This window comes from Chrysemys picta, chromosome 13, assembly GCF_011386835.1.
Source record: "Chrysemys picta bellii isolate R12L10 chromosome 13, ASM1138683v2, whole genome shotgun sequence".
NCBI classification, from domain to species: Eukaryota; Metazoa; Chordata; order Testudines; family Emydidae; genus Chrysemys; species Chrysemys picta.
In genome coordinates, this window is record NC_088803.1 from 7567093 (window position 1) to 7638581 (window position 71489).

Sequence of the window (71489 nt, forward strand, 5' to 3'; positions counted from 1 at the left end):
GAACATGAGTATCCCTATACCTTACCTGTTACCAGTGTGGAGAATTGTGACAGTGAAGGAAATGTTCCTGTTTCCATTTGGGGTAATGACTTGCCCATGAAGGGAGCTACCCCAATCTCCAAGCCATTGTCTGTGAATAGCCATGTGTGCTGGGACAAAGGAAAGGATATCCCAAGCTGTCTGTCTGGTAAAGGGGAATGTTTCTCCAGCTCTTTCTTGTCTGTAAAGCACACAGAAGAAGCCTGTCAGCCTATGATGGTTGAAAATTTATCAGTTGACCAAGAGTTGATTCTGGATACAACTAAAACCCAGGAAGGAAGTGGTCCTGAATTTGTGTCTGCTAGGGATGATGACACTGTAATTAGGTTGCATCCAGTTAATGTCACAGATAGCTCCCAGAGACCAAGCGATTCTGGTGTTTCAATTTTGCCTGTTGCTAGTGTGTTGCTGAGTAAAGATATGACAACTTGTCTGATCAGGCTGGTATCACGGCCAAGGCACAAGGAAAGCATGAAGGTGAATTGACTATGTTACCCAATGGCAGTGTGGAAACTTGTAACAAGGAAGAGAATACTTCTAATCTGTTAACTCTGAAGTCTAGTCGTTTACTTGAAAGGGGGTTGTGTGAAAATCCTCCTGATGGGCCAGAGGCGAGTCTGGATGTATGTGAAACTCAGAAGGAGTTTGATGATTTCTCTGTTGTGCCAAAAGGACATAAATAAATCTCAGAAAGAATCGGTTGCAGTGCAGGATATTGCAGAAGAAAAGGAATTTCTTGGTGAGGTCTTGAAAGTCTGGGAGAAGGAATTGTTTCCATTGACTCTTAATGGACCATTGTTGATAGTAAACAGTCTCTCTTCTGAGGAAAGGTGTTGGTGCCTAATGGGCAAAGTCTTTCAAACGTGTATGAATCTGCTGGCCTTGCTTTAGAAAGACCCAATGTGAATAGCTTTGAAGAGTTCAGATGAAATAAAATTTGTTAGGGAGTTTAAACAGCCTTATAAGCTTAACCAGCTTGTTGGGAAGACAATGTTGTTGGTACACGAATGTCTCCGTGCTGATTCTTTGAGTAAGCAGTCTGTGACTCAGGTACTGAGGAAAGATTGGGTTACTTGTTTTTCGGAGCAGAACAGCCTTATGACTGAACCCAGGAGGATGCGGGGGATGGCAGGTAAGCTCTCATCTCTAGACACTTTGGATATGACTTGTAGTCTCTTAGTGGACTTAACGTCTGATTCCATTTGGAAGCAGAGGTTGGTAATGGAAGGACAAAAGAACCTTGAGTCTAGTGAAAATGGATGGTATCTCTTTAAGACAGAATCCAGCCTTGGAATTGGTAACAGTTAAGGATCTGAAAACTAGTAAACAAGCTAGTGTCTGTGTTGATGCAAATTACCTGACTGACTGGGGGGAGAAAGACTTGCCTGTAGCTGTTAGGAAAAAGGACAAACCCAGCCAGCCAATGGATTCTGTTAAGCAAAAGAACTCAGATTTTGACCCTGTGGAACAGAGAGAAAGGGAAAAAGTTTATCATGCTAATGAAAGCCACAGGTTAACCTAAAATGCCAAAATCCCAATGGTATTGAGCCAAAGGTGTGGCATGAAAAAATGATTGTCAATGTACACCTGCAATGAATTTGATGTTAATATTAATGCTAATGTTAACTCTTGTGACTAATGTGTTGCTAATACCAAGAACTGTAAAAATTTACAAGGTGCCTAATCTTTTGGAAAAAACCCTTGAACATGTTAAGAGTGATACATAAGAGCACACTTTATGTTAAAAGACGTCGTGATACTAATATTTCACAGTTACTGCCTGTAACTAATGTGGAAATTGTACACGGAACAGAAGACATTGCAGACCTAATGTGCAGTATGAGAAGGGAAACTGAGGCACACTACCATATTGGTTTCATGGCTAAATGCCAAGATTCCAAAACTATAAAGAACGTTAAGATCTACATTGACTAGTTCTTAACTGGATTCCAAACATTTGCCAGAGCTCTCTCTCTCTCTTTAACCTAAGCAAGCCAGCAACTTTGGGTCTCCGGGAGAGATTCTGACCAAGGTAAGGGTCAGTCACCATCTTTCTGGAAGGCTGTGGGTGAGAAAGACTATCTCAATCAAAGCCTTGAATCAAAACTTTCTAGATTTAGATTCTGACTTTTAGCTGTGTTTTCACTTTTGTTTGCTGGTAACCATTTCTAACTTGGTCTCTTATATTTGAATTTACTATAAATATTGTCTTTTTTGTTAATAAATTGGTTTTATTTGAAATCTAAAGCAATCCAATGCTGTGTTTCAACTGAACTGTTTGGTAACTCCAGTTTAACTAGCAAACCATTGAATATTGACTCTGTAGAGGAGCAATGAACCTTTAATAGCTGAACTGTCCAGCAGAGGGCAGGACAGTGCAAAACACAGGTTTTTGGGAAAATTTGGGACTGGGTGTGTGCTGGGATCAACCTGCAAGTAGCAACCAAGGCTGGTGGAAGCCGCAGTGTGGTTGCTGTGTTGCTGACAGGCTGCTGGGGTCAGAGATACGGGACCAGTGCTGCATCTCTACACAGACACTCAGGGTGTAGCTCGCATGCTGCTAGGCTGGCTGTGAGTGACCCAGGTTGGGAGCTACACCAGCAAAGCATTGTGAGGCACACAGGGTTATGGAGCAGGCGGTGCCTCAAACCCTCACTGGTCTGGATTGCACCCCAGAATGTGACAGACCCTCCCCCCACTCCCGATGAGAAACCTGTACTGCTAGAACCCTTGGACTCAAAGAAAATCCACATTCTCCCCAACCCTGAACCTCTAGGCCAGTGGTCTCCAAACTTTTTTGATCATGCACCCCATCAATAAAAAATTTTTGAGCACGCACCCTCTGCCGCGGCGGCTCTACCATTTTTGCCGAAGCAGAAAAAAAAAAAAAAAAAAGCCACTCGGACTCCCACCCGAACTGACGATGCAAAATAAATAAACATTTTTTTTAAAGCGCTCCTCCTGCTGCACACCCCCAAGGATCTCCTTTGACACCCCCCGGGGTGCACGCACCCCACGTTGGAGACCACTGCTCTAGGGCACATGCGGAATCTGTGGCCTGTAGGAGGTGTGCACCACCAGGACTTCAGGAAGACTAATGGAGACAGTTGTTATCCGGGGGCATTACGAGTGTGTAGGTTGCTACTGTTCATGCCCAAACACCCAAAACTGGGGATAACCACTGGTGGGGTGTAGGTGTTTTGCTGTAGCAGGGCACTCACCACTGGGGCTCAGGAAACAGTCTGGAATTTGGTAAACAAAGAAAATTTCCAAGCATGTGTATCAGTTAACATGGAGTTAGTATCCCTTTCATATCCTTAATGTACTAAGATCAAATTATAACTATTAACATCAGCGTTTCCTCTTCAGGACTATTTAGAGGTTAATAAATGGAGAAGAAGAATCTCAGCAACCCAGTGACAGAATTTGTCCTCTTGGGCCTCACCCAGAGTCCTGAGCTGCAGCAATTCCTTTATGTGGCTTTCTTCATAATCTACATGAACACCTGGCTGGGAAACTTCATCATCATCACCACTGTGATCAGTGACCACCGGCTCCACACCCCCATGTACTTCCTGCTGGCCAACTTGGCTTTCCTAGACCTCAGCGACTCATCAGTCAATACTCCAAAATTGCTATCAGGTCTCCTCTCACAGCATAAAACCATTTCATTCTATGAGTGCATTCTCCAGATGTTTTTCTTCCACTTCATTGCTGGTGCTATGGGGTTTTGTCTTGTGGGGTTGGCAATTGATCGGTATGTGGCCATCTATAAACCACTGCGGTACTTGACTATCATGAACCAGCGTGTGTGCGTGGGGATAATGGTACTGGCATGGCTGGGTGGATTGGCCCACTCTGCTGTTCAGATTGGACTGCTCCTCCAGTTACCGTTCTGTGGGCCGAACGTCCTGGACAATTTTTACTGTGATGTCCCACAGGTCATCAAACTGGCCTGCACTGACACTCAGTTGGCTGAACTGCAGATGATCTTCAACAATGGAGCACCGATTATAATTGTATTCATCATTCTGCTTGTTTCTTACACCGCCATCTTAGTCAAGATCAGGACACACATCACGGATGGGAAGCAGAAAGCTCTGTCCACCTGTGGAGCCCAGATTATCGTGGTATGTTTACAAATCATACCCAGCATCTTCATCTATGCTCGGCTCTTCAAGAACTTCACCCTGAATAAGGTGATCTCAGTCATTTACACTGCAATCACCCCAATGCTGAACCCGATGATCTACACGCTGAGAAATGCCGAGATGAAGAAGGCCATCAGGAGGCTGATGAGCAGAATGCTGTGCTCAGGGAAAGAGATAAATTATGTCTCTATCTTTCAATGTCCTTTTGTGTTAAAAACCAGGGCTGGTGCAACCATTGAGGAAAAGTAGGCGGCCGCCTAGGACGCCTAGTGGTTGGGGGTGCCTAAAAGCCCGCTCAGGCGAGGAGGTGAAGGTGAGCTGGGGTGGGGGGGCGCGGGGAGGGCCACCCTCAGTATCCGGGGGGGCGCACAGGAGAACCGCTCCCCACCCCAGATCACCTCCACTCTGCCTCCTCCGCTGAGCACACAGCTCCTCCAATCAGCGCCGCAAGCCTGGGAGGGGAGGAGATGGGATTAGCTGCCGCAGAGGGGGAGCTACCCGGGTGGGGTTAGCTTCTAAGGGTGGGGGCTTGAGGGGGGAGTCTCCCGGGGCGGGGTTAACTTTCTAATGAGAAAGCCATGAAAATCAATATCCTCTTTACAAAAGTCTGTTGAATAAATTATGTATCATAATGAATGTACTGATTGTGATGAAGAAATTTCTATCAAATATTCCAACAGAGAATAAGATAATTCTTTTACTTTATGGCTAACTCTTTTATTATATATATCTATCTATATATACACCACTTATCTACATTTATCGTGTCAAGTCTCATCAGAATTTTTTTAAAAGATAAACAAAACCTACCTTCAAAAAGAATTGGTTTTAGTTGTGTCTAAATTACATTTCTATCTATAACTTCACAGTTTAAACTGAAGTTATCTTTATTTCCCTTTTCTTCTAATCCTGATATAGAATGGGAGTAGAATACGAAATATGTTTGATGGATTTTCTTAAAATTATCCTTTTCATTCAAAATATGCAAATTTTGATTTTTCCACATTTACTCCTTTCTTTTCTAAGAAAGAAAGAAAGTGAAATTTATGTAAAAGGGGGGGGGAAGCTTTTAAAATTATACTATAAGAGAAAAAACACAGTTCTTTACACAAATTTCTAAATAAAAAATATTTTTGTAAATTTTCAAAAAAAATGTAGGGATTCTTTCTCATCAGTTTCTATGTCTTTAAAGTTTAATTCCTGAAGAGACTGTTGTGCACTGAAAAATATTTAAGTAAAAATTAGCACTTCTTCCTGAACAAAGCTCTGGGAAATGAGTATCACACTTGGATTTTCTAATCCAAAAATGAGTTAAAACTGTCTGAACTCCTTTTAGACCTCCTGACCAACTCTGCACTGAAAGAACAGCTAAATACTATTTCTGGCAGTAATATCTGAAAAAGTGCGGGTATTCAGTGGAGGTGCATGGGGGGCAGAGAGAGAAGGGGTCGGGGTGCAGAAAGGCCTCTGAGGGCAGGGTGTGGAGGGGATGGGGCTGCACAGAGGTCACTGGGGGCAGTGTGTGAAGAGGAGGGGGCTACACAGACGTCACTGAGGGCAGGCTGTGGAGGGGAGGGGGCTGAAAAGGGGTCAGTGAGTGAAGGGTGTGAAGGGTAGGGGGCTGGACAGGCGTCACTGAGGGCAGGTGATGAAGTGGAGGGGGCTGCACAGGTGTCATTGAGGGCAGGTGGTGAAGGGGAGGGGGCTGCACAGGGGTGACTGGGGGCAGGGTGTGATGAGGAGGGGGCTGAAAAGGGGTCATTAAGGTAGGACGTCAAGAGGAGGGAGATGCACAGGGGCTACTGCGGGCAGGGTGTGAAGGGGTGGGGGTTGCAGAGGGGACACTGAGGTGGAGGGGAGGGGGCTGCACAGGGGTCACTGAGAGCAGGGTGTGTAGGGGAGGGGGCTGCACAGGGGTCACGGAGAGCAGAGTGTGGAGGGGAGGGGGCTGCACAGGTGTCACTGGGGGCAGAATGCAATGGGGAAGGGGGTGCACAGGGGTCACTCAGGACAGGGTGTGAAGGGGAGGGGGATTCACAGGGGTCACTGAGAGCAGAGTGTGAAGGGGAGGGGGCTGCATAGGGATTACAGGGGGCAGGGTGTGGGGGGGAGGGGGCTGCATAGGGATTACAGGGGGCAGGGTGTGGGGGGGAGGGGGCTGCACAGGGATTACAGGGGCAGGGTGTGGAGGGGAGGGGGCTGCATAGGGATTACAGGGGCAGGGTGTGGAGCGGAGGGGGCTGCATAGGGATTACAGGGGCAGGGTGTGGGGGGGAGGGGGCTGCATAGGGATTACAGGGGCAGGGTGTGGGGGGGAGGGGGCTGCACAGGGATTACAGGGGCAGGGTGTGGAGGGGAGGGGGCTGCATAGGGATTACAGGGGCAGGGTGTGGGGGGGGAGGGGGCAGCATAGGAATTACAGGGGGCAGGGTGTGGGGGGGAAGGGCTGTCACGGAGTCACCAGGGCAATACTCTGGAACTGCTCCCTACGAAGCCAGGCAGGACTCTGGGGAGTCTCCTCTCTGTGATCAGACTGTCTCCGGGGCAAGAAGCTTCCACAGCTTCCACCTTTCTGGGTCTGACCTCGGAGCATTCAGCTTCCCCTGCCCCACCGTGCGCTTCCCGCAGCGAGTCTGCCTCGGCGGGGTCCTGGGGGGGCCAGAGGGCCCTGCCCCCCGACTCCGCAGTCAGACGCGACTCTCAGCCAGCCGGTAAAAAAGAAGGTTTATTAGTTGACAGGAACACAGCATAGAACAGAGTTTGCTATTACAGGAATCAGTGACTTTCAGCCAAGTCCATCTTGGGGGGAGGGGAGCCCATAGCCAGGGCTCTGGTCCTCCCCGTCTGCCCCAAGCCAGTTGACACTGACTCGCTTCCAGTTGCCTGGTCCCTGCCCTGCCCGTTGCTCCTGTCTTACTTCCCAGGTCAGAGTCACCTGGTCCCACCCCTCTCCTGGATTTCAGGTTATGAAGCTGTGGCCATCGCATCCATGCAGGCAGCTGGAGCAGCCTCAGCAAAAGTCACATCCAGCGTTAATTTACTGATTTAGTTGGGAATTGGTCCTGCTTTGAGCAGGGGGTTGGACTAGATGATCTCCTGGGGTCCCTTCCAACCCTGGGATTCCATGATTCTATGATTCATGCAAAATAGTAAGACTCACAGACAACATAACAAGGGAAAATCCCCATTTCATCACTTCTCTCCCCCGAACTGAGCGGGGTCACTTTAGCCAGTGACCTCGGGAAGTTCAGGCCTCCTTCTCCGGGACAAGCATCAGCTATAACATTTGCATTCCCCTTAACATGGACCACCTTCATCTCATAATCCTGGATGGCAGACTCCACCTCAGGGCTTGACGTTGGTCCCTCTTACCTGATGCAACCACGGCAGGGTGTGTGGTCCAGATACAATGTGAAGCGCCACTTAAATAGATCCAGCTGCAGGCTTTTAAGAGAGACAGGCAGGCTGAAGGCTCATAGAGGTGTGGCTTCAGAAGGCGCACGAGCCTACAGCTTAACCCTGAGAAAGAGTGGACCCCCAGGAAGGGCTGTCACACTGAAGGGTTCCTCCCAGGGACTGTGGGGAGCAGAGAGAGCACAGCCTGTGAGTCTGTGACCACTTGGGAGCAGCGTGGATATGGCCTATAACCACCTCCTTAAGAAGGACACTGTAGAGCTGTGCAGAGAGAGGGCGGTGCATTGGAAAGCTCACTGAGGCTAGGTCTACACTACCCGCCTGAATCGGCGGGTAGAAATCGACCTCTCGGGGATCGATTTATCACGTCCCGTCGGGACGCGACAATCGATCCCCGAATCTACGCTCTTACTCCACCAGCGGAGGTGGGAGTAAGCGCTGTCGACAGGAAGCCGCAGAGGTCGATTTTGCCGCCGTCCTCACAGCGGGGTAAGTCGGCTGCGATGCGTTGAATTCAGCTACGCTATTCACGTAGCTGAATTTGCATATCTTAAATCGACCCCCCCCCCCTGTAGTGTAGATGTAGCCTAAGGCACAGCTGATTGCTCAGTTGGAAGAGGAGGATCGCTCTAAGGAGCTGGTTCCTGACCCAGCTGGGGGCATGAGAGAGGCTGGGAGCAACCTGGCAATCTGGAGACCCGTGTCCCCGACCAGCCAGGGGTCTCCACCGGGTTCCCCGTCGGTGGATCTGAGACGGAGGGAATTGCAGCGCCGATTGAAGGAGTGAGAGGACCATGAAAGGCAGGGAAGGCACGAAGCAGAACAGCAGGAGAGACAGAGGTAGCATGAAATGGCGATGGCCGAGTTGAGAGGCAGAAGGACCCACCGAGGGGTGAGTGGGGATGGACCCCGGGGTGCCAATTCAGCAGGGAACCTCGACACTAAATTGCTGCCCCAGGTTAAGGAGTGGGGAGCTATAGATGCCTGTCTCACGGCCTTTGGGAAGGCTGGCAATTGGAACCAGGCTGGCCCTGTGGAAAGGCTCCAGCATCTAGCCCCCTTCCTGGGTCCCAAGGCCATAGAGCTGTTAAACCAGATGGGTGGGGTGGCCGACTGGCTCTAAGTCCCAGCCCCAGCATATATGTCTGTCTGGAGTCTCCTGGGCTCAGGACCCTCAGACCCCCAGTGGGAGCGGAAGGTGGTGGTCAATGGGGAGACATTCCTGGGATGGCGAGATCCAGGGACAGAGAGAACTGTTGTCAGGCCCCGTGTGGTGCAGCCTCATGAGATGCTAAGGGGCTGTGTGACCTGGGTGAAGATCCCAGGGATGAAGCCACTCACCCTGCCTATGACACAGGAGGGGATGGGCTGGCTGGTAGTTGGGGTTCTCCAAGCTTTCGGCTGTGAAGTCCTGTTCGGGGATGACTGTGTCTCTTTGGGACAGGATACAGGCCCTGCTCCTGTAAGGGCCGAGGATTTGAATTTGAATCGAGGGAACCAATTGGCTGAGACTGAAGCAGTCAGTGAAAATGCAAATGATCTGGCTGGCTGGCAGGAGGAGCCGCTGGGCTCAGGACACCTGCCTGTCTGTAACCAGAGCCCTTGAGCTGAGTGGGACAGAGAGATGCCCCCCCCCCACCCCCACACACGAGGGAGGTGGCTTACGCTGGTTCTGGTGCTGTGAGCAAAGCCACGGGCTCGCTGCCTGCCCTCACTGGGACAGCAGGGGTAAAGCTGAGCCCGGGGGGATCGGAGACCCCAGCTGAGTGTGGGGAACCACAGCCAGGGTGGGACAGCTGCCAAGCAGGGCTGCCTTGTCCAGAGGGGCAAATGGCCTGGGACAAGGGGAAAGCAGCCTTGGGACACCTGCCTGTCCTAGAGGAGCCTGTTCAGAAGGTGGCCCTGGGCTTGGTGAGGACTGATGCGCGGGGAAGGCCTCCCCCGGTGGAAAATCAGTGGTGGAGCATGTGCTATCTTTCCGGGGAAAGCTCACTGAGCTCATGGGTCTTCATGGCCATGGGGGCCTCTCCCATGGTGCTCGTCTCCAGGAAAGACGGGTCTATCCGATTCTCTGTGGCCTATCGGAAGCTCAATGCCATCACCATATCTGGTGCCTGCTCATACCTAGGCCTGATGAGATCCTAGATAAGTTGGGGGTGGGAGACTCAGTACCTCATGACCAGGGATTTCACCAAAGGCTACTGGCAGGTGCCTTTGGATCCAGATGCCAGGTTGAAACCTGCTTTTGTCACCCCTTTGGGGCTGTACAAGTCCCTGGTCCTACCTTTCAGCCTCAAGGAGGCACCAGTCACCTGCCAGCACCAGGTGAATCAGTTACTGAGGTGGATGGAGAATTTTACCCTACCGTACATGGATTATATTGGTGTCATTAGCCAGACCTGGGAGGACCATGTGTCCCAGGTGAAGACGGGTCTGAGTCACCTCCAGGATGCAGGGCTGACTGCAAAAGTTGGGACGTGCAAGGTGGGGATGGCAGAGGTGTCGTACCTGGGCCACAAGGTGGGAAATGGATGATTAAAACCAGAGCCAGCCAAGGTGGGGGCGATCAGAGACTGGCTGCTCCCCAAACTAAGAAACAGGCCCAGGCCTTTATTGGGGTGGCGGGACACAACCAGAGATTTGTGCCCCACTTTAGCTCTGTGTCAGTTCCCATCACTGAGCTATGCAGGAAGGGGAAGCCAGACAAGCTGGTCTGGACCGGGCAGTGCCAGAGGGCTCTCTGCACGCTGAAGGAGGATCTGGTCAAGGGCCCAGTGTTGGGAAACCCAGACTTTGACAAGCCCTTTATGGTGTTCACCGATGCCCCAGACACAGGGCTGTGCGCGGTGCTGACGCAGGCCAATGCAAAGGGAGAGAAACACCCCGTCATGTACCTGAGGAGGAAGCTGCTGCCCCGGGAGCAGGGCTCTGCGGCCGTAGAGAAGGAATGCCTGGCCATGGTGTGGGCTCTTAAAAGGCTGCAGCCGGATCTATTTGGGCAGCGCTTCACTGTGTACCTGGACCACTCGCCCTGCCGTGGCTGCACCTGATGAGGGGGCCAAAGCCAAGCTCCTGAGGTGGAGTCTGTCTCCCAGGATTAGGAGATGGAGGTGGTCCACATTAAGTGGTGGGCAAATGTTATGGCTGATGCTTTGTCCCAGAGAAGGGGGCCTGAACTTCCCCAGGTCACCAGCTGAAGTGACCCCGCTCAGTTCAGTCTCGAAGGAGGGCGAGATGGGACAAAGTGGGGATTTCCCCTTGTTATATTGTATGTGATCCTATGTGAATCTTACTGTATTGCATGAATGCTGTGTGTGCCTCAGTTTACCTTGTATTGCACCAATGTCTAGATGGTGGGAATAAGGGAATGAGACTTATGCCGAGGCTGCCCCAGCTGTCTGCATGCATGCTATGGCCGCCCCTTCATAACCTGAGACCCAGGAGGGGGATGGGACCAGGGATACGAGGGGGAGTGGGCTGCACAGGGGTCACTGAGGGCAGGGTGTAAAGGGGAGGGGCTGCACAAGGGTCACTGATGTGAAGGTGTGAGGGGGATGCACAGGGGTCACTGAGGGCAGAGTGTGGATGGGAATGGGCCGGGCAGGGGTCATTGGGGCAGGGCATGAAGGGGAGGGGCTGCACAGGGGTCATTGAGGGCAGGGTGTGACAGGGAGGGGGCTGCACAGGGATCTCTCAGGGCAGGGGTGAAAGGAAGGACGCTGAGTCGTGGTCACAGGTGACAAATCTGAAGACTCTGCCCAGCAGCCCAGCGACGGTCCATAGCAGCTTGCGGCATACGGGCCCTTGGCAGGGAATCGCTAAGGGCAAGGATTGAAGAGCCAGCTGTCATCCTGCCATGAGTTCCAGCACTCCATTTGTGGGGGTGCTTGTGATTAACTGCTCCCTAGTTCCGTTGACTGAAGGGTGAGTTCACAGCTGTCATTCTCAGGACCTCTCCGTTTCATGGTTCAAGGCAGCAAAAGGAAACTAGGGTAAAGGGGTACAACTTGGAACCCAATGGTGCAATGACCCCAGATGTGGGTCACTAATGCTGCCCTATCCCACCATGAGGCACACCAAACTTGAAAACTATCCGAGTGACCATGTGGATTTTAGAGCACTTACAAGAGTTAAGCTTTAAATCACATAACATGGCTGGAATGGAAAGCCAGGCCCTTTCTCTGTCTTGGTGTGTACGGACTGTTCACAGTGAACCTTTCCTTAAATATAGTGAGGGATTCGAAGCATGAGGGAATAAACTGAGCAGATGGAGACCTTTCTGACCCGTATCACATTAATGATTTGTGCACAAAAACAGCCCTAGAAACTTTTTCTCTCTGCAACCCCCTCAATCAAATGACTTTTTGGAGAAATTGCTTTTTCCCCCAGGACTTTTATCTCTGTAACTCTTAGCTCAAATGACCCTAAATTTGGGTCACTAACCCTACCTTGAACCCAGCTAAAGAGCATCAAATTTCAAAGAAATTTGCCTAAGCATGTCAATATTAGTGTTCTTCGAAAGGTCAACTTTTAAACTGTGTCACAAGCAACTTTGATTATACTGGTGCTTCTGCGCCCCCATATTAATCAGTTCATTTACCAGCTGGGTACACATCTCACAGGTTTCTGCCTATTAACCATCATCTTGGAATATTAAAACAGGATTTGGGTGTTAAACCATGAGAACTCAGATGGAGGAATAAACATCACACTAAGTTTCACACTTCAGATGTTCAGCTCATGTAAATTGGCCCAGCTCCACAGCACTATGCCAATTTACACCATCTGGGGATCTGGGCGTTTATGTTTGTTGAGCCTCTCTGCCATACCTGCAACCAGTATGAACTAAACATCTTAAAATGTCATGCAGCATTGCACCTGCAGCCTAATGCGCCTTCAGGGTTGTTTGAGGTAAGGAAATAATGCAATTGCTGAGAAAGCAAGCAAGAGAAGTTGGATCATTCATCCCAATACGAACTGAAGCTCAGATAGAGAAAATCTTAGCAGCACTGAATTCCTCTGAAGTTCTGCCCTGGTGGGAATTAATCACAGCATAACCTTTAAAAGTTACATTCTTGTAATTAATCCCACGGGACAAAGAACTAAGAATGAATAAACAGGTCAGGTACTCGTGACTCATCGGTTTAAACTCACAGGCAAAGAATTTAAAACTGTGTAATGGGCCAGTTTCCCAGTTGGAGTAAATCAGCCGTTGCTCCATTAGAATCAAAGGGCCAGATCCCGAGATGGTGAAAATAGCCGTAGCTACTACGAAGACAGTGGAACTTTGTCAATACACCAGCTGAGGATCTGGTCCTTAGTTTTTAGTGTGTGCCTCTGGGTTCCTCTTAATAACCCAATTCAACCAGCCAGGGCAGGCTGAGCTGTGGGTTCCTCTGGTGGCTGCATCCCAAGAGCTGTTGATGCAATGCAAGGGAACGACATGTCTGCTCTGGCCGTGGCAATGATGTGGCGTTAATGAAGGAACAGGCTATTCCAGGACAGCTGTGTTTCTGGTGCTGCTGGGCTCTGAGCTATTCCAGGTCACATGATGCTACAGTAAATATATTTTTTTATTCTGCCAACCCCTCGGGGCACCCTTTGTGCCTCAGCCCTCCCATGTTTTTAGCCAAGGGTCCTTCCAGGGATGCTACCACTGTGTGAGATCCAGGGCAGGTGCTGTTCCCCTCTCGGGGATTGGGCTCAGCTAGGGCCCGTTGTCAGGGTGGTTTGCTCCAGAGCTGAGAGCAGAGCTGGGTTCACAGCCCTGGAGACCATATTCAGACATTTAGCCCCAGAGCAGGGACATCCTGCGCTGTGACCATCTCTGGAGCCTGCACAAGCTGGGATCACCTCTAGAGATAGGAGGGGCTTTCAGTCCCTCATCCTATTTAGTTCATCACGTCTCGGCCAGGAGGGGAGCAGGGAGCATCCATCTGTGGAGTGGATCCCTGTCTGCTGGGAACTGCAGAGAGACCCAGCAACTCCAGTGGAGGACACGGAAAGGGCTGTGGGCTAATACAGTGATGGGGGCATGAGAGACAGATAGATCAATAATGACAAAATAATCACAACCCTGGAGGATCAAATGCTTCGCTAGCTGTGAGAAATTCCACAAAAATCTGCATCGTAAGTTTGCTTTTTCAACTGAATATGTTGGTGTATTAATACACAGGGCAGATTTAAGAACATAAATTCGCATGAGAGTCGGAACTCTTGAAGACTTTTACTATCAATTTAATCTGGCACCAGCCACACTTATTTATTTGTAAATTTTTCTAGCAGCAAAAATAGACTTTTCATCGAAATTGGGAAAAGCCAAACATTTTTTGTCATTCTGGGAAGTGAGAACAAGGCAATTTTAGGTAAGAGCTGTTGAAAACTGAAGAGTTTTAGCCTCTGCTATCCTTGAAAAACAAAATACATATGGAGGATAGCAGAGATTTTCCATGAACGTGTGTTCAATTGAAAACCCAATTTTCCTTTGAGATAATTAAAGCCAAAAAAGTCTGATTGTCCTTAATTGGAAACTTAGATTTGTGCTAGGATGCGGAAAATTAATAATTTCAATTCATATTAAAATTTCACCCCCAAGTCCCTCTGTTTCATCCTCTATTATTTCTGTTACAAAGGGATAGTTGCAGGATGGTTAATCTGAGTGAGAAGCGAAGTTGACACCAGAATATATTTTAAACATACTAACAACTTGAAGCGAAAACACAGAGTCAACGCTCCCAGCCAAAACCTTTCCATCTTGACCATGCCCTAGGACATCGCCACTGTAGTCTCTGTCCCACACTGCAGCCAGCTAAGGGGCAATGCTGCCAAGACGTGCTCAGAACATACGCATAGTAAGACACTGGCCATCCACCCCACATCTCCCAGTCCTAGAAGACAAGCCAGAGAAAGGGGTTTTGGGAATCAGTGGTACAGGGAGGAGAAGTGACTGGCCCAAGGTCACACAGCAGGTCAGTGCCATAAACAAAAACAGAACCCAAGTCTCCTGCCTGTACAGACATAAAGTCACAGAGGGAAAGGATACAGCACAGTAATGGAGGGATGCTACTAGTCCGTCATCACCCAGAGATGGAAATGCAGTGGGATTTGGTGTCTTAAATAATAAGAACATAAGAACAGCCGCACTGGCTCAGACCAATGGTCCATCTAGCCCAGTTTCCTGTCCGTGACAGTGGCTGGTGCCTGAAGCTTCAGAGGGAATGAACAGATCAGGGCAATTATCAAATGGTCCATCCCCTGTCGCCCATCCCCAGCTTCTGGCAAACAGAGGTTTAGGGACACCCAAAGCATGGGGCTGCATCCTGACCATCTTGGCTCTTAGCCATTGATTGACCTATCCTTCATGGACTTGTCTCATTCTTTTTTTAACCCAGTTATACTTTCAGCCCTCACAAAATCCCCTGGCAATGAGTTCAACAAGTTGATTGTCTGGTATGTGAAGAAATTCTTCCTTCTGTTTGTTTTAAACCTAGTGCCTATTTATTTCATTGGGTGATGCCTGGTCCTTCTGTTCTGTGAAGGGGTAAATACCACTTTCCTATTCACTCTTTCCAGAATATGCATGATTTTATAGACATTTATCATATTCCCCCTCAGTCATCTCTTTTCTAAGTTAAACAATACCAGTCTCTTTATATCTCCTCATATGGAAGCTGTTCCATGCCCCTAAGCATTTTTGTTGCTCTTCTGTATATCTTTTCAAATTCCAATATATCTTTTTTTTTTTTTTTTTTAGTTGAGGCAACCACAACTACACATAGTATTCAAGGTATGGGCGTACCATGGATTTATATGCTGGTATTATATTTTCAGCTTTATTATCTATCCCTTTTCTAATGGTTCTTAACATCTTGTTCACTTTTTTCACTGCTACTGAACATCGAGCAGATGTTTTCAGTGAATGAACCACAGTGACTGCAAGATCTTTCTTGAGTAGTAATAGCTAAATTAGACACCATCATTTTGTATGTATAGTTAGGATTATGTTTTCCAATGTGCATTACTATGCATTTATCAATATTGAATTCCATCTGCCATTTGATTGCCCATTCACCCAGTTTTGTGAGATCCCTTTGTAGCTCTTCGCAGTGTGCTTTGGGCGTAACGATCCTGAGTAATTTTGTATTCTGTGCAAATTTTACCACCTTATTGTTCACTCCATTTATGAATATGTTGAACAGCACAGGTCTCAGGGAAGATCCTTGTGGAGCACAGCTATTTACCTCTCTCCATTGTGAATACTGAATATTTATTCCTACCCTTTGTTCCCTAGCTTTTAGCAAGTTACTAATTCATGAGAGGACCTTCCCTCTTATCCCATGACTGCTAACTTCATTGAAGAGCTGTTAGTGTGGGACTTTGTCGAAAGCTTCCTGAATGTCCAAGTACGTTATATTAACTGGATCACATTAGATTAGCTACACTGCAGTCATCTGGTCCAGAGGCTGATTTAAGTGTTGGTTTATTTACCACATTTAGTAGTTTTTGCGATTTCATATTTCATTTCCTTCAGAACTCTTCGGTGACTACAATCTGGACCTGGAGACTTATTACTGTTTAATTTATCAATTTGTTTCAAAATCTCCTCTACTGACACCTCAATCTGGGACAGTTCCTCAGATTTGTCACCTAAAAAGAATGGCTCTTGTGTGGGAATCTCCCTCACATCCTCTGCAGCAAAGACTGATGCGAAGAATTCACTTAGCTTCTCTGCAACGGCCTTGTCTTCCCTGAGAGCTCTTTTTGCACCTTGACCATCCAGCGACCCCACTCATTGTTTGGCAAACTTCCTGCTTCCAAAATACTTAAGAAAAATTGCTTAACTTTTGTGTCTTTTGTTAGTTGCTTTTCGCATTCTTTTCTGGCCTGCCTAATTATACTTTTACACTTCTCTTGCCACAAATCAATGTGTAAATCAGTAGTTGGCCATTTACATGGTCTGGGGGTGGAATCATTACAGAAAAGCTGCCACGTAGGAGGCTGGGTGAGTCAATGTTAAACGTCTCTGGAAAGTGGGAATCACTATTTCAGCATTGCTATCAGTATTAGCCATGTTAGTATTTACATTTCATGTCCAAATTTAGAGCCTTCTGTTTCTCACAATCGGGTACCATATGGGCTATTAATGTTGGATGTAGTTGTACTTTGTTCCAGCCTTCATACCGCATTGGCCAGATCCTCAGATGGTGTAAACTGATCCATCGCCCTTAGCTTTAAAGGGGATAATCCAGTATTCACCGATGTGACAATGCATCTCACTAGTGCTCTGACTCACAGGGGTAAGGAGCACTCTCAACTTCGAGTCTGTGGAAGTGACAAGAACTGTGCACCTTTGACATTCCCATCATGAGATATTAGGGAGAGAGAATTAGATCATTTTCTCTGTCACTCTAATCTTGCCCATTGCCCTTGTCCTTCCATCCACAGGCAGGACACAACTAATGGAGAGGGAAATGTCCAACCGAACCACCGTGACTGAGTTCCTTCTCCTGGGATTCTCTGACGTTCGGGAGCTGCAGATTTTGCACTTTGTGGTGTTTCTGGTGATTTACCTGGCAGCCTTGATGGGGAATCTTCTCATAGTCATAGTTGTTACCTTTGACCACCACCTTCACACCCCAATGTACTTCTTCCTGATGAATTTGTCCATTCTAGACATCGGCTCCATTTCTGTGCCAGTCCCCAAATCCATGGCCAACTCCCTCATGAACACCAGGTCAATTTCTTATTCTGGATGTGTCACACAAGTCTTTTTCTTTATATTCTTTGCTGTAACCGAGTACTCCATACTTACCGTCATGGCATACGACCGATACGTCGCCATCTGCCAACCACTGCACTATGAGAGAATGATGAACAGGAGAGCTTGTGTCCAAATGGCAGCCAGTGCTTGGATAAGTGTTTTTGTCTACACTGCAGTGCAAACCGGGAACACGTTTGCACTATCCTTCTGTGGAGGCAACATGGTGGATCAGTTTTTCTGTGAAATCCCCCAGCTCCTCAAACTCGCCTGCTCTGACTCATACCTCCATGAAACGGCGGTTATTGTCTTTAGTGTTTGCTTAGCCTTCAGCTGCTTTGTTTTTATAGTTGTGTCGTATGTTCAGATCTTCACCACAGTGCTGAGAATCCCCTCTGAGCAGGGCCGGCATAAAGCTCTCTCCACCTGCCTCCCTCACCTCACTGTGGTCTCCTTGTTCTTTTTCACTATAGTCTTTGCCTACCTGAAACCTACCTCCAGCTCAACATCAGGACTAGATCTCATGGTGCCTGTTCTCTATTCTGTGGTGCCTCCAATGATGAATCCAATAATCTACAGCATGAGGAACAAGGAGATCAAAGCTGGCCTGAGGAAACTCATGGCGGGGAGGTTATTCACCAAAAATGAACTGTCCATCTTTCATCTTTGATCGTGATTTCTTTCTGTGTTTCTTTTTAAATATAATAAAATGAAAACATTATTGTCTCCTTGAAAACATGTTTTGAAATCTGCTTATGCAGAAAGGGGCATTTACACTGGTAAAAATGCAGAGTCACGACAATGGACTTACTATCTATTTACAACTGTATAAACAAGATCAGAATCTATCCATCTATCCTGTATTGCCACCCACCATCACACCATCTCAGCACCTTCCACCTACAATGAATAGCCATAATCAAGTTCCCAATGGACTCGATGAGGTCTCTGACCCTTTTCCTTTTGGGGGTATAAATGCTGCTTTGGATACCATGGCTTTTGGTGAATTGTTTGCTTGTGTGACAGTGTGGTGTTATGGTGTCATGTTGTGAATTTTGTTGTAGTATATGTGGAAATATTGTCACGGTAACAGGACAAGTCTGACCTGGCTCAATGGCAGCCTATTGTGCTGGATTCCAGTCAGCTGCCCTGCCTGGGAGAGGTCTTTGTCACCTCATTGAAGGACCATCATTGAGAGCCCCCATCAATGCTAGTCTGTGGCCATTGATCTTTATTGTGTCTCCGCTACTTGCCCACTCCCAGGGGAAATGATTTTTCTATACAGGGAGCCCACAGGCATGGAAGTGGGAGATGGAACTTCACAGTTTGAACCCATGGCCAAGAGACTGGGGCCTTCTTAGCAGTGTGATGCCCTTGTTGTGGTTGCATGGAGCCATCCATGGCCACGTGTAATAAAGACTTTCAGAAGCAAGATGGCTGTGGGACTCTGCCAAGTTTGAAACATGGATGAACCCTGGACTCACAGATCAGTCCAGGGGAGGGGGATTCTCAGAACTGTCTTGTTTTACAGATCTGTGTCTGTCAAGGGCTTACAGCATAAAGTTTCCCTTTGCTACACCCATGTTCCTTGCCTTCCTGCCCTGTTCTTCTTAAAGAGGTTTAGTTAGAAGCCAAAAGGAACCACAGGCTAGGTGAAGCTCTGGTGGAGTGTGTGAGTGACTGGGGGCTTGGGAGAACTCAGACACTGGTTTTGAACTCTAAGGCAGCTGGACAATGGCCTCCCACAGTCAATGGAAGGGGATCAGAGTGTTCCCTAGAGCCCCAGAGCTAGAAACACTGGTGAGACTCTACCCAGATGCAGTTGCCTTGGAAGTACATGGCTCCCATTGATTGGGCCCTCTTGCAAGAGACAGGTGACTGGACAGCTGGATAAGGGCCACGTTCTAACACCTTCCTTATCTGCCTTTTGTATTGTTTTATTGATCGGTTGGTCAATTTGGTTTTGTTCTTTTATTCTTTTGGGGGAGGAGAGGGAAATGATTGTTACATGGGGTGTCAATATTTGGTCTTGTGGTTGGGAAGCCAATGTGTCAGCTCTTTGATATTTCTATTTCCTGAGCAAGCTGAAGGTTTGCTTTCCACAATGACCAAGACATGGGAAGGAGCCTCTGTAGCTTTGTGCATGGCTGTTTTCCTACTGAAAGGATTATTTGAATGGTGCTGGGATTGTATTGTATTAGTAATGACATGTTAGGGGCCTTGCCCCTTGGATAAGTGCCTAATTTATTCATTTAGATGGGAAAAAATGGGCTGAAGGTCTTAACATAACCCAGTCACTGTCCAACACGAAACAGTTTTAAACAAGTTCCGGAGCTTGGTGTCCAGAGACCACAGCCTGCTTCTCACTATGGCAAACACACCACTAAAAATCCGGTTAACCTTTTATTAAATATCCAGACAGGAAAGGAAACCACTCACAGTATTTGAAATGTAAAGTATTAAGTCAGGCTTTCATTTTATCCACACCCCTAGTTCCTTTCCCTTTAGCTGGAGGCAGTTTTTAAAAGGAACCCCCCCCCCCCCCCCCCAGCTATCTGGCAGTCCCTTAGAGGTATCAGAGGGCTTGTTTTCACTATGGGGAGATCGACACAGGGATTGATTTAGTGGATCTAGTGCAGACCTACCCCAGTCCTCCACCTCTCTGAGAAGAGTAAGGGAAGTCAACCAGAGAGCATTTCCTGTTGATGTAGCGCAGTTAAGAAACCAGGGCAAGTTGACTTACGTTATTCATGTAGCTGGAGTAGAGTAACTTAAGTCAAATTACCCCGGTAGTGAAGACAAGTTCAGGGATGGTAATAACAATCCTTTTGAGGAAAAGAGAAGAAGTTGGGCTGGAGCTCTCATTGTTGCTGTTGCTGTTACTGTCCTGTCTTAGAAGCAAAAGCCTCCTAGTTTGTCAGTCCCTTCAATGGTATCAAAGATGGAAATAACTGTGATCCCAGGTGGTGGTTGGGATTCAGCTGGAGCCGGTAGGGGTGGCGATGTCCTCTGGGCCCTTCTCTGTTGCCCAGGGTCAGGATGACGAAGGCCTGGGGTCCCAGGAGACAGTAGGCGTGGCAGCCATGATGGTGAAGCTCAATCCGGAATCCTCCATCTGTTCTTCTTTTTGTTCTTTCTGTACTTTCCTCACAACATTCTTTCTTTCATTTAGGGCCCAGAAAGGGAGTGATGGGTACTTTAGTCCATTCCCCCATTATTTTCTCCTCAAATAAGTCTTAATATCCAGCATACCAATTTTGGATCATTAACTTTCTTAGTGAACGGAAGGTTTATTTTCAAAGATAATTGGAGTTAATTCCTATATACAATGTTTTACTATTTCTATCTTCACATGTTAAACTTCAATTCTCTTTAGCTGTCATTCCTCTCAATTCTGATGTAAAAGTGTGTTTGTAAACAGAGATGCGCAATCTTTGTTATGATGAAAAAAGTTACTTTTTATTGAAATAAATAAAGTGAAATAAAGTGAAAATTTTATCAGACATTTTCCAGAGTTTTGTGAGGATAAAAATAAAAAGTTGAAAATTAAATTAATTTACTCTTTGGGTTTTGCTTTTCTTCCACTTTTTCTCCTCCCCTCCTTCATTTTTCCTTAGAAAAAGAGAAGAATGTAAAAATAGAGAAAATGGGGACAGAAGTAGTAAAAAAAATATCTTCTGTAAAAAATGTTTTTTTGGGGGGAGTAAGTTTCAAAACCTTTGAAATGAAAATGTTTTTGAAATTGTTCTGTAGATTCGTGAAATATTTTGTTTTTCCCAATCAGCTTTATATTGATAACTTTTTAAAAAGTTACATTAGTTAGCACCTGTTCGTAACACTTGTCCTTGCCTGATAAGTAACCCTATTTAGGAATTTATTCATTATGCTGTATTTAATAAATCTTGGGTGCCATATATATAAATGCTAACATAAGCATATATAGCCTTGGGAAACTAATACGTGATGATTGTTATAGCAGATGTTTTCTGTTGGGGAATCAACATGGAAGAGTGATTGTGGGATAAGAAATACCCACTAAGAGATATTAACTTAAAGAATTGTTAGTCCTCCCAGCTGTAAATAATCAGGCCTTCAAACACAAATCAGGTAAACTGAGAATGTATAGAAATGACACCACACCATATGTTTCTGGGAGAATATTCTTGGGAACAAGGTTTCCTTGTCTGACAACCAATATAATAATACTCAACTCAACCTTCTTTTCTTCACTCAACCACTCAGCAGGTGAGTTGGGCGTTGAAGAGAGAATTGGCCCAACCCATCTGGACCTTATCACCAGCCTCTCAGTGGGGCCTGATAGAGGACAGCTGCTCTTTCTAAAGAGCCAGAGGGAAACAGGAAATAGGGGAGGAAGCTGTGGCAGAGGCTGCAGGGCTCAGTGGGCTCCTACAGGAGACAGACGTTTGTCCCAGGGGAGAGCAGAAGCAGATCCTGGGAAGGGATGAAAAGCTGTCCCCAACTTGGAAACTCGAAGATAGACAGACAGGGAGACCTCACTGAGGAGGGGCTGTGTCCGGCTTGGGACTGGTCTGGACGATTCTTTTGTACTTATTTTGACATGTATGTTAATAAGCCAGACCCCAACAAGGGACCCATAAGCCAAATGGAAGTCGGGCACTGCAGAGCTATCCCAAGCCACCAGGGGCACTCCAAACTATCCTTTCCTATCCTAGCTACATAATTTATGGATATTGATGTAGACCTGAGAAGGGTTTGTTTGATCAAAGGTGGAGACTGAAGACTGGCATTCCCAGAGGGGCAGAGTTAAGGTTGCAAGAGGAAATCTGCCTTTACTTTTCCCCTTATATTCTTTCAAGGGCTGCTTGGGATTTTTCACATGAGAGATTCTTCCCTTGAAAAATGTGATTTCATCAAAACTAACATTTCCTGCTGGGCAGCTGGGAGCCTTGGAGATGGGCAGGCAGCATGGGCATCTGGACAGCCAGGCAGCTGAGGAATCAGCCAACTCACAGAACCACAGAACCATAGAATCATAGAATATCAGGGTTGGAAGGGACCTCAGGAGGTATCTAGTCCAACCCCCTGCTCAAAGCAGGACCAATCCCCAACTAAATCATCCCAGCCAGGGCTTTGTCAAGATGGACCTTAAAAACCTCTAAGGAAGGAGATTCCACCACCTCCCTAGGTAATCCATTCCAGTGCTTCACCACCCTCCTAGTGAAAAAGTTTTACCTAATATCCAACCTAAACCTCCCCAACTGCAACTTGAGACCATTACTCCTTGTTCTGTCATCTGATACCACTGAGAACAGTCTAGATCCATCCTCTTTGGAACCCCCTTCAGGTAGTTGAAAGCAGCTATCAAATCCCCACTCATTCTTCTCTTCTGGAGACTAAACAATCTCAGTTCCCTCAGCCTCTCTTCATAAGTCATGTGCTCCAGCCCCCTAATCATTTTTGTTGCACTCGGCTGGACTCTTTCCAATTTTTCCACATCCTTCTTGTAGTGTGGGGCCTAAAACTGGACAGAGTACTCCAGATGAGGCCTCACCAATGCTGAATAGAGGGGAATGATCAGGTCCCTCGATCTACTGGCAATGCCCCTACTTATACAGCCCAAAATGTCATTAGCCTTCTTGGCAACAAGGACATACTGTTGACTCATATCCAGCTTCTCATCCACTGTAACCCCTAGGTCCTTTTTTGTAGAACTGCTGCCTAGCCACTCGGTCCCTAGTCTGTAGCAGTGCATGGGATTCTTCCGTTCTAAGGGCAGGACTCTGCACTTGTCCTTGTTCAACCTCATCAGATTTATTTTGTTCCAATCCTCTAATTTTTCTAGGTTCCTCTATATCCTATCCCTACCTTCCAGTGTATCTCCCACTCCTCCCATCTTGTCATCCCCTCCTTGTCATCTGCAAACTTGCTGAGGGTGCAGTCCACGCCATCCTCCAGATCATTAATGAATATATCCAACAAAACCGGCCCCACGACCAACCCTTGGCACACTCTGCTTGATACCGGCTGCCAACTAGACATGGAGCCACCAGCTTTCTATCCACCTTATAATCCATTCATCCAGCCCATACTTCTTTAACTTGCTGTCAAGAATACTGTGGGAGACTGTATCGAAAGCTTTGCTAAAATTAAGGAATAACAAGTTCACTACTTTCCCCTCATCCATAGAGCCAGTTAGCTCATCATGGAAGGCAATTGGATTAGTCAGGCATGACTAGCTCTTGGGGAATCCATGCTGACTGTTCCTAATCACTTTCCTCTCTTCTAAGTGCATCAGAATTGATTCTGTCAGAATTGATACTGTCAAGTTGAAGTCAACCAGGAGCCTGCCTGGTCTCCACTGAAAGTTTCAATTTAATCAACACATTCTCATGAAATCTTCTCATTCTGTCAAAGCAGCATCTTTCAATGGAAAATTGTTCCATAGGGTAATTTTTGGCCAGCTCCAATCATTATATTTTAACATATTTATCCCGCTAATGGGATGATGTGCAAGTTATTATCAAGACCACTCAAGAGAAGAAATGAGAATCCAACCTAGAGGTCTTCAGCTTCTCCGCTTAGCCCATTATGTGAGAAAGACTTTGGGTGAACATTGCATACCAAGCTATAGTAGTTAGTCCCTTACCAGTAATGATCAATGGGAAATTTGGGTAAACAAGAAAATCAGGTTTTTACCCCCAGGATGTCACTGCTTTTAGTGATAAATTATTTATTGCTTCAGATTTACCAGCAGTATCATCCCATATTAAGCCAACAGCTAACTGATTTGGATACTTGGAGACTTTCTATGGGGTCCTGGGGTTCTACCTCTCAGTCTTATCAAAAAGATGACTGAGAAGTGACTTGATTACAGAGTAGAACTTCCTTCATGCGGAGAAAGGACCTGGTACTAAAGGGCACTCTTACTTTAGCAGGACAAGAACCAGTGGCTGGAAACAGAAGCCAGACAAATGTAAATTAGAAAAATGGGGCACAAGTGTTTAACCTTGAGGGCTTGAAGGGGGACACTGACTCCACACTGGCCGGAAAGAGGTTAATGAGGACCTGGGAGCTCAGTCAGCCCTACCCTATTACACCTACGAGAGAGGTCAAACCTGGAGTGAGGAATTAATAGAGGAAAAGCCCAATACAGTAGGGGATGAGCAGGAGAAGGGATGGTTCTCCTGTGCTAGCAACTTGAAGGAAGGGCTGGCTGAGGTCAGAGAAAAATTATAGATTGCATTGAGGAAGGCTAGTCTGGGGCCAGAGGATGTCCTGAGACTGATAAATACAAAGAGCCTCTTAGGGTCAGATAACCCTGGTGTAGGACCTCTACATTAGCTTTGTTCACCATAACAAATCTTCTTTCCTTCTGGGACTGTGGAGGAGTGGGCCCAAGAAGGGGCTTTGAGAAAGGCCTAGGAACAGGCTGAGTTAGAAAGTAGCCCGGGGGGAGGCAATGGGAGTGAATAGACAGAGCTGAGCTGCTTACGACAGGGTCCCTGGGCTGGAACGCAGCATAGAGGGCAGGCCGGGGTTCCCCTACCAGCCTGCCGAGGATGGTGGCATGAAGACCTGCAGAGATGAGCTGGAAGGCCAATGAAATCTGAAGTCAGGCTGAAGATCTGGTGTGCAGCTGCTGAACTACTGTTGAGCTGAACTGAGTTTATCTCAGAAGGGGTGAGATTCTATGTGATTTAGCTGGAGGGCCAAGTCACGAGAACTAGACCACCGGAGAGTGGCCAAAGTGACAGTTGGCACGGGGTGCTGAAGAAGAAGACCCTGCTAGGCCATGCCCAAACATGAGGAGGCACGCCAGCCAGGGAGTCACTCTTCCAGAGAAGATGATTAACCACTGGAACAAGATACCAGGGGAAGTGGTGAATTCTCCACCTCTCGAGCTCTTCAGATCAAAAACAGATGCTTTTCTGAAAGTTGCTTTAACCAATCACACATTATTGGACTAAATACAGAGTTAACTGGGTTAAAAGTAATGTCCTGCTATGTACAGGAGGTCAGAAAAGATGATTCAATGTCTCTGCTGTGAAACTATGAACCTTCTTCTAAAGCAGTTGGTACTAGCCAGTTTAGAGACAGAAGAGTGGGTAAGGTGGATGACTGACCTCCTCTAAAGTGGCAATTCTTATGTTCCTTAGCACTGGTAAAGAGAAACACCTTCTTTGAAGCTAGAAGTTCTCCTATCTCTGCAACTTTCTCACTCAGGTTAGGAGTTTACTTGTTACACTTGTTTGTAAGTTCTAAAAATAAATGCAGTATTAACTCTATCTTTGAGGCAGTTGAAAATTCCCATTAGCAGAAGTTTCCAGGGAGTTGTGGCTCTCTCATGTAACGAATAAGAGGAGGCAGTCACTTTTGGGATCAGTTAAAAGCCAGCAGTGCCAAGTAGGAGAATGGAACTGGGGGTCCTGTGTAGAACTCTCAGGTCTCTTTACTGAGGTCCATGAAGATGATGGTGATAGACTCTAGATCCTGTATCGTACTCTGCGAAAGACTGCATGAAGAGGTCACATCAGAGAGTCCAGCTTTTGTTATACTTGTTTTTGAGGAAGCACAAAGCTTCTCATCAGATTCACAGAAGGTATGTATAGTGTCATGAATGATGTGTAACAGATTTCTTTCTGTGAGACACACCCTGAGCAGACAGTTTAGATGCATGTAGAACACCCTGGGTTTACTCAGTCAGCCCTAACCAGAGAAAATGGCAGGAATTTCAGAGGATTTATGATCGTTTGTATATCCCCAGTCATTCACTGCATAAAAGCCAACCTCCAGGATTGTTGTTGGTTAAAGCCCAGAGGTCAGTGAGACCCCAGAAGGAGGTAGAGAAGGTTTTCCCTTTCCTTCATCCATCTATCTCTCTTTCTTCATTAATTTGTCATCAGAGTGCTTTCTAGGTTACAGATGATGAAAGCAACCCTATAACACATGAGCTTACAGTTTGATATGACTGAAATAATGTAATTTCTAGCTGACATGAAGAAGAAATAGGCAAGTATTGTATCTGATATTTACATGTCTAGGATTTGTAAACCTGTTAAAACACCCTAAAAAAAGACATAGAATAACAATCAACCTACTAATATTGTACTGCTTAACTAAAACTTCACATACAAATTCACCACTAAGGAATCAGTAAAAAATTCAGAGATGTGTGTCACAAGGAGATAGAATCATAAACCATAGAAATGAAGGGCTGGAAAGCATCTTGAGATATCACCTAGTCCACCCTCCTGTGCTGACCATCTAGACCATCTCTCACAGGTGTTTGTCTAAGCTGCTTTTCAAATGTCCAATGACAGGGATTCCAAAACCTGCCTTGGTAACCTGTTCCGGGGCGTAACTACCCTTAGAGTTAGAATGTTTTTCTACTATCTAAACTAAATCCATCTTGCTGATTTTGATGGTATTTGCAGGGGAAAGGTCATAGAATATCAGGATTGGAAGAGACCTCAGGAGGTCATCTAATCCAACCCCCTGCCCAAAGCAGGACCAAACCCCAGACAGATTTTTGCCCCAGATCCCTAAATGGCCCCCTCAGGGATTAAACTCACAACCCTGGGTTTAGAAGGCCAATGCTCAAATCACTGAGCTATCCCTCCCCCCGAAGTGTAGAAATCCCAAAGAGCCTCTCCCTACCTCTATAACCAGTTTAAACATCAAATAAAATAAAGTAACACCCCCACCCCTCCACAAATGTATCTGTTTCATGTCATGTTCCACAGGCTACTGTTACAGCTTTTTAATTATTACTTTTCTTGATAGAGCCCATGGCAGACACAACAGAGGGAAATAAAACGTCCATTACTGGATTCATCCTCCTGGGCTTTGGGAATCTCCATGAACTTCAAATTCTTCTCTTCCCGCTGTTTCTAGTGATCTACATTGTTACTGTGGCCGGGAACATCCTCTTCATTGCACTAGTTTTGGCTGATCAGCACCTTCACACCCCCATGTATTTCTTCCTGGGGAACTTGTCCTGCCTGGAGACCTGCTACAGCTCCACCATCCTGCCCAGGTTGCTGGCCAGTCTCCTGACTGGGGACAGAACCATTTCTGTGAGTGGCTGCCTCGTACAATTTGATATCTTTGGTTCTCTTTTAGCTACAGAATGTTGTCTCTTATCGATGATGTCTTACGATCGGTATTTAGCCATATGCAAACCTCTGCATTATGCAGCCCACATGACGAGAAGATTTTCCTTCCAGCTAGCAGCTGGGTCTTGGCTAAGTGGGTCTGTGGTCAGCACCATTGCGGCATGTTGGTTATCACAATTGATTTTCTGTGGCCCCAATGAAATTGACCATTTCCTTTGTGATTACACCCCATTGATAAAACTGTCCTTCTCTCCTTTATATTCATTCTTCCTCCATTTCTCTTAACCCTGACATCTCACGTGTGTATCATCCACGCTGTCCTGAGAATCCCTTCCAGCACGGGGAGGGAAAAGGCTTTCTCCACCTGCTCCTCTCACCTCATCATCATCACTATTTTCTATGGGACCGTGTTCATTGTCTACATGCTCCCAGACACTGCGGCACTGAACAAAGTGTTCTCCATCTTCTATTCGGTCCTGACTCCCATAGTGAACCCCCTCATCTACAGTCTGAGAAACAAAGAGGTCAAGGAGGCTCTGAGAAAAGCTCTAAGTAAGACTATGACTTTTATAACCAATCGCAAACTTTTTTCTAGGCATTTATTGTAGATTGCAATTCAATGTGTATAACAGGAACTCATTAGGTGGTGTGATGTAGCAAACCACAGCTCACGTGGGAGCCCTGAATTACCAGAGCTGTTCTAATAGTGACAGTTTTCAGAGTAACAGCCGTGTTAGTCTGTATCCGCAAAAAGAAGAACAGGAGGACTTGTGGCACCTTAGAGACTAACAAATTTATTAGAGCATAAGCTTTCGTGGACTACAGCCCACTTCTTCGGATGCATATAGAATGGAACATATATTGAGGAGATATATATACACACATACAGAGAGCATAAACAGGTGGGAGTTGTCTTACCAATTCTGAGAGGCCAATTAATTAAGAGAAAAAAAACTTTTGAAGTGATAATCAAGCTAGCCCAGTACAGACAGTTTGATAATAAGTGTGAGAGTACTTACAAGGGGAGATAGAGTCAATGTTTGTAATGGCTCAGCCATTCCCAGTCCTTATTCAAACTGGAGTTGATTGTGTCTAGTTTGCATATCAATTCTAGCTCAGCAGTCTCTCTTTGGAGTCTGTTTTTGAAGTTTTTCTGTTGTAATATAGCCACCCGCAGGTCTGTCACTGAATGACCAGACAGGTTAAAGTGTTCTCCCACTGGTTTTTGAGTATTTTGATTCCTGATGTCAGATTTGTGTCCATTAATTCTTTTGCGTAGAGACTGTCCGGTTTGGCCAATGTACATGGCAGAGGGGCATTGCTGGCACATGATGGCATATATCACATTGGTAGATGTGCAGGTGAACGAGCCCTGATGGTATGGCTGATGTGATTAGGTCCTATGATGATGTCACTTGAATAGATATGTGGACAGAGTTGGCATCGGGGTTTGTTACAAGGATAGGTTCCTGGGTTAGTGGTTTTGTTCAGTGATGTGTGGTTGCTGGTGAGTATTTGCTTTAGGTGACAGTGACAGTGAGACCCATGCAGAAGAACCAGTTCATAAGTAATGATTGCAGAGCCAGGTATTCGCTGACTCGTGAGTTCTAGTGTGGATGGGCCCTGGATCAGCCTGGGGTAAGGGGAGCTAAAAGACTGAGTTAATAGGGAGCAGGTTTAATACAAATAAAAGGAAGTATTCCTTCACACAACACACAGTTAACCTGTGGAACTCCTTGCCAGAGAATGTTGTGAAGTTGAAAACTATAACAGGGATCAAAAAAGAACTAGATACGTTCATGGAGTATAGGTCCATCAATGGCTATTAGCCAGGAAGGGCAGGAATGGTGTCCCTAGCGTCTGTTTGCCAGAATCTGGGATTGTGTGACAGGGCATGGATGTTGTCACTGTGTGTTTTAACAGCTATAAAGCTTTGACTTTTTAAAATCAACATTTCCTGTCATTAACTAATTATTGTCTGTCCAGCCCTGTTGTGTCACCCATCCTCACAATTTCCCACAATTGTGTATTAGTATATAGGCTTGTTTGTGAGCCTGGCATAGAATTTGGGGTTTGACTTTTTGATACTCTTATATCTTTACTAATATGTGTGAACAAAGAACAAAGACGCTGTGTGTTACATCTGCCCACAAGCATATAGTGTTAAGGTGTTACAGGGTATGGTGGGAGTGTAATATGTGAGCATACACTGGAAAGTTGCCTGGATCTTCTCTCAAGCCAGGGTCAAGCAACCAATCAAGAAGGACAAGAAGGAATGGGGCTGGGGGCAGCCATAAAACACACTAAAAGCCAAAGAAAAGTCTGGCCTTGGCCAGAACACAACGTCACTCCTTACCTGTCCCATGGAGTATAAAAGAGGTCGCATGAAGACCCCAGACTCATGACCCTCCAAAATGGAATATGACCGTAAGTTGTAAGGGGTAGGACCAGAGGTGTGCACAGCAGGTATATTTGGGCCTGCTAAGAAGTGGGGAATGGGGAACAGGGACACAGGCAAGATTCTGCGGTGTTAGAGCTGGGAAGGGAGACACGAGGTAAACACTCTGCGGCGTCAGAGCTGGGAACGGAAAACTGGAAAACAGACTCGGCCGGCATGTAGAGCTGTGGATATGTTTGCTTGAAACTAACCCCAATAAACATCACATTGCCTGCACTTTGGACTTCTGGTCTTCTGCTTTCTGTCTGCATCACAAGAACCAGAGTAGGAGGTGAACGGAAAACCCTCTAACGCTGTGATTGTTCAAATCAATAAAAATAATTAAAAAAACCCTTAAAACTCATAATTTTGCACAACTGTGAAAACAAAAATTGATAAAAATAGAAACAAAATGCTTAAAGGTGCACACTGGTGTCATGCATTGAAATTAGAAAAAAAAAAAGGGATTCTGCCAAGCCTAACTAAAGGATTGTGCTGGGACTTAGGTGTCAGATGGGTGTCCAGAGGAGCATGCCCACACGCAGCAAGTTAGGCTCTTAGGGAATATTTACAGCTCAAATTTAGGGGACATGGGCCAGATTAGTAAAGGGATGGATTTTGGTGGGATTTGGGGGCTTAGAAGCTTTTGAAAATCCCACTAGGTACCTAAAGACCTTTAAGTATCCGGCCATCAGTAATGTTAAGTGCCTACAGAGTTAAATGGCAGCAGAACATGTGATTGTGGATTGCAGTGGTGCCTAAAGCTGCTTACACCTAGTCTTCAGGTGCCTCGTCCCTTTGCGGAGCTGGGCCTGGGGGACCAGAGGTCATTGGAATCTGCTTCACTCAGCGAAACACTCACACACTAGGAACTTTAGCTCCTTTCACCTGGTCTGCTGCCACTTGACTTGTTATTTTTTGAGACCCTTACACGATGGGTCTGAGACATCAGTGTGTTATTCCGATTGTGCAGTGACTGAAACTCCTGAAATCAAAGCTATTGTGCTGGCACGAAGCAGGGTGTGGAATCTTCACCAGCACGTTGAAAGTGAACAATTAAAACATTAAGCTTTACATGATCCCTTACAGGTGGAGAGTTTTCGTTTTTCCCATTTTGTAATCAGGAAAGTCAAACAGAAAATTATTCTGATTGAGCATTTCTGGAACACCATGAAAGTGTGCACGGGGACATAACTCACAAATAAAGGAAAAATGTTTTGCCCCAAAGTCATGTTGTGCTAAGTGCTTTGATTTTATATGATTAATTATTATTGTTGTTATTATGGTTGTTTTTATTTTAAAATCACATAACATTTGATTTTGTTTTAACCACGATGTTAGCTAAAAAACACCACCACATATAAAATTGCCATCCCACCAGATCGCTAAGTATATAGGTAGGTAGGGAGATAGATAGGGATGGGGATGGGTGGATGGATGGATGGCTACACGCCATTCTCCAAGTTACCCATCTCCCATTGGGCACTTAATGCCACTATTCTCTTGGGAAACTCCTAGGCCGGGATCCTCCCACCAGCAGGGTATTTTCCAAATGGCAAAATTTGGAAAACAGTAAGAAATTGAGGGGGCGGGAGAAACTACTTTCTGACTTTCCACCAACTTTTTCCATTTGGAAAATAAGTGCAGAAAATATTACTTTCAGAGAGAGAAAGCAATACTTTAACTTTAAAAAAAGCCCACTTTCAATGCAATATTCTCTGAAGCTGGAAATCATTTGGAAAAGATAAGAAAGTGTGGGGAAAAACCCAACAGTTTCCTATGTTTTCAAAATTTCATGCAGGACAATTGGAATTTCCAGACAGGAATATTTATAATGGGGATTTTCCCCATAAACATTTCCCCAGGAAAATCCTGATTTTCCAGCCAGCTCTACTCAACATCAAGAGTTTTCCCACTATCACCAGAAAGATCTTGGATCCTCTTTCCATTCAGAGAACGGGTCAGGTGTTCACTTTAGCAATGCTCCGTCCTCTACTGATCCACATCATATCAGTTAATCATGATCAGGGTGCAGTGACAATCAAATAGTTGTTTGTGAGCCACCTGTTGTATCCCAAGCTCTCAGTGATAGGGTCAGTATGCATCATTTGGGGTGAAATATTACCCTCCCCAGAGAGCCAGTGTTAGGCCTACACAACATTTCAGCCATATTTGGAGTACTTAGCTGGAAGTCAGGTGGTGCATGGGCCTTCTGTTGATCTTCTGAACAGCAGTGAGTTTCACCCTTTAAGAACTCATGGCCTGGTCCAAACTCACAGACTTTAATGGGAGTCTCTCCATTGACTTCACTGGGCTTTGCCTCCATCCCTAAGAGGATTGAGAGACTCAGGAGTTGGTCAAAGGGTCCGTGAGAGAAATTCTCTTCTGTAGTGTATCTAGAATGGAGAAATTGGAGAACAACAAGCCAGCTGGCCTACTTTATATGGACCAGTTCTAGGAAGGAGAGGGAAGTATGAATGTCCACTGTCTTGCAACTTGTGCAATCTTTCCCACCTCTGAGTGAGAATATAAATACTCAAGATCTGTTTCTTCCCTGACTTATGCCTCTGATGTCAGTGCAGTTGTTTCTGATTTACACGGGTGTCAGTCAGAGAAGAATCAGGCCTATCATTCTGCTCTGGCAGCATTTTACATTTCGCTCTGTAATTGCTTTGCACAAGTGTAATCGATGGCAGAAGCTGCAGGACCATGGAGAATCAGCCATCATACGCCAGGGTTTCTTTCAAAGCTTGGCCAAACAGCGCAGGGAGGAATGGAAATTTGGAGGAACTTTCCTCACATATAGATACGCGTCTCGTGAAGGAATGACTGAACCACCAGTTTACTTTACCACAGTCAACTAAACATTCATGATTTAAAATAGCATTTGGTCAACCTTGACCTTAATCATTAAGGAAGGGATAGATAATAAAACAGAAAATATCATATTGCCTCTAGATAAAGGCATGGTACACCCACATCTTGAATACTGCGTGCAGATGTGGTCACTCCATCTCAAAAAAGATATATTGGAATTGGACAAGGTTCAGAAAAGGGCAACAAAAATGATTAGGGGTCTGGAACGGCTGCCATATGAGGAGAGATAAATAAGACTGGACTTTTCAGCTTGGAAAAGAGACGACTGAGGGGGGATATGATAGAGGTCAATACAATCATGACTGGTGTGGAGAAAGTAAATAAGGAAGTGTTATTTACTCCTTCTCATAACACAAGAACTAGGGGTCACCAAATGAAATTAATAGGCAGCAGGTTTAAAACAAAAAAAGGAAGTATTCCTTCACACAACATACAGTCAATCTGTGAAACCTCTTGTCAGAGGATGTTGTGAAGGCCAAGACTATAACAGGTTCAAAAAGGAACTAGATAAATTCATGGAGGATAGGTCCATTAATGGTTATTAGCCTGGACAGGCAGGGATGGTGTCCCTAGCCTCTGTTTGCCAGAAGCTGGGAATAGGCGACAGGGGATGGATCACTTGATGATTACCTGTTCTGTTTATTCCCCCTAAGGCACCTGGCATTGGCCACTGTCAGAAGACAGGATACTGGGCTAGGTGGACCTTTGGTCTGACCCACTATGGCCGTTCTTAATGGAGGCGATGCTCTCCATATCCCCTTCCCAGATCCATGCAAGCCCTTCCCAGTAAATACAGATATCTAGAAGACAGTCATATACACATGTGGTCTCAAATACAATGATTTTACATAGAGGACATTAACATTATTTTCCAAAATTAGATATCTCAACAACATTTTTCATTCCAATTTTGAGTTGAAATGAAAACAATAAGAGACTATTTACATTAAATGCAGATGATTTTTTGTAATTTTTTCTGTGTTTCAAGCAGCTATGAAGATCGTCATCATTTCTGAAACATTGATTTCTAATTTGATTTCTGATTTCAATGCACACAAAAAATTTAAGTATCAGAGGAGTAGCCGTGTTAGTCTGAATCTGTAAAAAGCAACAGAGGGTCCTGTGGCACCTTTGAGACTAACAGAAGTATTGGGAGCATAAGCTTTCGTGGGTAAGAACCTCACTTCTTCAGATGCAAGTGTCTGTTGCTTTATAAAAAAATTAAGAAATGTTAACATTTTTATGTGTTTTTTTTGCAGTTTTTGAACACTAGTTCAACTGCAGCATTGAATGCCACTGACTTCAAAGAGCTACTCCAGATTTGCACTGTTGTGTAATTCATATCAGAAAAAAGATATGCACCCAAATTACTTTCTGTGAGAAAATATTTTTCTCTTTCTCCTGTCTCCCGACAATCTCTTCAGAGCCCCTATCACCTCCTTGTTTCTCAGGCTGTAGATAAACAGGTTCAAGGTGGGGGTGACGGTTGTGTTAATCAGAGAGAGCACGTTGTTGCAGCCTTGTAAGTGAATAGAATTGTGTCTTTGTCATAACTATAAAGGGAAGGGTAACAGCTGTCCTGTGTACAGTACTATAAAATCCCTCCTGGCCAGAGACTCCAAAATCCTTTTCCCTGTAAAGGGTTAAGAAGCTCAGGTAACCTGGCTGGCATCTGACCTAAAGGACCAATAAGGGGACAAGATACTTTCAAATCTTGGGGGGGGGGAAGGCTGTTGTTTGTGTTCTTTGTTTGGGAGTGTGTTCGTTCTCGGGACTGAGAGGGACCAGACATCAATCCAGGTTCTCCACATGTTTCTAAACAAGTCTCTCCTATTTCAAACTTGTAAGTAAATAGCCAGGCAAGGCGTGTTAGTTTTCCTTTGTTTTCTCAACTTGTAAATGTACCTTTTACTAGAATGTTTATCTTTGTTTGCTGTACTTTGAACCTAAGACTAGAGGGGAGTCCTCTGAGCTCTTTAAGTTTGATTACCCTGTAAGGTTAATTTCCATACTGATTTTACAGAGATGATTTTTACTTTTTTCTTTAATTAAAAGCCTTCTTTTTAAGAACCTAGTTGATTTTTCCTTGTTTTAAGATCCAAGGGGTTTGGATCTTGATTCACCAGGAGTTGGTGAGAGGAAGGAGGGGAATGGTTAATTTCTCCTTGTTTTCGATCCAAGGGGTTTGGATCTGTATTCACCAGGGAATTGGTGAAGGTTTTTCAAGGCTTCCCAGGAATGGAATCCATTGAAATGGTGGCAGCAGAACCAGATCTAAGCTGGTAGTTAAGTTTTCATGCAGGCCCCTACATTTGTACCCTAAAGTTCAAAGTGGGGATCCAGCCTTGACATGGTGGTAGAGCGGTGGGATCATTTTAAACCCAAAAGCCAGTGAGATTTTTTTTTCCTTCTAGGTGCTTGGAAAGCCGAGCTGGAGGTAGATAGATGCATATCTTATCTCTCCTTGCCTGAAGGCAGAGGTGTTAAGTTTTTTTGACAGGTCCTTTGTTAAGAGAAGTGTTCAAATGGGCAAACAAAGGTAAAAGGAATTTACAAGCTGAATTGTGTTTTTTTTTTCTTTTTACATCCTCGGGAGTAGCTAGTTAGAAAGTCTCTGTTAACTCAGCAGCAGCCAGAGCTGAGAGCTTCCCAGTTTCAGTCAACTGCAGAGGGGGTGACCCAGCACAAGAAAACAGGAAAATGACTACCAAAGAAGTAGCTAAAAAAATAGAACTGGCCAAACTAGAAGCAGAAGAAAATGAAAGAAAACATCAGAGACTGCTTCAATTAACAAAACTCGAGACAGAGCAGAGAGAAAGAGAAGAAAAATCCAAAGAGGAGGCCCACAAGAGAGAGATGGAGATGAAAGAAAAAGAGATGGAGGAGAGAGAAAAAGAAAGGAAGCATGAACTGGAAGTAGCAAAGGCTAAGCAGGATGCACCAGGCAATCCTAACAACCCCCCTCCAGGTACCACTTCCCATCCCAGAAAATTCCCCACCTACAAGGCAGGCGATGATACTGAGGCCTTCTTAGAAAATTTTGAAAGGGCCTGCCTTGGATACAGCATTGCTGCAGACCAGTACATAGTAGAGCTGAGGCCGCAGCTCAGTGGACCCTTAGCAGAGGTGGCGGCTGAAATGCCTAAGGAACACATGAACAGTTATGAACTTTTTAAAAACAAGGCCAGATTCAGAATGGGGCTAACACGCGAGCATGCCCGTCGGCGGTTCAGAGCCCTAAAGTGGAAACCGGATGTGTCATTTACCCGTCATGCCTACCACATTGACAAAAATTGTGATGCCCGGGTATCAGGAGCAAATGTTAAATCTCTGGAAGATCTGCTTTCCCTAGTAAAAATGGAGCAGTTTTTAGAGGGTGTTCCTGAGGAAATAGAAAGGTACATCCTAGATAGGAAGCCCAAAACTGTAACTGAGGCGGGGGAGATTGGAGGCCAATGGGTGGAGGTGGCAGAAAAGAAAAAAACTAGTAGCAGTTGGAGCGAATATCAGAAGGGGCAAGCCGAAACAAAACCTTACCACCGGGGACAACCCAAAGCCCCACCCACATCCCAAGGGAAACCCCAGACGCCTTCTCACCCCACCACACCAGTCTCCACCAACCAACATCGTCCCGGTGATACCTTAGCAGGGCGATGTTTTAAATGTAATGAACTGGGACATATAAAGGCTCACTGCCCCAAGAACCCCAACCGATTACAGTTCATTACACCCCAATCACACCAAAGATCCCCAAACCCAGATGCCTCTCTCATACCCTCGGAGCAAAGGGAAACCTTGAGAGTGGGCGGAAAGAAGGTTACCGCTTGGAGGGACACTGGGGCTCAAGTGTCAACTATCCACCAATCCCTAGTGGACCCCAAACTCATCAACCCGGAGGCTCCAGTGACAATTCAACCCTTCGTGTCACAGTCTGTAACCTTGCCTACAGCCATGTTGCATGTCCAGTACAAGGGCTGGTCAGGAATGTGGACTTTTGCAGTCTATGACAATTATCCCATTCCCATGCTGCTGGGGGAAGATTTGGCAAACCATGTGAAGCTAGCCAAGAGGGTGGGAATAGTCACCCGCAGCCAGGCTAAGCAAGCTTTCACCCCCATCCCTGTTCCTGAGCCGTCCACCAGGGCCCCGTCTGGGTTACCAGAGACCCAGACAAAGGTGGTGGAACAGGATCCCCTGCCAACGACTGCAACAACCGTAGTGGATCCAATCCCAGAGACCCAGCCAAAGCTAGTCCCAGAATCGGAACTGGCAACGCAACCAGCACCAGAACCATTGCGAGCCCTGAGTCCAGCGCTTGCAAACCCGTCTACAACTCCAATGCCAGAGGGCACCAGCGAGCCTGACCTGGCAGAAGCAGCAGATAACCCTACCCAAGAGGCTCAGCCAGAGCCTGAGATACCACATAGTGCACCAGCGGACAGTGGATCACAGTCAATGGGAACAGCCCCAGCACCTGCATCGCTTCCAGAGGGACCAAGCCCCAGTCCACAGTCCAAGGAGGAACTGATGTCTCCAACATCAAGGGAACAGTTCCAGGCCGAGCAGGAAGCAGATGACAGCCTTCAGAAAGCTTGGGTGGCGGCGCGGAGCACCTCACCGCCTCTCAGCTCTTCGAACCGATCCCGGTTTGTTGTAGAACAAGGACTTTTATACAAGGAGACTCTTTCTGGTGGGCACCAGGAAGACTGGCATCCTCAAAGACAGTTGGTAGTTCCCACTAACTATCGGGTAAAGCTCTTGAGCTTAGCCCATGATCATCCCAGTGGCCATTCTGGGGTGAACAGAACCAAGGACCGGTTGGGGAAGTCCTTCCACTGGGAGGGAATGGGCAAGGACGTTACTAAATATGTCCGGTCTTGTGGGGTGTGCCAACGAGTGGGAAAGCCCCAAGACCAGGTTAAAGCCCCTCTCCAGCCACTACCCATAATTGAGGTCCCATTTCAGCGCGTAGCTGTGGATATTCTGGGTCCTTTCCCAAAGAAGACACCCAGAGAAAAGCAGTATGTACTGACTTTCATGGATTTTGCTACCCGATGGCCGGAAGCAGTACCCTTAAGCAACACCAGGGCTAAAAGTGTGTGCCAGGCATTAGCAGACATTTTTGCCAGGGTAGGTTGGCCCTCCGACATCCTTACAGATTCGGGAACTAATTTCCTGGCAGGGACCATGGAAAACCTGTGGGATGCTCATGGAGTGAATCACTTGGTTGCCACCCCTTACCACCATCAAACCAATGGCCTGGTGGAGATGTTTAATGGAACTTTGGGGGCCATGATACGTAAATTTGTAAATGAACACTCCAGTGATTGGGACCTAGTGTTGCAGCAGTTGCTTTTTGCCTACAGGGCTGTACCACATCCCAGTGTAGGGTTTTCACCATTTGAACTTGTGTATGGCTGCGAGGTTAAGGGGCCATTACAGTTGGTGAAGCAGCAATGGGAGGGGTTTACGCCTTCTCCAGGAGCTAACATTCTAGACTTTGTAAGCAACCTACAAAGCAACCTCCGACACTCTTTAGCCCTTGCTAAAGAAAACCCAAAGAATGCTCAGGAAGAGCAAAAGGCCTGGTATGATAAACATTCCAGAGAACGGTCCTTCAAAGTAGGAGACCAAGTCATGGTCTTAAAGGCGCTCCAGGCCCATAAAATGGAAGCATCGTGGGAAGGACCATTCACGGTCCAGGAGCGCCTAGGAGCTGTTAACTATCTCATAGCCTCCCCCACCTCCAACATAAAGCCTAAGGTATACCATGTTAATTCTCTTAAGCCCTTTTATTCCAGAGAATTAAACGTTTGCCAGTTTACAGCCCAGGAAACAGATGACGCGGAGTGGCCTGAAGGTGTCTACTATGAAGGAAAAAAGGATGGTGGCGTGGAGGAGGTGAACCTCTCCACGACCCTTGGACGTCTGCAGCGACAGCAGATCAAGGAGCTGTGCACAAGCTTTGTACCAATGTTCTCAGCCACTCCAGGATGGACCGAACGGGCATACCACTCCATTGACACAGGTAATGCTCACCCTATTAGAACCCCACCCTACCGGGAGTCACCTCATGCCAAAACTGCTATAAAAAGGGAGATCCAGGACATGCTACAGATGGGTATAATCCGCCCCTCTAATAGTGCATGGGCATCTGCAGTGGTTCTAGTTCCCAAACCAGATGGGGAAATACGCTTTTGCGTGGACTACCGTAAGCTAAATGCTGTAACTCGTCCTGACAACTATCCAATGCCACGCACAGATGAGCTATTGGAGAAATTGGGACATGCCCAATTCATCTCTACTTTGGACTTAACCAAGGGGTACTGGCAAGTACCACTAGATGAACCCGCCAAGGAAAGGTCAGCCTTCGTCACCCAGGCAGAGGTGTATGAATTCAATGTACTCCTTTTGGGTTGCGAAACGCACCCGCCACCTTCCAAAGACTTGTAGATGGTCTCCTAGCGGGATTGGGAGAATCTGCAGGTGCCTACCTCGATGATGTGGCCATTTTTTCTGATTCATGGGCAGAGCACATGGAGCACCTGGAAAAAGTTTTCGAGCGCATCCAGCAGGCAGGACTAACTGTTAAGGCTAAAAAGTGTCAAATAGGCCAAAACAGAGTGACTTACCTGGGGCACCAGATGGGTCAGGGAACTATAAATCCCCTACAGCCCAAAGTGGATGCTATCCAAAAGTGGCAGGTTCCAAAGTCTAAGAAACAGGTCCAATCCTTCTTAGGCTTGGCTAGATATTATAGGCGATTTGTACCCCACTACAGCCAAATCGCCGCCCCGCTGACAGACCTAACCAGAAAGAAACAGCCAAATGCAGTTCAGTGGACAGATGAGTGTCAAAAGGCCTTTAACCAGCTTAAGGCAACACTCATGTCTGACCATGTGCTAAGCGCCCCAGACTTTGACAAACCGTTCCAAGTAACCACAGATGCGTCCGAGCGAGGCGTGGGAGCAGTTTTAATGCAGGAAGGACCGGATCAAGAATTCCATCCTGTCGTGTTTCTCAGCAAGAAACTGTCTGAGAGGGAAAGCCATTGGTCAATCAGCGAAAAGGAATGCTATGCCATTGTGTACGCACTGGAAAAGCTACGCCCATATGTTTGGGGACGGCGTTTCCAACTACAAACAGACCATGCTGCGCTACAGTGGCTTCATACCGCCAAGGGAAATAACAAAAATCTTCTTCGGTGGAGTTTAGCTCTCCAAGATTTTGATTTTGAAATACAACACATTTCGGGAGCTTCTAACAAAGTGGCTGATGCTCTCTCCCGGGAAAGTTTCCCAGAGTTAACTGGTTAACAATTGTTCTTGGAATGAAACATATTGTTAGTTTTTATATAATCAAGAGTATGTCTAAAGGTACATGTGTCTTATTAACTCTGTTTTCTTCTAGAACTCCAGGAAAAAAATCACAGCCAGTGTGGAACCGAACGTCCAACACTATCTGTGATTTGGGGGGCATGTCATAACTATAAAGGGAAGGGTAACAGCTGTCCTGTGTACAGTACTATAAAATCCCTCCTGGCCAGAGACTCCAAAATCCTTTTCCCTGTAAAGGGTTAAGAAGCTCAGGTAACCTGGCTGGCATCTGACCTAAAGGACCAATAAGGGGACAAGATACTTTCAAATCTTGGGGGGGGGGGGAAGGCTGTTGTTTGTGTTCTTTGTTTGGGAGTGTGTTCGTTCTCGGGACTGAGAGGGACCAGACATCAATCCAGGTTCTCCACATGTTTCTAAACAAGTCTCTCCTATTTCAAACTTGTAAGTAAATAGCCAGGCAAGGCATGTTAGTTTTCCTTTGTTTTCTCAACTTGTAAATGTACCTTTTACTAGAGTGTTTATCTTTGTTTGCTGTACTTTGAACCTAAGACTAGAGGGGAGTCCTCTGAGCTCTTTAAGTTTGATTACCCTGTAAGGTTAATTTCCATACTGATTTTACAGAGATGAATTTTACTTTTTTCTTTAATTAAAAGCCTTCTTTTTAAGAACCTATTGATTTTTCCTTGTTTTTAAGATCCAAGGGGTTTGGATCTTGATTCACCAGGAGTTGGTGAGAGGAAGGAGGGGAATGGTTAATTTCTCCTTGTTTTAGATCCAAGGGGGTTGGATCTGTATTCACCAGGAGTTGGTGGGAGGAAGGAGGGGGATGGTTAATTTCTCCTTGTTTTAAGATCCAAGGGGTTTGGATCTGTATTCACCAGGGAATTGGTGAAGGTTTTTCAAGGCTTCCCAGGAATGGAATCCATTGAAATGGTGGCAGCAGAACCAGAGCTAAGCTGGTAGTTAAGTTTTCATGCAGGCCCCTACATTTCTACCCTAAAGTTCAAAGTGGGGATCCAGCCTTGACAGTCTTAAATAGATCAGACTGCAGCTCCCATAATACAATGTCACCACAATGAGGTGTGAGGAGCGGATGGAGAAGGCTTTGTGTCTGCCTTCAGCTGATGCCATCTGTAAGGTGGTGGAGACAATAAAGATGTAGGACAGAAGGATGAGAGAAAATGAAGATGACCAGTATAGCAGCTGTAAATAACTGCATTTCATAATGAGAGGTGTCAATGCAAGAAAGCTTAATAAATGGGGGAATATCACAGAAGAAATAATTATTTTATTGGACCCACAAAATGGCAAGGCGAAAACCCAGACTGTCTGTACTAGGGACACCACGTTACCACTGAACCACGAGAGAACTGTCAGTGAAAGGCAGACTCTCCTGTTCATGATGAGCCTGTACATCAATGGGTTACTTATGTCCCTGTAGAGGTCATACGCCATGGCGGCCAGTAGGAAGCAGACATTCCAAGGAAGACCAAGAAGTACATTTGTGCAGTGCAGGCCATGTAGGAAATGCTCCTGTCCTCTGAGAGGAAGTTCACCAGCATCTTGGGGACAGGGACCGAGGTATAGCAAATCTCCAGGAAGGATAAGACCTGGAGAAAGAAATACATGGGGGTGTGAAGGGCTGCGTCCATGGTGATGATTATGAGAAGTTTGTTCCCCATGAGGGTAATGGTGTGAATTAACAGAGAGACGGAGAACAGAGGCACCTCCAGCTTGTGGTGTTTGGACAATCCCAGTAGAATGAATTCAGTCACCGTGGTGAGGTTCCCCCTTCTTGATTCTTCTGCATATTTCATCTGTGGCAGGACAATAAATATCTAGATGACATGTGAAGGAATGACCCACTGCAGGAACTAATGGGGAGATGTTCAAAGGCACACATGGGAGTTATGGTCCCAATTCCCAAGGACATTCAGTAGGAATTGTGGCCCACATCCCCAAACATATGTAGGTGCCTAACTCTCATTGATTTCTATGGGAATTAGGCACCTAAATACTTTTAAGTGTTTGGGAGACTGGCTGTCACATGTGCCTTGAAAATCTTCTCCATTCATAGGGGCAAATTCTCTATTCATCCAGTTCAAATCTCACTGAAGCTACTTCCACAGTCCCTGTGTGGTTCGGAAGGTATTTCCATATTCTAGATGTGGCTGTCCTCGGCCCCCCTTCTCTTCTCTTGCTGTCGGCTCTGTTGACTTTTTTCTATTTGTCCCCATCTTACCTGAACTGGACACAATACTCCTGATCAGCCTTAATAAGCGTGGTAGAGAGTGAAAGAAGTGTGTCTCACACTTTGCTTACAACACGCCTGCCAATACATCCCAGAATGGCGTTCGGGGTTGGTTGGTTTGTTTCCAGCAGTGTGCTGCTGTACATCCTGGTTTTGTACAGTGCCAGCTGCACATGCAAGAATGTACCTGGGGCTAAGGGTCACTGGGGGCAGCAGAGGGTGAGGAATGGGAAAGGGGCAGCTCTATTGTAGCATGGGGGCACTAGGGATAGCAGAGGAGGAAGGCTGGGAAAGGGGCGGCTATACTGTGTACTGGGCATTCGGGGAAGCAGAGGTTAATGTGGCCAATGTTTTATGTAGCCTTGTTAATGATCTCTCCATGGCAGCTGATCACAGGAAACAACCAAATAAAATAATTCTTTTTAACTGAAATCTCAGGTTTAATATTCCTTAAAGTGATGAAGAGTCAATCAACTTGGAATTAAAAACCTAACCCGCAGTGTGAGAAGATTCAGCTCTCTCCTTGTATTCTAGCCAATGTGCAGGTGAGACGTGTTTCCCTTGAAGAGTTAAGCAATGGGATTTCATCCCTGTTGGCATTGACGGGGTGTGAGCCGCTTCTTGGGAGAACCACGCCCCCAGCCCCTCCCCTTCTGCCTGAGGCCCCGCCCCATCCACCTCCCCTGCCCCGCTGGAGTCCCGAGCCCCTATCTCCGCACCCCACCACAAGAGCACCAGGCCACCCCTCCACAGCTCCCACAGCCCCCCGAGCAGTGGATGGCATGGCCCCAGTGCCGGGGGCTCCCAGCGCTGGGCAGCCCCAACTGCCTCATGTCCCTGCTGCAGGCACCAGCCCCAGCCCCAGCCCCAGCTCCAGCCCCAGCCCCAGCTCCAGCCCCAGCTCCAGCACGCTTCCTGGAAGACAAGCAACCTGCCAGGGCTGGGGCCAAGGGGAAAGCGGCAGCTACGCCGGGGCCTCAAGGTGGAGCATGGGGTGGGCCATGCTGGGCTGTTTGGGGAGGTTTCCCCTCCCTCAGCCTATGATATGCACCACCCAGGGCAGTCAGCAATGTATTTGCCAGAGGTCAATTAAAGAAACAAACAAACCCCTTTTTGCAAAATGCAATGATGGGAGCCACAAATAGTCAACATTTGGACATTGCGAACAACAAAGCTTTGACACAACATTTTTCACTCTGGGGATAAATTGGAACGAGACCTTACTGCACGATTAGGGGGCAAATTATGGTAGTAGAGGACTGGGAATTATAACTATCTTCTAGTTGGTTTTTCATTCAGATATAAGCAGATACACCTCTACCCCGATAAAACGCGACCCGATATAACACGAATTCGGATATAACGCGGTAAAGCAGCGCTCCGGGGACGCGGGGCTGCGTGCTCCAGGGGATCAAAGCAAGGTCGATATAATGCGGTTTCACCTATAACGCGGTAAGATTTGTTGGCTCCCGAGGACAGCGTTATAACGGGGTAGAGGTGTATTTGTATCCTTCTGTAAATGCTGGAACAAACCTTCCCTTCAGGGAAAGAAGTGACAGTAGGTCAAAATCTTCATGCTGAAAAAGGGCAGTGTTGGAGTCAAGTTGTAGAATATATTGCAATACACACAACTGAAATGATTATATGGACTGTACCCAAACTGGCCCATGATGTGGCGACTGTGAATGTAGAGCAGTGTCCTTTACTGGATGGAATCAGTGCTATTCTTTGGTTCTCATACGCTAACGGACCAATTACAGACCTACATTTCTGGAACAGGATTAGATGATTTGTATTAAGTGCTGTGACACTGAAGATGCGTGAGACTCTGAAACTTTTCTGGGACGTGGGAAGAAATGATTTGTACTTTATAATCTCAGGTCTCTGAGTTCCATGCTTCCATGGTATGGGCCTTTCCAAGAACCCGATGGGAGTTAGGTGACAAATTCTCATAGGAATGTCACAGGACTTGGGTCTTTCTTGTGTACATAACCCCCCTTTGAAGATCCCAACCTCAATGTGTAAAGCACCTGTTGCACCGGCATTTTCTCACAGCAGGCTGCACTTTCTCGTTTCGGATACCACTGACCAGCAGGCCTTGAGCTAAGGGTAACATTTTCAAAAACAATTAAGCAAACTTCAATAGTGACATAGGAGGCTAAGTCCCGTTGCCTTTCAGTGAGATTTAGGTTGCTAAGCCTGAGTAACTGAGAAACGTTTGAAAATGGGACTTAGGCTTCTAAATCACTTACAGTCTTTTTAAAATGTTACCTGAACTACTTGAGTGAGCTCATTGGATGGGGACTCGGTACATGTGCGCTTGCTATGGAGGGCAACAGGGGGTTGGATGGAGAACATGTAAGATCAGCTAACTCTGGTGCCATTTTCAAATCTTTCTAAGGGCATTGGATGGGAACTCAGTGTCTAAATCACTTTGGCAGCTGTAAAATCTAGAATTGGTGCGTTATTTCTTGACAGTCACCCTAGCGTTCACACAATAAAGAGAGACATTTGTTTCAAGATTAGAAGTTTCTTCCCTTGCCAGGACTCTCCCTTTGAGAAGGAGTTTGACTCTGGTTTAGTTTTAGAAAATGTCCGTAAATACCAACTTCCCCTTGCCTGTTGCATTCCCCACAGCAGACGTGCCTCGGGAGACGGCCTCTCCCCGCAGAAGGATATATAAAGAATCAGAAAAGACGTTCCCCATTTGACAGAGGGAATGAGGCGCAGGGTCATGTTACCAGACATGGCAAAGGAGTCTCAGTAGCTATTCTAGGTTGTCGTTCCAGTTTCTGGGCACATGGAAGTAAGTAAATGCAGCAGAGGCAGAAAATGAACTGAATAACCTGGATTCTGGTATCTGAAATGCTGTGTGAGCAGGTGACAACAGAGACCCCAGCTGCTGACAGACCCACCTTAGAGGTAAATCAATCTTTTCCGCTCTGATCCTTGAATCTTGAGGAGTTTGAGACAGTGTAGGTCGGTAACTAATCCCATGGGAATCGAAGAGAAACTGGGCACTGATCTCTCTCAAACTTCAAACCGAAAGCAAAGTGACTGATTTTAGGAATAGGAAAGTCCTGTCAAGTCATGTCTATCCTAGCTCCTTTCCTGGCCTCCATCACCCTGGTATCTGGGCACCTCACTGCCTTGAATGTATCTATCCCCCTACTACCCATATGTGTTGCCATTACCCCTGATTTATAGATGGGAGGTGGTGCACAGATGGGCAGATTTCGGGTGTTTTTTTGGCACCTCAAGACCCAGACCCCCCAGTGGGATTGGAAATCGATGGGCATTAGATACAGCTGCTACTCAGGCACCAGGATACATTGTTAGGTACTGTGACAAAGTTCCTCCTCTATCTTGGTGGGTCCTGAGCTTATTGGCGGATTTTGTTGCCTCAGAGATTCACCATGTAGGTTGGGGAACAGCCCAGAGACCTTTCCCTCTGGAAGAACCCACAGTCCAGGTCAATTGGGAGGTTTGGGGGGAACCCGGGCCCACCCTCTACTCCGGGTTCCACCCCAGGGCCCTGTGGACTGCAGCTGTCTATAGTGCCTCCTGTAACAGCTGCATGACAGCTACAAGTCCCTGGGCTACTTCCCCAGGGCCTCCTCCAAACACCTTCCTTATTCTCACCACAGGACCTTCCTCCTGGTGTCTGATAACGCTGGTGCTCCTCAGTCCTCCAGCAGCACACCCTCTCACTCTCAGCTCCTTGTGCCTCTTGCTCCCAGCTCCTCACACTCTCACCACAAACTGAAGTGAGCTCCTTTTAAAACCCAGGTGCCCTGATTAGCCTCCCTTAATTGATTCTAGCAGCTTCCTCTTAATTGGCTCCAGGTGTCCTAATTAGCCTGCCTGCCCACTGGTCTGGGTCTGTCACAGTACCTACCAGCCTTTGGAAATCTGCCCTGAAAGGCACACAAGGGGTTGGTGAAGAAGCAGGGAACTGAACCAACATCTGCCGAATCCAAGGCCAGCGCTTCAAACACGGGAGCAGCCTCCGTTCCTCTCTCCCCTCCCCTCCTCACCCCTACAGCGTTGTGCCCTCACTGGCAGCTCCGCCGTCACGGGGCGCTGAGTGAACGGCCCTGGGGAAAGCAGAGCTGCTGTTGGCTGCTGCGCTCGGTGCTCGGGGACAGACACTGGCTGTAAGTAGACTTGGCAACATCGGTTTCTTTCTCCCCTTAGAGGGTTAATATTGGGATTATTTTATCTTTCAGATTTTTGCCCCAATTTTTAACTATTAAGTTTTACAGTCACAGGACGCTCAGGGGGGTTAAGGTGCGCGTCAGGGCGAGGGCAGCGCTGCCAGTGGGAGGGAGGGGGGGCGGCTCCCGACCAGCTGAGGGACCCAAGACACCAGGGCACATGGGGCAGGGAAGGTGGCTGCTCTGGCCCAGTGGAGCAGAGATCCATGGACAGGGCTGGGAGCAGGAGGAGGAGGCGGTGAGCCCCCGGCCAAGGGAGTGGTCACCTCATTGTTGAACAGCGCCGTCGATGGGAAGAAACCATTCAGTAGCGGGGTGGCCTCTGCACAGCCAGAGACTCACCATCCTCCTCACAGCCCAGGCCCGCTAGGGCTGCAGACTTCCCCGCACCTTATGCCTGCAGGGATGGGTGTCTCCAGCCATGCGGCCGTGCAGGAAGCCCTCAGCAACTCTGCTGTCCCAGCCCCGCTCATTGACTCCCGGGACCGCTGGGTGCAGAGGGCTCCCTGCCCGGCCGCAGGGCCGGTGACACCATCGCTGTGGGTGCAAGGTGCAGGGACAGGCTGCACTAACCTCCACTCTTACTGACAGTTTCTGTTGTTGGTTTGGTTGTGTCAGCTGATATCGACCTTTCCCAACGTCTGTTGATGGAAATCAAATCCAGCCAATCTGTACGTTTAAAGAAAGTTCAAGGCGTTCGCTGTCCAAATCCCTTTGAAATCAAAGGGGCCCATCCTAGAAGTCAGTGGAAATTTTAACTTAGATGTCAGCGGAGCAGTCTCGGACAGAACAGAATTATTCCCGGGGTGTAAAATTAACCTTGTGCATAACTCTGTACAGGGTCTGGGCCTTATTGAGCAATTAATAAAGATTAGTAAATCGGTCCGGGAAAAGTTACAACCTCACCCACCCTCTCTCTTTAAGGATCAGTAATGGGGAGAGACACAGTAATGGCAGACTAGAGAGAGAGGGGGGATTAATATTTCTTTTAACCAAAGATAAAGAAGAAAACATAGAGCTGATCAATATTTCTGATTGGCATTTTTGATGAAAAAAAGTTTTGTTGATAGGAATCAAAATGTTCCAGGCAACAGATCAATTTTTATGCAATTTTGATTAGGAAATTTTATTGTATAGAGCTTTATGAAATAAAATAATATAAAAATGAATAGAAATAAATTTATGTAAAGGTCTATAATACACAATGTAATATACTATAAAAATATCATAGAAAAAATAAAAAATAGGTAAAAACATTGTAAAAAGTAAAATTGGAATGAAATCCAACACCTGAAATCATCCAATTGCCGATGAAATGGGAATTTGGGTCCTACACCACTCTCATAATGTGAAAATTGCACATTTCTTACACATTATGAATTTTATCCAGAATTTTTTCTTGCAAGGGAGGATCAATTTCTAGCTAGTGTGGTGGTTTCTAGCAGGAGTTGGTTTGGTTTTGGTTTTTAATGAAGATCTCATCTCCATATGTCGAGTGTCCGACGGCAGGACAATGAAGTATTGTCCTAGGGAAGGAGAGGCATTGGTCTGATGATAAAAACTTTCCAATGGCTCTGCTAGAGTTAGGTGGCCCATTTCCACTGCAATTCACTTGGAGTTGGCTGCCCACACACTGCAATTCCCAGCCTTTGTTGTTTAGTTTGTTTCTCTATGTTGCGGCTCCCTCTACAATATCCAATCCTGGCCCGGTTCGCCCCTGGATCTCCAATCGATAAAGGCCATTGCCCTGCTCTGACACACCAGGTAGTGAAACATGTGACTATTTGAAGCAACACATTTTTGTACTGTTGTACCTAAGCGCCATCACCTTAATATTTGAGTGCTTGGTGCCATCTCTCAAGTTACTACATGAGTTTCCAGAGAGATTAATGTTTTGTTGAACCTGCAGTTTGCTCAGATATGAAATCTGCCCCTGGGATCGCGAGATGGCATTTTCCCCTCCCCTGGCCTCCATTCTCCACTCACCCATATTTCCAGTAGCTAGCAGAGGGACAATGAAAAAAAAGGTTATGTTTTATCGAGTGAATTTTCTTCATTTATGTGGCAGAGTTCATTTCTTTCCCGTAGGGAAACCAAACGTCCATCACAGAATTCATCCTCCTGGGATTCGGGGATCTCCCAGAACTGCAGGTACTTCTCTTCCTCCTGTTCCTAGTGATCTACAGCGCGACCGTGGCAGGGAACCTCCTTATCGTTGTGCTAGTTGTGACTGATCAGCACCTTCACAACCCCATGTACTTCTTCCTGGGGAATTTGGCCTGCTTGGAGACCTGCTACAGCTCCACCATCCTGCCCAGGCTGATGGCTGGTCCCCTGGCTGGGGACAGGACTATTTCATTCAATGGGTGTGTCACACAATTTTATTTCGGTGGTTCTCTGATTGCTACAGAACGCCTTCTCTGATCAGTGATGTCTTATGATCGATATTTAGCCATATGCAATCCTATGCGCTATCCAACCCGTGTGAGTCACAGGTCTTACCTGAAGCTCGCAGGTGGCTGTTGGATAGGTGGATTCCTAGGTAATAGCATAAATATGTTGTCGATATCTCAGTTAATATTCTGTGGGCCCAATTGTATTGACCATTTTTCTTTTGTGATCTCATCCCCCTTGTAAAACTCTCCTGCAATGACCCTCACCTGATGGAAATGGTGACTTTCACACTCAGCTTGCTTTTCTCAGGTAGGGCCTGAAGCGAATCCTGCTTTAGTCCCAGGTCGTGTTTCCCTGAGCTTCATTGGGCTTCATGTCCTGCTCTTAAAACAGTGTCTCGCACCTTTCCAGGCGACTTTACCCCCTTCAGGACTCTGATTTCTCTTGCCTATCTCCAAGTTTCACCTCACTTAAAAACTGTTTGCTTACAAAATCAGACATAAAAATACTAAACTATCACAGCGCACTGCTACTGAAAAACTGCCGAGTTTCTCATTGTTACCATATAATTATGAAATAAATAAATTAGAATACAAATATTGTTCTCACCTTTCAGTGTATAGTCTATAGAGCAGTATACACAAGTCACTGTCTGTATGAAATTTTAGTTTGTACAGACTTTGCTAGTGCTTTTTATGTAACCTGTTGTAAAACTAGGCAAATCTCTAGATGAGCTGATGTACCCCCTGGAACACCTCTGTGTACCCCCAAGCTACACATGGCCCTGGTTGAGAACCACTGCTCTGACAGCCCTGGGAGACAGTGGAGATGGAGAGACCTCTTAAAACCTGGGACCCCAGTCTTGTTGGGGCCTGTCTCAGATTCCACAGGTGGGTTTCACTGGGCTAGTGGGAGACTTGAACTTGTGGCTGCTCAAAGTTCAGACAATGACCCGCGATTGTGCTCAGTGAGAGGGTGCAGGTGAAATGGACTCAGCAGGAACGCTCAGCGTCCGTTCATTGTAAGATGGGAGACTTCTAGATACACACACATGGAAACACACACGCACACACACATATGCATACATGAACACATATACACATACACATACATGCATGCAAATGTGCACACATGCATACACACACACACTTATGCCCACACACACTTACCCAGACACACGCACGCACACAGACACACATGCACACATGGACGCACACACACATGCATACGCACATCCGCATGCACACATACACAAATGCAAGCACATATACACACATGCACACATATGCCCACACACACATATGCACACAAACACACACATATGCACACGCACATACACACACACATATATGCATGCACACACACACATACACACACACTTACAAATGCACACATACATACATGCACGCACACACATACACACACGCACCCATACGCAAACACAAACACACGGATGCACACACTCACACACACACATGCACACATACAAAAACGCACTCATATGCACACACACACATACACACACATGCATGCATATTCACACATACCCACACACACACACATACGCATACGCACACATACACAAAAATATATGATACCTACATTATAAAAACATAGGCTTGCAACATCTGCCTGGAATTCCAGTGTTAGGTGATTGTACCATTAACGTTTGTTTCCTAGTGTGTATTTCATCCCCAGGCTGCTTTTCAAAGGAAGAGAAAAGCCAGACGAAACTCTCTGGCCTTGGCCACAGGACGCCAGCGCAGAACTCGTATTTGCCCACTTTTCAGCCACGATTTAGGGCCAGTTGATTCCAGATACTTGGGGGCCCAGTGGGATTTTCCAAAGTATCTGGGCACCTGGCCTGTGGGATGGGCCCTGGAGGAGTCAGGCAGGGGAACACCCACCTTCCCCAGGGTTGTGCGTCACTTCGGGGCCTCGGCGTCCGGATGCCTGGGGTGGGGCTGCAGAGGCACGTCCGGGGGCACCTACAGCCCATTTACTGCAAACACTTGGTGCCTGCAGGATTTGCCAGCAGCCGAGCTGGGTTTGTGAATCCCGGGGGCCCGACTCTGGGATTCGGGTGCCTAAAGTGGGAGCTTTGTGACTTTAGCCCGAGCTCATCACCCTTAACCTCATGTTATAGCTGGGGAAAGTCAGGCAGAACGAGGTGACGTTACCTGCCCAGAGTCACTCAGCGGGCTCGTGGCAGGAAACCATCTCTCCAGAGTCCCAGTCCAGTGCCGTCTGCTCCACCACGTCCAGTTGTAATTGACAATGGGACCGAAGGGTGTTAGGTGCTCAACTCCCATTCACTGCCCATAGGATTTGGGTGCCTAACATCGGCCTCTTATGGGAAAACCCAGCCTGTCCATTTACAGCCAAACCACTAGCGTGAGAATTCCTTCCACTCCCAGAGGATGTTTCCCACCAGTTCTTTCTCAGGTTTTACCTTGTTCCATGAGACCCTAATAACTGCGTGTCTGTCACTGACAGCATTGTGCAATAAAAGAACTAAACTGAGTCTTCTCTTTCTGTCGTCTCTGTTGTCAGACCTCCCGTTATCCATCCCCTTCGTGTCCAGAGTGAGGAATAAATGTGCAAGGCTTTTCTACACATACAGGTTGCACCATGTTACCTATATCTGCCTGTCCCTGCCTGTGACAGGGCCGCGTGCCCTTGGGCTGGAGAGCCGGGGGCCAAGCCAGCCCTGGTTAGAGAACGGTCCCCACCTTGAGGGGAATCAGGCCATTTCCAATAAAGGGCTGAAAAGGGCCAGATTAAGGCTAGGTCTACACTGGGCGGGGGGGTAGGGGGGTGGTTCGACCTAAGATACGCAACTTCAGCGACGCAAATAGCATAGCTGAAGTCGGCGTATCTTAGGTTGATTTCCCTGGCCGTGAGGACAGCGGTGAGTTAACCGCTGCTGCTCCCCCGTCGACTCCGCTTCCGCCTCTCGCCGCGGTGCAGTTCCGGAGTCGACGGCAGAGTGATCGGGTATCGATTTTATCGTGTCTACACTAGATCCGGCGGGTAGTGTAGACATACCCTAAGAGGCAAACTCGGGAGGCGGTGTGTTTGGGGTCAGACAGCAATGATGGGGGGGGGGAGTTGTAGCTCATTATTATGATGCATTGGCCGAGCTGGAGAACAGTTTGGGGACAGGAATAGTAGGAGTGATGTAAGTCAGCACTGAGGCATCTCACCAAAGCTGTGAAGGGAGCTAACCCTGGGATACCAGAGGGATTGTGTGTTAGGAATAATGGACTTCAGCAGAGATGTGTGTGGGGCAGCCCGGGGCTGGGATAACAGGGGCTGCAGACTGGGACTCGGGGCAATGACAGAACTGTGCGTGTGTGAACCCAGAGATGGAAGAGTGGAAGGGGCTGTGAGCTCGGACTGAGGGGCACTGGCAGAGCTGGGGTGCGTGGGCAGCACAGCAAGGCCTGTCACAACCCAGGTACGTTGGCTGAGCTCTGTTCCCGAGGCCTAGAAATCTGAAATTGCCTCTTTCTCCCCACACCTGGGCTGCACTGCTTGGCTAACCAAGTGGGAATCTGAGATCTGTTTCCATGCCAGTTTCATTGCAGCCATCCCTCCCCCTTGCATTCCCTCGCTCTCGGGGGGTCTGATGGAATTTATGAAGGAAGGGATCGCTGTTCACAGGGGCTGGGAGTGAAGGGCTCGACCATTGCGCTTCAACCATTGGGGGCTACTTGCCATAGGAACAGACTCATCCCTTCCTTTGTCTAACTTCAATCAGTGCCTTTGACTTTCTCTTCTAATCAGCCCCGATGGGACTGTCGCTGCAACCTGCATTAACCAACGGTGTTTCCAGTCTAATGGCCCTCGACGGGACCCATTAAAATAACAAGTAACTTTTTCTGCCACTGGCAGAACCTTGAGAGGTTTGTTAAATCTCCAGGCAGTGCCCAGGTCTCAGCTGGGTTTGACATTCCTGAGTGCTGATTAAGGCACGTGAAGTGTTAATGACCATTGTGACCTTCTTTAAATCTCTCTAGAGTCACAGGTGCTGCGTGGCTCACTGGAGAGGTTTCTTTTTAATAGGTGTGTTGCTAACTGGGGTGGTTTTAACAAGCACATAATGAAGCAGGATTTTCTAAATTATTTTTTGAATTATTTTTATCTAAGCAAAGCATCAGTGAAATTAACATGTTCCAAAGGAAACTGATCTGGTTCCTTCACACTGGGGATCTGTCACAGCAAATCGGTGATCAGACCTATAGAATCAGCTGCATCCTTAAGGTCAAGCACCTTATGCCCCATGGACAGACCGTTCATTGCCACTTCTCTGATCAGCCACCAGGCACCAAGATAGCACTTGTTACAGTCTATCCCCTTCCCACTGCTGTCCTTAGAGTGTTACAGTCACACAGACGGCCTCTTGCCAGCTCCAATTCACAGCTGCTTTGCCTGTGAAATTACCAGCACACAGAGTGAGAAGGAATGTTCCTTCGTTACCAAATATCAGGTTATATCTGTAAATTGAATTTAGTGCCTGTGGCTGTGACATGTCCCCACGCAGCAGCCCCTGCCCACTGAAGTCCACTTCCACAGGGAAGGATCCATTAGCGATAGATAGATAGATAGATAGATAGATAGATAGATAGATAGATAGATAGATAGATAGATAGGTGTACGGGGATAGATAGATAGATAGATAGATAGATAGATAGATAGATAGATAGATAGATGGGTGTACGGGGATAGATAGATAGATAGATAGATAGATAGATAGATAGATAGATAGATAGATAGATAGATAGATAGATAGATAGATAGAGTGTAAACACATTTAGCCAGGTGGACCGAGAGATGATTAGACAGATGAACAGCTTGGAAGGCAGATTCACTGAAGTGTAGACAGACAATGAAGCAGACCAAGGGGTAGAGACTTGGATGGACAAATAGCAGAAGGAGGAGAAAATGCAGTGGATCTAATTTACCTCAGTTTCAGTAGGGCATTTCATATGGTTCCACATGGGGAATTATTAGCTAAATTGGAAAAGATGGGGATCAATATGAAAATTGAATGGTGGATAAGGAACTGGTTAAAGGGGAGACTACAGTGGGTCATACTGAAAGGTGAACTGTCAGGCTGGAGGGAGGATACTAGTGGAGTTCCTCAGGGATCGGTTTTGGGACCAATCTTATTTAATCTTTTTATTACTGACCTTGGCACAAAAAGTGGGAATGTGCTAATAAAGTTTGCGGATGACACAAAGCTGGGAGGTATTGCTAATACAGAGAAGGACTGGGATATCATACAGGAAGATCTGGATGACCTTGTAAACTGGAGTAATAGTAATAGGATGAAATTTAATAGTGAAAAGTGCAAGGTCATGCATTTAGGGATTAATTACAAAAATTTTGGTTATAAATTGGGGACACATCAGTTGGAAGTAACAGTGGAGGAGAAGGACCTCAGAGTATTGGTTGATCACAGGATGACTATGAGCCGCCAATGTGATATGGCTGTGAAAAAAGCTAATGCAGTCTTGGGATGCATCAGGCAAGGTATTTCCAGTAGAGATAAGGAGGTGTTAGTACCGTTATACAAGGCACTGGTGAGACCTCCTCTGGAATACTGTGTGCAGTTCTGGTCTCCCATGTTTCAGAAGGATGAATTCAAACTGGAACAGGTTCGGAGAAGGGCAACTAGGATGATCCGAAGAATGGAAAACCTGTCTTATGAAAGGAGACTCAAAGAGCTTGGCTTGTTTAGCCTAATCAAAAGAAGGCTGAGGGGAGATATGATTGCTCTCTATAAATGTATCAGAGGGATAAACACCAGGGAGGAAGAGGAATTATTTAAGCTCAGTATCAATGTGGACACAAGAACAAATGGATATAAACTGGCTATCGGGAAGTTTAGACTTGAAATTAGACGAAGGTTTCTAACCATAAGAGGAGTGAAGTTCTGGAAGTAGTGCGGGCAAAAGATATATCTGGCTTCAAGACTAAGCTTGATAAATTTAAAGAGGGGATGATATAATGGGATAGCCTAATTTTGGCAATGAATTGTCTTTGACTACTAGCAGTAAATATGCCCAATGGCTTGTGATGGGATGTTAGATGAGGTGGGATCTGAGTTATTACAGAGAATTCTTTCCTGGGTGTCTGGTTGGTGAGTCTTGCCCACATGCTCAGGGTTTAGCTGATCGCCATATTTGGGGTTGGGAAGGAATTTTCCTCCAGGGCAGATTAGCAAAAGCCCTGTTTTTTCTTTTTTCTTTTTTTGCCTTCCTCTGCAGTGTGGGGCACGGGTCACTTGCTGGAAGATTCTCTGTACCTTGAAGTCTTTAAACCATGATTTGAGGACTTCAATGGCTCAGACACAGATTTGATACAGGAGTGGGTGGGTGCGATTCTGTGGCCTGCTTTGTGCAGGAGGTCAGACTAGATGATCATAATGGTCCCTTCTGAGCTTAAAGTCTATGATTCCATGAAAATGGACAGCCATCTTGATAGACAGACAGCAAGAAAGACAATTAGATGGATGGACAGATGATTATACAGATGGACAGTTGGATGGATGGATAGTTGGATAAAGAGATGATTAGGTAGATCAGTGGGGATACATGTGCATGCTCTCTGTCTCGCGCCCCCCCCTCCCCCGACACACCCCACATCAGGCAGTGTGCTCCATAAGTGCCCCAAGGTGCTCATTCCTATTGGTCAGAACCCAGAAATTTGTTCACACTCCATGTCTATTGTCCCTTCATGTGGCATCTGAACATGCCAGGAAGGAGGCCAATTGGTGTGGTCCACATGTGGCTGCTTGTCCAACTAAGGACAGGGCTGAATGACCAGGGCTGTGAAATTCAGTTCTGGATTCTGAGACTCACCAGGTTTATTGGGGGTGTTCGGATCTGAGTTTTTTGTCTCAGATCCTGAAGTCCAGGAAACTTCATTCAGGTCCGTTGCTGCTGTGGATTAGACTGAGACCAGCAAGTGATTCCCAGAGCGGCTGGACAGAGCTGCAAGACCGTGGCAATACACACTTGCTGCCAGTGATGCAGATGGCCCCATGGATGTCTCAGACAGGGGTGCATCTAGCATCAGTCAGTTGAAGGCGCAGCTCTGTGGAGAACCATTGTGCCTGGACATCAGTGGTACGGGCAGCGATCAGGGAGACATTTGGAACATCGGGCTAGCTCCTCACTCTTGTTTTCACCACCTAACTCAGTTGTCCACAGTGGAGCTACTTTCACTTACCCCAGCTGAGGGTCTCCCTTCAGCCGTCTGTTACACAGAAAATCACAACTCTCACAAACACTAACCAAGAATTCATTTCCCAGCACGCACACACTGATACACAGGCAGGCACAAGGAGACACCCAGAGAGGCACACACAATGCAGAAATACAGAAAGCAGGCACTCACAAGCATATTCCATATAAGGTGGTTCACACAAAGGCCCCCCCACACGATATGCATCCACACACACACACAGTAGCACTATCACATATAAAGGCCCTTCGTTTTGAGTTTTTACCAATTTTTACTGAAAATTTACCCCAAGCTATTTTTTTAACCAATTTTCACCCTAATTTTGGACCATTCAAAAATACTGATTATGTTAAAGCCGGGGTTCTCAAACTGGGGGTCAGGACCCCTCAGGGGGTCACGAGGTTTTTACATGGGGGATCGTGAGCTGTCAACCTCCACCTCAAACCCCGCTTTTTACTGTGGTTGGACACAGTGTGCAGAAGGCACTTGGAGCTCTATTTCCTTGGCCACATGTATCCTGTCCTTTTTCTGGTGGCTCGTCCAGAAAAGGAGGACAAGAGCTCACTACTGCTACCAGCTGAGGGAGTTGCTTAGGGTTACCATATTTCAGCAAGCAAAAAAGAGGACGGGAGGAGCCCCGCCCTAGCCCCGCCCCTGCCCCTCCCACTTCCCGCCCCCCCAGAACCCCCAACCCTCCCCCCGTTCCTTGTCCCCTGACTGCCCCCTCCTGGGACCCCTGCCCCTAACTGCCCCCCGGGACTCCACTCCCTATCTAAGCCTCCTTGCCTCTTGTCCCCTGACTGCCCCAACCATTATCCACACCCCCACCCCCAGACAGACCCCTGGGACTCCCACGCCCCATCCAACCACTCCCCACCCCCTGACAGCCCCCCCCAGAACTCCCAACACATCTAAACCCCTCTGCTCCCTGTCCCCTGACTGCTCCGATCCCTCTCCACACTCCTGCCCCCTGACAGCCCCCCCAGAACTCCCAACCCATCTAAACCCCTCTGCTCCCTGTCCCCTGACTGCTCCGATCCCTCTCCACACTCCTGCCCCCTGACAGCCCCCCCAGAACTCCCAACCCATCTAAACCCCTCTGCTCCCTGTCCCCTGACTGCTCCGATCCCTCTCCCCACTCCTGCCCCCTGACAGCTCCCCCCCAGAACTCCCAGCCCCCTACCCCCCGCTCCTTGTCCCCAGACTGCCCCCTCCTGGGACCCCTGCTCCTAACTGCCCTCCAGAACCCCACCCCCTACCTAAGACTCCCTGTTCCTTGTCCCCTAACTGCCCCTTCCTAAGACCCCCCCCCAACTGCCCCCCAGGACCCTACCCCCTACCTGTACCCTGACTGCCCAAAACTTTCTCCACTCCCCTCCAAAAGCCCCCCCAGAACCTCCCTGTCCCTTCTCCTGCTGCTCAGAACAGGGTGTTGGGCTCTGTGCCAGCCGGACACATGGCTGAGCTCCCCTGCAAAACACAAAACCCGGTCCCTGGCCCTGCACAGGGCTGCGGGACCGGGCTGCAGGAGCAGGAGCTGCCGGCCGGCTCAGAATGCAGGGGGTGGGGGTGGGAGGAGGAAGCTGCTCCGGAATCCAGCCCGGGACATTCCTGCAGCCCTCCCAGCCGGGGGAGGGGGAAATCCCGGACATTGTGAGTGCTTCACAAATTCCCCCCGGACGCTATTTTTAGCACACAAAAGGAGGACATGTCCGGGTAAATCCGGACGAATGGTAACCCTAGAGTTGCTGGGTTGAGATCAGCTGGTAGAAGGAAGCAATAGCCCGAGAATCCGGGACTTCAAGCCCTTAGAGTGACCTCTTACCTTTATAGACCCCCCCCACCCCGCATCATACACAGCTATTTTAAAGTTTAGCGTGATAGTAAAGAAACCCCTTTTCAACCCTTCACCACACAAGAGAGAGCCTGCAGCATTTGTCATTAACTATTTATTTCTCCTCTCCTGGCTCCCAAACTGCTTCTCCTCCCTACTGCCGCCAGCCACCTTCCAGTTCTCCCTCTTCTCTCCCCGGCTCTGCTCACTTGATTGCAGCAGCTCAGCGGATGGTCCAGCTTTACTCCTTCACTTCCATTCTTCTTCCCTTCTTTGGGTGGCTGCATTTGCCATTGAGCAGGCTGATGGAAATCCCTGAGTGCTCGGCCTAGGCCAGGGGTCTCCAACACGCGGCCTGCGGGGCTATTTCTCTAGGTGAGCGGCTCCAGGCCAGAGCTCAATGCCGTCCTGCACCCTAACCCCCTGCCCTGAGCCCCCTGCCTGCACCCCAACCCTCAGCCACACCTCGCACTCCCTCCTGCACCCCACACCCCAACCCCCTGTCATGAGCCTACTGCCTGCACCCCACACCCTAACCCCCTGCCATGAGCCCCCTTCCTGCACCTCAACCCCGGGCTACACCCCAACTTCCTGCCCTCAGCCTCCTGCCGCATCCCACATCCTTCCTGCACCCCATCTCCCTATCCTGAGCACCCATCAGCATCCCGTACCCCTTCTGCACCCTAACCCCCTGCCATGAGCCCCTGCCTGCACTCCAACCCTCTGCCACACCTCACACTCCCTCCTCCACCCCACACCCCAAGCCTCTGACCTGAGCCTCCTGCCTGCACTCCCGCCTGCACCCCGCACCCCAATCCCCTGCCACACCTTGCGCTCCCTCCTGCACCCCACACCCCAACCCCCTGCCCTGAGCCTCCTGCCTGCACTCCCGCCTGCACCCCACACTCCAACCCCCTGCCATGAGCCCAGTGCCTGCACCCCAACCCTCTGCCACACCTCACACTCCCTCCTGTACCCCACATCCCAACCCCCTGAACTGGCCCTCGTGCCTGCATCTCAAACCCCTGCTGCACCCCAACATCCTGCCCTCAGGCCCCTGCCGCATACCACATCCTTCCTGCACCCCAACCTCCTGCCCTGAGCCCCCTGTCTGAACCCCAACCCTCTGTCACACCTCGCACTCCCTCCTGCACCCCACCCCAACCCCCTGCCCTGAGCCTCCTGCCTGCACCTCAGCCCCCTGCTACATCCCACATCCTTCCTACACCCCAACTTCCTATCCTGAGCCCCCTTCTGCATCCTGCACCCCTTCTGCACCCCAACCTCCTCCCGAGCCGCCTGTCTGAACCCCAACCCCTCTGCCACACCTCGCACTCCCTCCTGCACCCTGCATCCTGCACCCCAACTCCCTGCCCTGAGCCCCCTGCACCTCAACTCCTGCCCTGAGCCCCCCTGCACCCCTCCTCCCCCTCTGGGGGCAGGGCCGGGGACAGTGATGGGGGGTGTCAGCGATGCGGTCCTCAGGCCAATGAACTAGTCCTCAGGCGGCCCTCATGGCCATTTGAGTTTGAGACCCCTAGTCTAGGCTCACAGGCCCAGCAGCTAAAGCCAAGCCCCACTGAGAGCAGGGGGAGATTAGCCTGGAGTGTCAGGAGTGGAGGCTTGGCCCATGGGGACCCCAGGCACTGCCGCTGCTGCCACCTTCATGGTGAATCCTCCAACACCTCACCAAAGAGCTCTTCCACATTCTGCAAACTGGCCTCACGGGCTGACTGCCTAGGAGAACAGAAACCCTTTGTTAGAGCCGGAGAGGCTCTTGCCACGGCTCCCTGAGGGTCACAGTCAAACACCTGCGGGTCTCTAGGAGGCTCTCAAGCAGTTCCCTGCTCAGGCACTTGGCACCCACTAGCAATGGTCTCTGACAGCGGCATTGCCAAGGGGAGCTCAGCAGAGGGTCCCTTCTATGGCTTCCTGAGTGGGAGGGAGGTTGGTCTTGTCATTTAAGGCCTAGTGTCAGAGTCAGGGCTCCTGGGTTCTCTGACTTTGGAAGTGGCTGGAGTCTAGTGGTTGGAGCTGGACTGGTATCAGTCCCACGGTTCCTTCCTGCCTCTGTCAGGGATGTCGTGTGTGACCTTGCAGCCAATTGCTTTCTATCCCTATGCCCCTGAGAACAGGGATAATACTGACCCACCTCAGAGGGGCTGGCAGGAGCAAGGTGGGGCTCCAAGTGGCCCTCCCTGAATGTTTCAATCACTTGATGGTGGCAGCGCTACTAAGGCAAGGAAGGAATTTGAGCCTTGGGGAAGTTTTTAATCTAAACTGGTAGAAATAAGCTTAGGGGGTCTTTCATGCAGATCCCCACATCTGTACCCTAAAATTCAGAATGGGGAGGGAACCCTGACATGCGCTGACCTTAGAACCTAACCCCCACGTAAGATGTGACTCCACTGTATTCATTTTTCATGGTTTAGCGACGCTCCAGGGGGAGGGGAGGTGGGAGGGGCTGGCCTCTCCTTTTGCCTCTCAGTTAGGGCTCAGTCTATAATCAGCTTGGCTAGGCCCCAGGCTGTGCAGCCCAGGGGAAAGCACCCTGTTACAGGCCTGCTCTGCTCACTCCCACTGTTCATGGCCTGGGGTCCTTGCTCCCCATTTCACACCTGGTTTCCAGAGGGACTGAGGACACACAGGCTCCTCTGCCTGGAACTGGAGTTTGCTCGTTCCGGTGACTCTGACATTCAGAGGCTGACAGGTGTGGTGAGGGGGCTGGAGAAACCCCACTGCTGCGGGAAGTGGAGCTGGAGACCGGAGATGCCAGGTGATCAAGACTACCCGATGCTCTCTTCATGCCCCAGGGGCTGGAGTCTCTTGCCAGAAATGCTCCCAGGAGTCCAGGTTCGAGGACGTCTCTGGAAAGCCCCTTCCTAGGAAGGAAACCTGGGTGGTAGGATGGTGGAGAAGTCTCTGTCCCAGAACTGGGAGCTAGGGACAGGGTAAGCTCCCAGACAGGCTATGCATCGGGATGCCATTTCTCCCCCAAGAGACCCACACGCTCCAAGGAGTAAATGGCTCTTACTTCCATGAGGGACTGGGGTCTTCCATCTAAGCCTCTTTGAGAGCCAGCATTGCTTGCTTGGATGGGACGAGGTGACCTGTCCCCACTGCTCCCTGACATGGCTCAGCTACAGGATGTGCCCGTCTGGGAGGCTGTGCCAGATCCCAGGGCCTGGAAGACAGCTGGGAAGGAGGCTCCTATTCCTGTCACACCCAGAGACCCCATAGAAGGGCCAAGGGGAGAACAAAGGGCAGGAGATGAAGCTAGCCCTGAGCCTCTGTCCCACACCCACTTCCTCAAAAGTGGAGCTTTCCGAGCTCCAGTGGGGCTGTAGCCCTGACACAAGGGCCTTTCTGCACCACATGGAGCAGGGAGAGCTCTGCATGGGCACAGCGGGAATGGGAGGGGGATAGACCAAGGAAAGGGGGGAGGGGAGTGGGTGCAAGGGAAAGAGGTCCTGCCCCATATGAAGGAATTTGGGGGGCAGAGGGAAGAACCCTGCTCCACAGAGAGAGGGGAGAGAGTTTCTGTGAGTGCCAGGGGGCTCCATTTCCCCTTCCACTAGCTCTCCCTCTCGTTCTCCCACTCCGAGGGAAGCCACTACGGCTGGCCCAGTATGGTCCAGACCAAAGTCTGCAGGGTAGCAGTGGGCCCATAATAGGGCTGGGCGGTTTTGACAGGGTTGGGACTCACCACCATGGCACCTCCCGCTGGTCGCTCTGGGAATTAGTTCACTCCATGGGGAATGCCCTCTGCTGGCAGCATCCCATCTGTCTCTTGTCCTCATTGGCATCTGGACCTGCGTTGCTCATCACTTGACAGTGTCCTTCAGGCCACTGCCCCTCCAGCAGTGCCCACTAGTCCATCCTCACCCCATTCCAGGGGGTGGGGGTTAGCAAAACTCCTTGCACCTGCCTTGGTGGCCAACCGCAACCCCCAAAGTTTAGCCCCTTCTCTCAGGGGCCGGTTACAATTTGTCTCGGCCATCGGATGGCCAGGTGCAGTACTGCCCAGCCCGAGATGCTGGTCTCCTGCTCGGGAGACAGACCTTCCCCCCTGAAGTTCTGGGATAGAGTACATGCTGCTCGCCGGGGCAGCCTTTATATAGGGCCTAGCCTAGCCCTGATTGGCTGGCTCTAATCTCGGCACTGACTGACTCTCATTTGGCCCTTCTCTGATTGGCTGCTAGCCTGTGCAGTCACTCTGGCCTACTCTAGCACCCTCTTGCATGGGGGTGGAGCAGCCGCCTCACCTCAGCGATCAGCTGTCGCAACCAGGTGCGGGGCCGGCTCCAGGCACCAGCGGAGGAAGCCCACGCCTGGGGCGGCATTCCGTCCATTCTTGGGGCAGCACAGGCCAGGCGACTTTTTTGTTTTTTGCACTTCGGCAGTTCGGGTGGTGGCAGTCCAAGTGGTTGGGGGGTTTTTGGTTTTCTTTTTGCTCGCTTTGGCAGTCCGAATGTTGTTTTTTGGGGTTTTTTTTGCTTGGGGCGGCAAACATGGTTGATCCAGCGCTGCTGGGCTGAGATCGCTCAAGTGGTCAGCCTCTCAACACAGTGTATCGGGGGTAGCTCAGGCCTGGGCAGGGCCCAAGCACCCCACAAACAACCAAACTTCAAGGGCGGGCCCTGGCCTGGGTGGAACCCTGGCAGCCAGCAAACAGACAGACTTGATGGGGCTGGCTCTAGCCTGGGCGGGGCCCCGGTGGCCAGCCAACAAACAGTTCCTGTCCTGGGCTACAGCCTCCTTGCACTGTGTAGGGGGTCAGCCACCTGGGGTGGGGTGGCAGGGGGATGCGGTCCCACCCTCCTCCCCTGCGTCCCAGCCCAAGGCGCTGGCAGGGGCAGGATTGGTTGCCCCTGGGTTGGCGGGGATCCAGCCGCAACACGCCGACTGAGTCGCGCCGGGCTCTGCAGCCAGCAGCTCCCGGGATGCCCCTGGGCTACTTCCTGCCTCCCCGGGGTTTGGTAGCTGTGGCCTCCAGGCCTCTTCCGGCTCCTTGGGGTAAACCGCAGTGGGTACTCCGGGCCAGTCCTCGTCCATGCCTGGAGTTAGGGTTAGGGTTAGGGACCTCTGGAGAACAGTCCAAGTGTCCTCCTCTGTTGCAGGCTGTCCCCCAACTGTGGTGCAGGGCCAGCCTTTGATATTTCTGGTCCCACGCCCTGGTCCTTACGGGGAGGGGGGCGGGGCGATATAGGCTCCGCCCTCCAAGGGGCGTGTAGGGGATCCCTCGCTCTCCTGCTCGGAGGCAGGCCACTCAGTCTCAAGAGAGTCCAAAGGAGGCCCTGGTGGCCAGCCAACAAACAGTCCTCCAGGTGAGGGGGGCGGGGCGATATAGTCTCCGCCCTCCAAGGGGCATGTAGAGGGCCCCTCACTCTCCTGCTGGGAGGGAGGCCACTCAGTCGTAACAGAGTGTACCAGAGGCCCCGGTGGCCGGGCAACAAACCGTCCAACAGACGAAGGGGACGGAGCGATGTAGGCTCCGCACTCCAAGGGGCGTGTAGAGGGGCTGTCGCTCTCCTGCTCGGAGGGAGGCCGCTCATTCTCACTACACTCCGCGTTTAGAGGGAGCGGGAGTTGCTGGTGGCCTTGGAGGCAGAACTGCAGCGCCTCCGGCACTTGGCGCAAGTGCCGGATGATGTAAAGTTGGTTCATTATGTTGCCCGTGACGTCCTCCTGCTGCAAGGGAACGAGGACCTGTCAGAGACTCAGAAGCCCAACGGAATCATGGGGAATTAAGGGCACCTGGGACCAGCAGCATTTCCACCCAGCACCCGCGCACCTCTGAGGGATGGAGTCCCCCTGCTGACCCCTTCAGAATGGAGTCTTTCTAGGGACCTCCAGTGCCCCCTCCTTGTAGTGGGAGCTCCTGCCACCTCCCGCCCAGTGCCCCTGACAGCTGTTCCACCGCCAATCCACAGCTCAAGTTCTCCGACCCCTCTCCTCCACCCCCACCCAAGTTGGGCAGGGAGGGGACTCTAGCAGGGGGGGAGTGGATTCTGGCAGCAGTGAAGTGGGATGTGGGGAGCTTGAGACCTTTCCCCAAGTCATCCCAGCCACTGAGGCTGAAGCCACAGGATGGCAGCCCTGGTGAATGGGGCAGATCAGCAGCCCCTGCTGACTGAATCCTTCCGTTCTCTCTAGAGCGGGTCCAGCCCTGCCAGTAGCAGGACGAGCTTCCCTCGCCCATGTGCCTCAGAACTGCCCAGTCAGTAGTCATCACCCCTCAGTCCTTGGCCTCCCAGGCTGCCAGTGACGGGAACAGCTCTGGGAGGTGGCGCGGGTGACAGGAGAGGCTCGCAGAGGGCACGTAGAGGACTCTGCTGCCCTTCCCAAGAACAGAAGTCCGTGCTGAGGCAATGCTTGTCATTCATTAGCCTTGCTAACGAGCTGGGCTGGAACTGCTCCGGGGACAAGCTGGCTCCCTCCTGCTCATGGAGGTGAATTCATCTCCCTTCCCAGGAGCAGCTGCTCTCACTCTCATTCCCCACCAGTCGCCTTGCTACCAGGCCGGCGAATGGCCAGAGGATGGGAATGAGGCCTGGGCCCCACCCCAATCTCCTGAGTCTAGTGCAGCTGCTCACCTTGCTCCCCATCAGCTGCTGGGCTTGCCCCAGGAGGGAGTAAGTGAGGAGCAGCCCAGCCTGGCTGACACGCAGCAAGGGGTCGTGCATGGCCAGCACTGCTGTCTGCAGGAAGAATCTTCTCTGCCGCTCGGAGAAGAATTTGCCAAAGACCTGAAACCAACCAGATGTGAAGCTTCAGCATATTGCCCAGAACCAGGCTCCAAATCCTGGCCCAGAACGGCAACTCCGTCGCGTGGCTCCAGGAGGCAGCCACCTGCCCTGCAGAGCTGTGCCATGCCCTGGCAGAGTGTCCTTACCTCCCCGACCCTGGCAGTGTTCTTGTAGCCCAGGAGCCTGCTGTCCTGGTGCCAGTCCCAGCACCAAAGGTCTTCGACCTCATGGATGTTCAGGTCTGGGAGAGAGAGAGACACATACACATTGGTCATTCTGGTTGCAGGGCTTGTGTCCTTCCAATCCCATTGGTGGCTGCACAGTGGGCAGAGCCCAACAGAACTGCGGGGGTGGTGGAGAACACAGAAAGAGATAGAGAGAGACTGATCCGCCAGCCGGGGTCACTGGGAGAGAAATTGGCTGGGGTCCCAGTCTCACTCCTCTAGCCGGGTTCTTACCCCTCTGGCGCAGCAGGAGCTGGTAGAGCCGGTAAACCCCCTCCCTGGCCTGCCGGCTGATGTCCTGGTCTGGGTCACTGATGGACAGAGCCAACTGTGCCACGTGGTGGCCCATCCTGGGGAATTCGGCTGAGTTCTAATGGAAGGGAGAGGGAGAGGGGACTCCATCAGCATTTTCCTGTCAGCTTCCAGTCCCCGCCTGGGCCAGGACTCTCCTTCCCCTCAGGCCCTCTGCAGGAGATGCTAGAGGATAGGAGTTAGAGCTGGATCCTTAGTTATCTCTGCCCCCAAGGGAGCCCGGAGAACAGGGATGCGGGCAGGGCCCTCCAGGAGGATTTGCTTCCCCAGCTGCTCCAGGATGACAGGAAGGCAAGAACCTGGAGCATGCTCCCCTTACAAGCGAGAGTCGCCACTTAACCAGGACAAGAAGAACTTGACTCAAGCCAGGCTCATTCTCTGCTCTGACTCTGCCTCCCCAAGATGATCACTCCTAGCCCACAGCCCCTGCAGCAGCAGATCCTCCAGCCTGTTGGAGCCGGCCCGCCTACGCCTGGAGTCAGGAAGCTGGGCTCAGAGGCCACTTACGTCAAAGTCAGGGAGGGTGATGACGGACGTGAGCAGGGCCGCGCTGCTCCTGATGGCCCTGGCTCTCTCTTGTGGCACCCTGGACACGGTCCAGTAGTGAATGTGCTGTGGGGAAAGGAGGCAGCTCAGGATTGATGGGGGGGTGCATATGTTGTGCTAATGGTCCCTCTCCATCCCCAGGGGGCTGAGACATTGTATGCGGTGGGGGTGGAATCTCAGATTCATTGACCGCAGCACTTTAGAAGGGGACTCTTGCCCCCAGGACGATGCTTGTATCCTGCAGGTCACAGCTTGTCATTGTCTCTCTAGATTGGGACAATGCTTGGTGTCGGGGCTGGTCCCATTCTCCCTGAACTCCTGATTCCTGAACAGCTCCCCAGGAAGGAGACATATCCCTCCCTGGTTCTCAAGTCCTTGGCTGGGTGAAGGGACTGAGTGTGAGCACAATCCCCCCAGGAATCTGGGGGCCCGTCAGAGACAAGGGCTGATTCTCTGGGGCCCTCCTGTTTCTCTAGGAATGAGGCTGTGGCTCTTCTCTGAGGACCATCTTCTGGATCTCCCAGGAGGGGTTCAGACTCTCACTCCCCAAGCCAGCCAGCGGCCCTGTGCTTAGTGCTCGACACAAACAGGCAGAGCTCTGGGTGAAGTTCCGGCTCCTTCCTCTGTCCTTCAAGGAGGAAGGGCCTGACCCTGCATTGCACTGACTGCCCTGACCAAGGACGGCCACTGGGGGCCCAGCTAGGAGGACAGACTGGAAAATGGATCTAAGAGTGAAGGTCAAATTGCCCCCACCGCTCTCATCGAGCTCACCTCCAAGATGTAGTGGAGCTTGTTCATGTCTGGGGTTTTTGCCAGCAGGTTCCCCAGCATGGCGTCCAGAAGCTGTGGTATGACCCTATGCAGATCCTGCAAAGCAAGGGAGAGCCATGGATCAGACTTAGGGAAACTGGGGCTACACCTGCCACAGGATGGGAAGAGGGGTCTCTGGGAAGCATTGGTGAGACCCCCAAACACATATCCTGGCCTCTCTCATTCACATCCCACTGCAGGCAATTAGCAAGTATTCAGGCAGGATGACAGCTGGTTCTTGAATCCATGATTTCGCTGATCTACCTGGACTTGAGTGGTTCCCTTCTCCGTGCCCAGGGTGAAGACGGCGTGCAGGGCGGCTTGGAGGAGGTGGGTCTCCAGCTCCGGCTCCAGGGCAGGTGTCATGGTGCTGGCAAGAGAGTGGAGCCGGTATTAGACTGTGCAGTGCAGGGGTGGGACTGGCACCGACACGGATGTGAAACTGCAGGGAAATAGGCAGAGGCTGGCGAGAATGGAAACTGAGGCACCGAGCCAGGGAATGATAAGGCCGAGGTTTCCCAGTCAGACTGTGGCAGGGCAGGAATAGCGCCTGTTCCCTGGACCCTGCTGCCCCTCCTGTATCTGATCCTGGGAGTCAGCCTCTCCCCAAAGACATTGCAATGTGACTGGAGTGAAAAGAACAGAGCAGCCAGGAGTGGGAGGGGCAGTGACTCCCAGCCAGGGGCCTGAGCAGCACCGTGGTTAGGGGAACCGGGCGGGAGGGTCTCGGTACCTGCGGTTGGCCACAGCAATGAGGGAGTTGGCCAGGACGGCGCTGGGTGGAGAGTCAGGAGGAAGCTGCTCAATGAGCTCCTGTGAGACCCAAAGGAGACAAAGGAGCGTGTGAGATTCGGGCCTCACTGACACTCCCCAAGGAGGAGATTACACAGTCAGCAGGATCCCCCCAGCTGCCTCCCGCTTCTCCGATTCCTGCCCACTAGTTCTGCCATCTCCTCTCCCCAATCTTCAGCCCCAGCAATCCCTGCCCTCAGCTGCCCTCCAGCACCAGCCATCCCCCAACCATCGGCCCGGGGAGACCCCCTGCCCCTCCCATGTCTCTGTCCACCCTCCAGCTGCCGGGCGCCGTGTCTCACTCACCACAATCCTCTCCGCCACAGCCGCCTTCGAGCAGTGTGGCTCCAATGTGTCCTCCCCTCTCTGCTGGGCAGCGAGGCACGCGGGGTAGATGGCGTGCAGGAAATCGAGCTGCTGCGCCTGGTCCTGCGCCCACCAGGAGTGGGGTTAGGGGAGAGAGAGCCAGTTAGCCAGGGACCTCCCTGCCCCCCCCACACCAGCTGCAGGACTCAGGCCTGAATGGGGGATCATGGGGATCTGCCCATTGTCCAAATCACCCACGACTCCTCCACAATCAGGGTCAGGAACTGGGACAGTGCCTGTGGGGGGAGGAGACCCCGGCAGGTGTGTGACAAACACCCCCATCTTGGGGGTCCCAGATCATCAAGGAGAGAGGTCCCCATTAGGGCGAAGACCTTCTGCCGGGGGTCAGGATGCTGGGAAGGAGCAGGACAATCTCAGTACCAGCACAGCTGGGGAACATTTGTACCTTTTCTCGGCCATGGAGCTGCTCTCGGATGTTCATGAGAGCAGCCTCCTCTGTTACCAAGTCTACCCGTTCTTCTTCCTCCTTCTCCTCCTCCTCCTCGTCCTCGGAGTGCCTGGCGGATGCTACACCAGGGAGAGATGGGGACAGGGTGAAGCCTGCTGCCACTCGGGGGGAGGACAGGGGCATGGTGGGACAATGTGTCCCCTTCCCACCTTCGGGACATAGGGCAGATTGGGCCCCACACTCCCCCCTCTCAGTGATGTCGCCAGCCCCCAACTCCTTCAGGAGCCCATAGCAAAGAGACCCCCCACACACTGTCCTGGACTCCCTTGGAGGTGCCTCCCCCCCCCAACCCCCACGCAAAATGGAGCACCAAGGACCAAAGTGGCAGCATCTAGTGTCGGTGGGGTTCACATGGCTCAGGCCAGACACCTGGGATGGAAACCCACCCCCATAGCACTGCTCAAGGGCCTGGGCCCAGGGTGTTCACAGCCCCCTCCTCACTCCTCCCTGAACCCAGCCTGGCTCCTCACCTTGAATCAAGCAGAAGCGTCCGTCGGCCAGGCTGCTGTCCGAGTCGCAGGCGCTCCTGCTGTCGGATGGGGAGCGGTCCGAGCTGCTGGGGCTGGCAGAGGGATCCTCCACCTCCTGCCCTGGGGAGGCTGGAAGGTCCTCACTGACCGAGCAGGGCGATACCCCCTGTTGGAAGTTGGGGCTGGGCTCCTGGGGCCGCTGCTGCCCACACAACAACAAGCCCCAGAGCCACCCTGCCCGGTTCCGCCCCTGGGCTGGGTCCTGCCTACCCAGCCGCAGCCTGGCCCAGCTCCATTTTGGCCTGGGAAGTGATGCTCCCACCTCGGCGCCTGTGCCGGGAGTGGGTTTCCTCCACCAGAAGGCTGGGCACTTCCACCTCCTGGCGCGGCCGGGATCTGCTTCCCCGCCAGCGGGGACGGAGGGGCCGCTCCGCTCCTGGGGAAGATGGTGGCTGCTTCCCTCAGGCTCTGGGGCCACCTGCAGAGCCTTCTTCCTGAACCTCCTCAGGAGCCGGCCATCCTGGAACCCAGCGGGGAGCAGGCGTGAGTCTGGGGTCAAGGGAGCCGCTCGCTAACCAGCCTGTTTGGTCCCTCCCCATCCCTGCCCCAGCCGGAGCAGCTCCTGCTCCCCCCACGGGGGTGCAGGGAGGGCAAGCTCTGCTCCCCCTCAACGCTCCCTTCGTCATCCCTGGGGCTGCAAGAACCGGGGAGTCTCGTCGTTTTCGAGCATTGGGGTCAGTCACAAAGACCACTGGTCACTTTGGACAGGCAGCTCCCTCCTGCCACCCCAGATCACACTTACACCCCCCAACCCCCAGCCCAGGCTAGAGAAGGAAAAGAACAAAGGCATGGCCGGCTTTAGGCCGATTCGCCCGATTCCTTGGAATTGGGCCCGCGCCTAAGAGGGCCCCGCGCACTCACCCCAGCGGCAGTCATCTTCGGGGGCCCCGCTCCCCTGGCCAGAGCGCCGGCCGGAGCACGGCAGCCCCGGAGCGCGGCAGCCCCGTAGCCCCGCAACCCAGGCTGGAGCACGACAGCCTTGTGACCCCGTGACCCCAGCCGGAGCGTGAGAGCTCAACGACCGCGGTTGGACCGCAGCAGCCCCGCAGCCCCGCAGCCCCACGACCCTGGCTGGACCGTGACAGCCCCGCAGCTCCGCGAACCTGGCCAGACCTCCAGACGGACCATGGAAAGCCATGCGGGGCCCCCTCCCCCCCACGGCACTCCGAAGTGCCTCCCCAGGAATCGGGCCCCGCACTTGCTAAAGCCAGCCCTGAACCCAGGAGTCCGGACTTCTTCTGGGAAACCATTCCCCACTTCAAAGTCCCTAGGCATAGAAAGGCCAGGGCCCCCTCAGTTCCCATTGATTTCCATGCTCAGCAACTCACCGGGTCTGGCCCAGCTCATAGACTCTCAGCCTGGGGAACAGTCTCCCACAAGGGAAGGGCTGGGAGCCCCAATGCTGGGACCTTGCCAAACACACTGGAGATGGCTCTGGAGAAGCCCCTCCCCGGTCTGAGTGCGAGGGGTTCCTGGGGGCTGTTTGCAAATCCAATCTCCTTTGGGAGAGATTCTCTCCGCCTCTTTCTGCCTCTCCCTGGACAGACAGGGGACGCCACCGAGGAACCCTAATGCCACTCACTTGCTCTGGAGACGGAGCAATGGATGGAGGATGTTCAGGGTCGTCCCTCGCCCTTCTCCTCACTCTCCAAGCCCAAGGCAGGCTGGAGAGGGTGGTGGTGAGCTGAGGAGTTACCGTGCCCAGCAAGCAGGCAGGGTGATGGCACGGGGCGATTGGCTGGCTGTGAAAACAAGAGTCTGTCTTATTGCCAAGGGACAGAGAAACTCGGCCAGCGGCAGGGGGTGCTGGAGACCGCCCTAGTGCGGGGGTGACAGCGCGTCCGGGATCCCCACATCCCAGCACTTCACACACCTTCCTGGAGCCTCCCGACTCCCCTGGGCTGTCGGGACTGCGACCCCAACCCCACTGATGAGAACCAGGCCTGGGGAGGGGAAGCTACTGGCTCAGGGTCACACCAAGTGTCAGAAGAATGGATGGGACCCAGCAGGCCTTCTTTCCAGGCCCCTTCGCTAACCACTGCTGCACACTCCCTCCCACAGCTGGCAATTACAACCAGGCCCTCACGTCCGCTCCCCCTGCTTGGAGAGGGAGTGTGCTCCGCAGCAGGGGATTGGGAGTCAGGACTCCTGAGTTCCATTGCTGGGTTTCCTGTTGGTTCCACTGCTGGGTGTTTCCCTTTCCCTGTGGGACTTTGAGCAAATTGCTCCCCCCCCTCTGGCTCTGTCCCCAGCAGTCAAACGGGGATTTAATACTTTCCCACTATTTTAAAGTGCTGGGAGAAGCCCCCAGCAAAAGCTGCTCTGACAGCGCTAAGCAGCATCTGCCCATTGAAGGTGGGAGCGCACTGCCCAGGAGGAGGAGTGTTTGGCTCTGGGGTTTCACTTCAGCCCAGTCTAGAGAGAGGGGCCCAGCCATGGAGTCTGGCTCAAGAAGACCAAGTCTCCAATTTGTTAAGGGCGTTTTGAATTCCAATCCTGTGCTCCAAAGTGCTTGGTGCCATTTGCAAATTGTAGAAGCATGCTCTCCACTCCATTTTCCAAATCCTTAAGGAAAATATTGAATACTACCGGCCCCCGGACTGATCCCTGCCGGACCCAGTAGGTACTGCCT

The 71489-nt window shown here is 49.5% G+C and overlaps 2 protein-coding genes and 2 pseudogenes across 2 annotated transcripts; 3 read left to right on the plus strand and 1 right to left on the minus strand.

Annotated features, from left to right (window-relative positions):
* The first annotated feature begins 3428 nt into the window (after positions 1–3428).
* LOC135975513 (olfactory receptor 4D2-like) lies at positions 3429–4738 on the plus strand. Its single transcript, XM_065566730.1, has one exon. It carries the CDS (start codon positions 3429–3431, stop codon positions 4437–4439), a length of 1011 nt encoding a protein of 336 aa, XP_065422802.1. The 3' UTR covers positions 4440–4738.
* A 12336-nt stretch (positions 4739–17074) lies between these two features.
* On the plus strand, positions 17075–18031 carry LOC135975514 (olfactory receptor 14A16-like). Its single transcript, XM_065566731.1, has one exon. It carries the CDS (start codon positions 17075–17077, stop codon positions 18029–18031), a length of 957 nt encoding a protein of 318 aa, XP_065422803.1.
* A 9100-nt stretch (positions 18032–27131) lies between these two features.
* LOC135975473 (olfactory receptor 11A1-like) lies at positions 27132–28066 on the plus strand (annotated as a pseudogene).
* Positions 28067–34139: 6073 nt separating this feature from the next.
* Positions 34140–41926, minus strand: LOC135975209 (olfactory receptor 10A7-like; annotated as a pseudogene).
* Positions 41927–71489: the final 29563 nt, after the last annotated feature.

Bases quoted from the DNA above. Each gene is read 5' to 3' on its own strand.
- LOC135975513 (XM_065566730.1), top strand. From the start codon at position 3,429: ATGGAGAAGAAGAATCTCAGCAACCCAGTGACAGAATTTGTCCTCTTG.
- LOC135975514 (XM_065566731.1), top strand. From the start codon at position 17,075: ATGTCCAACCGAACCACCGTGACTGAGTTCCTTCTCCTGGGATTCTCT.